General features: G+C 39.1%; 2 protein-coding genes across 4 annotated transcripts; both read right to left on the bottom strand.

The window, feature by feature from the left end:
• Positions 1-30489: 30489 nt before the first annotated feature.
• On the bottom strand, positions 30490-50566 carry stk40 (serine/threonine kinase 40). The gene is made up of 11 exons (XM_047360977.1): positions 50304-50566; positions 46550-46676; positions 45996-46081; positions 45508-45651; positions 43923-44147; positions 43615-43667; positions 38385-38500; positions 35950-36094; positions 35626-35745; positions 35364-35448; positions 30490-34912 (listed from the first exon to the last, which is right to left on the bottom strand). Exons 2-11 carry the CDS (start codon positions 46665-46667, stop codon positions 34694-34696), a joined length of 1311 nt encoding a protein of 436 aa, XP_047216933.1. The 5' UTR covers positions 46668-46676; positions 50304-50566; the 3' UTR covers positions 30490-34693.
• A 4631-nt stretch (positions 50567-55197) lies between these two features.
• Positions 55198-68765, bottom strand: oscp1b (organic solute carrier partner 1b). Of its 3 annotated transcripts, XR_007037768.1 has the most exons (11): positions 68510-68765; positions 64928-65082; positions 64150-64317; positions 62703-62783; positions 62497-62600; positions 62043-62171; positions 61328-61397; positions 60986-61125; positions 60803-60866; positions 58593-58726; positions 57041-57175 (listed from the first exon to the last, which is right to left on the bottom strand). XR_007037768.1 is itself a non-coding variant. In XM_047361987.1 (10 exons), the coding sequence occupies exons 1-10, from the start codon at positions 68619-68621 to the stop codon at positions 57070-57072; spliced, it is 1146 nt and encodes a 381-aa protein (XP_047217943.1). In that variant the 5' UTR covers positions 68622-68763; the 3' UTR covers positions 55198-57069. The 3 variants fall into 3 exon arrangements, 2 of the variants coding, with proteins under 2 accessions (XP_047217943.1, XP_047217944.1); XM_047361987.1 differs by lacking the exon at positions 58593-58726 and having other exon boundaries at positions 55198-57192; positions 68510-68763; XM_047361988.1 differs by lacking the exon at positions 58593-58726 and having other exon boundaries at positions 55198-57175; positions 68510-68755.
• Between the last annotated feature and the right edge of the window lie 3324 nt (positions 68766-72089).

Here is a 72089-nt window from a genome sequence, read left to right on the forward strand (position 1 = left end):
GCTGGGGTAGCAGCATCAGAGCCAGGGACTTAAAAAAGCTCAACAAGCTGATAAAGAAGACTGGCTCTGTTTTTGGGACTCCTCTAGAAATTCTGGAGATCATTGTGGAAAGAAGGATTCTTCATAAAATGAAGAACATTATGGAGAACCCTGAGCATCCTCTTCATGAGACTGTCCTACAACAACAGAGTGTCTTCAGTCAGAGGCTTCTTCAGATGTGCTGTAAGACGGAGCGCTACAGGAGATCCTTCCTGCCCACAGCCATCAGCATCTACAACGGCTCTTTGAAGAAACCTTCGAAGCTACAACAACATTTAATTTCCCTTTGGGATTAATAAAGTATTTTTGAATTGAATTGATAGAAGGCCGACCTAGTTACTACCTTTATGTGCCTCTAAAGGTTCAGGTCTGAGTCCATCACTACACCCAGGTTTCGAGCCTGATTGGTGGTTTCTAGCTGTATTAACTGAAGCTGTATGCTAACTTTTAAACTCTCTTCCTTTGGTCCAAAGATTATTACTTCAGTTTTGTTTTGATTCAGCTGAAGAAAATTTTGGCCCATCCATGCATTGATTTCTTCTAAGCATTTACCCAGCGCTTGAATGGGTTCATAGTCACCTGGTGACATCGTAACGTAATAGCTGTGTGTCGTCTGCATAGTTATGATAATTTACGTTGTTGTTTATTAAAATCTGAGTTAGGGGGAGCATGTAGATATTGAATAGAAGGGGCCCTAAGATGGACCCTTGGGGAACACCACATGTGATTTTTGTGGTCTCTGATGTAAAGTTACCTACTGACACAAAAAAGTCCCTGTCCTTCAAGTAGGATTTAAACCAACTGAGTGCTGTATCAGAAAGGCCGACCCAGTTATCCAGGTGCTCTAATAAAATGGAGTGATCAACAGTGTCGAATGCTGCACTAAGGTCCAATAATACTAGCACTGTGGTTCTTCCACAGTCTGAATTTATACCGATGTCATTGAACACCTTGACAGGAGCAGTCTCTGTACTGTGGTGAGCACGGAAGCCTGACTGGAAGACATCGAAGCGGTTGTTACGAAGTTGTTTAACTGTTGAAAACACAGCTTTTTCAATAATCTTACTGATGAAGGGGAGGTTTGATATAGGCCTGTAGTTCTGTAGTAGCAGCTTGTCCAAGTTGTTCTTTTTCAATAGAGGTTTGATAATTGCTGTTTTCAGGGCCTGGGGGAAAACACCTGACAAAAGCGACGTGTTTATTATTTGAGTTAAATCAGATGTTATTACAGGCAAAGTTTTCTTAAGGAAAGCTGTGGGTAAAAGATCGAGACAGCAGGAAGAAGAGCTCAGTTGCTGTAGGAATTCTTCTACGTTTTTGTCGTTTATTTGGTGAAATTAGGAAATTTTGTCAAAATCAGTTCTAGATGGAGACAAGATTGGTACTGGAGTTGATGTGGATGTGCTGACTGCCTCTCTGATCTTTTGGGTTTTTTCAGTAAAGAATTTAGCAAATTCATTGCAGGCCCTGGTAGAGTGAAGTTCAGATGCTACAGTTACAGGAGGGTTTGTTAGCTTTTCGACCATGGCAAATAATGCACAAGCATTGTTAATGTTTTTGCTGATGATCTCAGAAAAAAAGGATTCCTTTGCATTTTTCAGTTGTAGGTTATATCTGTATAGTCTCTCTTTATAGATAATATAGTGAACCTGGAGTCCAGTCTTTCACCACCTCCGTTCAGCTTTTCAACACTCCTTTTTTTCGCTTCTGACTGGTGGAGCACTTCTCCATGGAGACATTTTCTTCCCAGAAACGACTTTCACTTTAATTGGAGCAATTGAATCAATGATGTCCGAGATTTTAGAATGAAAGTTTTCTACCAGCTCATCTACAGTGTTACAGGGCAAAGTGGAGGTAGAAGAGTAAATCTGGTTAAAGGTTTCAGCAGCACTGTCCTTAAAGATGCGTTTTCTTATTATGTCTCTTTGGCAAACTCAGTCATTGCAGATGATGCTTTCAAAAATAACAGAAAAGTGGTCAGATAGAGCAACATCAGTTACAGACACCACGGATATGTTTAGACCCTTAGTGATGATCAAGTCCAAAATATGTCCCTGTTTGTGCGTTTACTGTTTAACATGTTGAGTCAAACCAAAATTCTAAGAGTGTCACATAGATCTATTGCACGTCTGTCTTCAGGATTCTCCATGTGAATGTTGAAGTATCCCACAATAATTAAACAGTCATAGTCAAGACATATCACAGATAAAATCTCATCAAAATCACTGAAAAAGTTTGTTTTGGACTTAGGAGGCCTGTAAATATTCAAGAACATGGTTCGGACCGGGCTCTTTACCCGGAGAGCCAAAAATTCAGCTAAATATTTAGGTAAATATTTACAGGTCCTTCTCAAAATATTAGCATATTGTGATAAAGTTCATTATTTTCCATAATGTAATGATGAAAATTTAATATTCATATATTTTAGATTCATTGCACACTAACTGAAATATTTCAGGTCTTTAATTGTCTTAATACGAATGATTTTGGCATACAGCTCATGAAAACCCAAAATTCCTATCTCACAAAATTAGCATATCATTAAAAGGGTCTCTAAACGAGCTATGAACCTAATCATCGGAATCAACGAGTTAACTCTAAACACCTGCAAAAGATTCCTGAGGCCTTTAAAACTCCCAGCCTGGTTCATCACTCAAAACCCCAATCATGGGTAAGACTGCCGACCTGACTGCTGTCCAGAAGGCCACTATTGACACCCTCAAGCAAGAGGGTAAGACACAGAAAGAAATTTCTGAACGAATAGGCTGTTCCCAGAGTGCTGTATCAAGGCACCTCAGTGGGAAGTGTGTGGGAAGGAAAAAGTGTGGCAGAAAATGCTGCACAACGAGAAGAGGTGACCGGACCCTGAGGAAGATTGTGGAGAAGGGCCGATTCCAGACCTTGGGGGACCTGCGGAAGCAGTGAACTGAGTCAAAAGTAGAAACATCCAGAGCCACCGTGCATAGGCGTGTGCAGGAAATGGGCTACAGGTGCCGCATTCCCCAGGTCAAGCCACTTTTGAACCAGAAACAGCGGCAGAAGCGCCTGACCTGGGCTACAGAGAAGCAGCACTGGACTGTTGCTCAGTGGTCCAAAGTACTTTTTTCGGATGAAAGCAAATTCTGCATGTCATTCAGAAATCAAGGTGCCAGAGTCTGGAGGAAGACTGGGGAGAAGGAAAAGCCAAAATGACAGAGGTCCAGTGTCAAGTACCCACAGTCAGTGATGGTCTGGGGTGCCGTGTCAGCTGCTGGTGTTGGTCCACTGTGTTTTATCAAGGGCAGGGTCAATGCAGCTAGCTATCAGGAGATTTTGGAGCACTTCATGCTTCCATCTGCTGAAAAGCTTTATGGAGATGAAGATTTCATTTTTCAGCACGACCTGGCACCTGCTCACAGTGCCAAAACCACTGGTAAATGGTTTACTGACCATGGTATCACTGTGCTCAATTGGCCAGCCAACTCTCTTGACCTGAACCCCATAGAGAATCTGTGGGATATTGTGAAGAGAATGTTGAGAGACTCAAGACCCAACACTCTGGATGAGCTAAAGGCCGCTATCGAAGCATCCTGGGCCTCCATAAGACCTCAGCAGTGCCACAAGCTGATTGCCTCCATGCCACGCCGCATTGAAGCAGTCATTTCTGCAAAAGGATTCCCGACCAAGTATTGAGTGCATAACTGTACATGATTATTTGAAGGTTGACGTTTTTTGTATTAAAAACACTTTTCTTTTATTGGTCGGATTAAATATGCTAATTTTGTGAGATAGGAATTTTGGGTTTTCATGAGCTGTATGCCAAAATCATCCGTATTAAGACAATAAAAGACATGAAATATTTCAGTTAGTGTGCAATGAATCTAAAATATATGAATGTTAAATTTTCATTATGACATTATGGAAAATAATGAACTTTATCACAATATGCTAATATTTTGAGAAGGACCTGTAAACAATTGGAGTCAACTCATAAAACTACAATTACAGGCTGTTTTATGTGTTTCTGGCCCACTGTGGACAGGGAAAAATGGATGTATTTTGAAAGGAAAATGGAATGGTCTGATTTTTCAGTGAAATGGGAACAGTCTTCCAATATTAGAAAAATAATTCATAATAATTATTGTTTAACTTTTATGTTGATAGAATTTAACAAATTTAATATAATGTTAACAAATGCCTTACAGATTTGCTGTGTTTTGTTGAAATAGAACTAGTCCCACACTCAGATGCAAGAGTTACAATTTAAGACTAAAATCCAAACAATTAATTAGAAAAACAATACTTTCCCACTCAGTTCTCATTGGTAAATGCCATGGCGTTTGGTAGGAAATATTGCTATCTCTTAGTTTCATTGTCCAGTTTGTATGCAAATTATGCTACTGTGCATTGGTTTATTGTTCTGTAAAAGAATTATGACATTAATTTACTGTGTAGCCACATTTAGTCCAAATGTTTTATCTGTTTTAAGATCAGTGCCCATTTTATATAGTTTTATCAGACTTTGTATAATTGGTAGCCTTTGAAGGAAAGTCCCTGCATTTTAACATTCCTTGAAAAAAGAAAAATAGTATTCCTCAAATTAAAGACTCACATGCTTAAGAACATTGATCCCATCAAGCCTGTGGCATTAGGGATGGAGAGCATGATATTGATTACATCTGGTACAGGCGCGTGAGCCTGTAAAAGTCCACTGATGAAGAAAGCATGTAAAGTTACAATTTTAAAACTAATGGAAGGAATAGGTTTATTTTACTCAGGCTAAAAACACCACGCCAGTCTCCGCATCTGATCAGTTTGAAAACTAAACATAATTTGACATGTAAGCAAATATGGGGACTCCTGTATGTAAAATAGTTCACACATCAGATCTTGATGCTCAGTTCCAATTTTTTGCTTGAATCCGATTTTCTTTACATGGTGGTTCACACTACTATGTAACTGCAACCGCCATCAGACCTTAGTCTAAATAATTCACGACCCCAAAGCGACTTGCATGCACATTCACTGTGTATGTGTATGTGTTTGTGTATGTGCAGTGACTGCTAATTCTGTAGAGATGTCTGTGTGGATATGTAGTCAGAGCTAGGACAATGACGTAAAAGTCGAAAATTTGACATGCCCGTTCAGACTGCGGACGCTTTGAAAGCCATCTGATACATTCAAATTTTTTTAGAGGTTCAAAAATCAGAATTGGGCTGTTCAGACTGCTATTAAAAGTGGTATATGGGTCCTATTTGGACAAAAAAAAAAAATGGATCTGTGTTGCATCTGCCTGCTGTGTGAACGTAGCCTTAGACTCGAGCCAGATGCAAAAACATGGACTTTATGCTTGACTTAGACTCGCACTCAAAAGGCTCAAGAGTTGCTTCAGACTCTGGTGCTCTAGTGGGACAAGCAATGTTCAAGCGTTTACAGTAAGCCACAGACTTTGGCTCTGATGAAGATATTTTCTTGTTAAATGGTGTTTGATTTATTAACCAAGGTTGTAGGCAAGCTGTGGGCTATTAAATGTCCCTTCCAACCTGGTTATGTTTTTTGTGTCATATTAATAATGACCCCACCAATGTTTCATACTGAACTCTGTCATTAATAACTTCAGGGTGTTTCAAAGTTGCCTTTGACAACTTATTCACTTACTTTCCAGCTAGCAGCTACCAACAATGACAGGGTATTTCTTCTTGTTAATTGTGCACATAAACACATTTAGATTTGTTTGTGGTGTAAATAGCATATATTTTTAATTTTCAAAATAACTGACAGCAGTCAGTTATATTACATGTTGAATTAAAAGTTCTGACAAAATATAGAAAACGATGTTATCCGTTCCTGTGTTAAATTAGGCTTAAGGATAATGTTTGAATTAATAGTCTATGAAGTCACGATCCGCCTCTGTTAGGTTTTGAGTGTTAGTTCTTAGCTGGTTTCTCTGCACTTCCCTGCTTGTGTTCTGCAGTTACTGTTATGTCAGCTAATTCTTAGTGGATTAAGTTCATGATTAATTCCTTTGTTTAGACTACTTTCTGGATTCCTGTGTGTTTATATATTTTCTTATAGATCTGGTTCCTCCCTGTTTATGTTCTTAAATCTAGTCATTGTTTACTTAGATGTTTTCTGGTCACCTCTCTGCACTCACTGTTCATTCATGTCAAGTAGTCATTTATTCTTTTTTGGGAACTATTCCTCTTGTGGTGGATACAGTTGATTTTTTTTTTTTTTTTTTTGACAACTGTCCTCTTTGTTGTCAGATGCTGTGCAGCTTGGAGGATTTTTCCTAATGTTTTAAATACTGTGGTGTTAAATCACATAGGTCAGTGATTCTGAGAAAAAATATGTGTCAAACAGAACACCCTTATGCAAGGATGAAAAAAGCATCTCCCTTATATATTCTTACTAACTCTTTGCTTAAGCTGTCTCACAGCAATAAACAAAAATTACAAGCCCTCACTGGTATTTGTGAGCATTGAGAACAATCTGAAGCGAAACATAAAGTAGAAATGTGGCGAAGACCAGTTTTATGCTATAACCACAGGCTGTTGTGAGGCCCTCTGAGACAGCATACTTAAACACTTGAGACATTGTAACCGGCATAAACAAGATATCAACAAACAATCAGCTTCCATTCAGAACTTTCCCACAGTGATTGAGCTACACTGATAAAGCTGCTGTAATTATGACACACACGGCTGTGGGGTTAGCAGCTCTAGATTGGTTTAAAAAAATGGAAGTCATTACTCTTTTTCACTCCCTCTTATTAAGGTTGAGCCCAGAGGAGTATGCTGGAGGAGTGTAATCGAGATAATAACACAGCTCCATCAGCTGCTGCTGATGGAGAGCGTGGACCCAAGCCAGGTTGGAAGTGAGTGTGCTGAAAATCAGAGGGCAAGTTGCCTTCATAGCACATTCTGAGGACAGGATCCAACAGGTCTAATTAGATGAGGCCACAGATGTTAAAGGTGTGGGAAGTGGTCCCTTTTTGCCTTTTGTGCAAACATGAAAGAACAATAATACTGCATAAACAATGTCTCTCAAGCTGTATGACAAAAAAAAAAAAAGATCAGACGATTAAACAGAGATAACTTTTAAATCTCACATGCTGGATTTTAAGCACAGCCTTTGAGAATAAAATAAATAGAATGGAAGTGGGAAATGCACTCATGTACACCAACAAAATAGTCTTACAAACACACTAAAAGCAGTGTAATTACAGCCACCCACATCAGTGGGTACACATCCCTATATTTTGTCCCTCTGAATCATTCAGGCATCTGCTTCCTGTTTGTCCCCCTCCCCAGCCCAGAAGCTTAAGCTCCATGAAATCATTCAACACCACTGCACTTCCTCTCCTCTGCAGCTCCATCCTGCTGTCCCCCTCTGTTGGGAACTGTTGACTCATGGTTGACTAAGTCAACAGTACTAAAACAGAGGCATTCATCTGGACTGCAGTCCGGCATGCTGGTCATTTACCTCTTTACCGGAACAAACCCTACCTGTGATAACAAACTGAGGAGGGTCTTCATTTGTAAACAACTGCTTTGACTCTAGAACGCTGTCAGCAGAGAAAAGTGGATTCAAACAATGTTTAGGGTCTAAGCTTTGAGTATCACAGATGCTGTTTCAGTGCTTTGAAAAGATGCCCAAGTACAAATGGAAGACAGAAGTTGCATGCCTCAGAATGGGAGTTTTCCTACATGCCTTGGGCATGCATTCACACCGTTAAAGTTCACCACTGAAGCATAATTTGTTCCTATAAATGAGGAGCTCAAGCAAGAGTTGGCATGTAACAGATGAAGCTGATCTGTTTAAACTATAGCTAACCCATACCAAAGTATCCTTTTACTATGTTTTATTACTTGAGGCACAGCAGAGAGAACGTTGGAAGCATTTAAAATGTGGAATCAATCAGTTTGGAAAACCCTTTGTGCAGTAGAATATGACACAAAAAAGTACAACATACAAAATATCAGCTTAAAAAGTGTCTTTGAAATGACTATATTAAAGCATATGTATCTTTTAAAATGTTAAAGTTGTTCAAGACAGAGTCCATGTAATAAACAGAGCAAAGCAGAAACAGGTAGAAAGTCTAATTCTTTTAGCCAGAAAACCTAAAGTATAAATCATTAAAAACAATAATTTTGTTGTTATTTAAAAAAGATAAGTTCAATCCATGCACACTTTATGTCGTGGCTATGATAGACAGTTATATCTAGTCAACAGCCTGACCATTCAGACAGCTGTGTGTTCTGTTTTTTGAATTTCCTAAGTACAGATGTTAGAAAAGTTTGAACACTGTGATAGATGGTGTTTTTGAAATATGGGTTAACAGCTACATTACTCTAGTTTACAGGTCCTTCTCAAAATATTAGCATATTGTGATAAAGTTCATTATTTTCCATAATGTCATGATGAAAATTTAACATTCATATATTTTAGATTCATCGCACAATAATTGAAATATTTCAGCTTTTATTGTCTTAATACGGATGATTTTGGCATACAGCTCATGAAAACCCAAAATTCCTATCTCACAAAATTAGCATATCATTAAAAGGGTCTCTAAACGAGCTATGAACCTAATCATCTGAATCAACGAGTTAACTCTAAACACCTGCAAAAGATTCCTGAGGCCTTTAAAACTCCCAGCCTGGTTCATCACTCAAAACCCCAATCATGGGTAAGACTGCTGACCTGACTGCTGTCCAGAAGGCCACTATTGACACCCTCAAGCAAGAGGGTAAGACACAGAAAGACATTTCTGAACGAATAGGCTGTTCCCAGAGTGCTGTATCAAGGCACCTCAGTGGGAAATCTGTGGGAAGGAAAAAGTGTGGCAGAAAACGCTGCACAACGAGAAGAGGTGACCGGACCTTGAGGAAGATTGTGGAGAAGGGCCGATTCCAGACCTTGGGGGACCTGCGGAAGCAGTGAACTGAGTCTGGAGTAGAAACATCCAGAGCCACCGTGCACAGGCGTGTGCAGGAAATGGGCTACAGGTGCCGCATTCCCCAGGTCAAGCCACTTTTGAACCAGAAACAGCGGCAGAAGCACCTGACCTGGGCTACAGAGAAGCAGCACTGGACTGTTGCTCAGTGGTCCAAAGTACTTTTTTCAGATGAAAGCAAATTCTGCATGTCATTCGGAAATCAAGGTGCCAGAGTCTGGAGGAAGACTGGGGAGAAGGAAATGCCAAAATGCCAGAAGTCCAGTGTCAAGTACCCACAGTCAGTTATGGTCTGGGGTGCCGTGTCAGCTGCTGGTGTTGGTCCACTGTGTTTTATCAAGGGCAGGGTCAATGCAGCTAGCTATCAGGAGATTTTGGAGCACTTCATGCTTCCATCTGCTGAAAAGCTTTATGGAGATGAAGATTTCATTTTTCAGCACGACCTGGCACCTGCTCACAGTGCCAAAACCACTGGTAAATGGTTTACTGACCATGGTATCACTGTGCTCAATTGCCCTGCCAACTCTCCTGACCTGAACCCCATAGAGAATCTGTGGGATATTGCGAAGAGAACGTTGAGAGACTCAAGACCCAACACTCTGGATGAGCTAAAGGCCGCTATCGAAGCATCCTGGGCCTCCATAAGACCTCAGCAGTGCCACAGGCTGATTGCCTCCATGCCACACTGCATTGATGCAGTCATTTCTGCAAAAGGATTCCCGACCAAGTATTGAGTGCATAACTGTACATGATTATTTGAAGGTTGACGTTTTTTGTATTAAAAACACTTTTCTTTTATTGGTCGGATGAAATATGCTAATTTTGTGAGATAGGAATTTTGGGTTTTCATGAGCTGTATGCCAAAATCATCCGTATTAAGACAATAAAAGACCTGAAATATTTCAGTTATTGTGCGATGAATCTAAAATATATGAATGTTAAATTTTCATCATGACATTATGGAAAATAATGAACTTTATCACAATATGCTAATATATTGAGAAGGACCTGTAATTAAATGACTCATTATGACTCAGACATGGACTGATTACATGTAGAACAGTCAGACTTTTAGCTGATTCCATTCACTGCCACCATTCTGATAGCACAGCTGTTCTGAGAAGAGATCATGTTAACACACCGATTCACAGAGTCACAAAACCTGATCAGAAACCAACATTTATCAAAATGCCAGTTTTAGTTTTATTTATTCACGTTTGAAACAAGTGGTCATTTTAATCTGTGGTGAATTACAGGTTGACTTGGCTATCCTAAAAATACTTTTACTGCATGTCAGGCTGCTTTGTATTTGGGTGCTTTCTTTTATGCTTCATTTTACATATTTCTCATCTTTGAGATTAGAAAGGAATATAAGTATCATGAGCTTCAAACCAGAATGCAACTAGAAATCAAAAGATGTAACTGTATGACACGATCTTTATTCTTTGGATATAGGCCTTCCTTGATAATAAAAGCTGGACGCACAACTAAAACATTTGGGAATGAATATAAGAACTCAAGCATTGCTGCATGAAACTGTGAATTAACCATAAGCGATTACTCCCTTGCATATGTGCAACATGCATTCTTCAGCTCTACCAGTGACAGGGGTATGTAAAAACAGAACTCCCTTGGAGTTGAAAACCATCTGCCTCAGTTTTAATCAGCTTGTGCAGTGTCAGGGTGTTTACATTAAATCTGCATGCTTGGATGAGAAAAAGAAAGAAAAAACAGGCAGGACATGATAAATCAGCTTCCTGTTAAAACGCCCACAGTTTATGCAACCTCAGCAGAGTGTGATGCTTATCAGTGATGAAATGAGTCATTTAGAATAGGAAGTAGCCAAGCTGAACAATATACAAGGCCTCCTTTTAGCTTGTTTTTATTAGAAATAGTTGTAGTTAGCTGCAAAATGTTTAAATGGGATCCAGGTAGTTGTTGGATTGTGAAATTGATTTTAACTTAAGGAATGAGGAAAAGATTTGTGAAAATAACTGATGATTGCCAGCCTTCTATTTTAATGTCCTGACCCTCACACAATCCAGAAAAACTCCAAGGATATCTTCTTATGTTTTTCTTTTTTGGCTTATTTGTTGAGATGTAATAGACATCTCCAAAGAGGGAATGAAATTCCAGGGCTGCAGCTGTGGGGTTCGGCTGCCTGATCCCCCACCCCCCATCAGATTCAAGCTCTCAAACAGCACGTAGCCTCCTCTCGTATAGCTTTAAGACCAGACCAGAACTGTAGCAATAGCTGGAAGAAAGGGATGCAGCCAGCATATTAAACTAGAAGTCAGGAAATTAAATTGAAGGAGTAAAACATTCCTTCTTTTCCCTGGAATAATGACTCCATGGCCTTTCTTTTTAGCGGATTCCAAGTCAAACAGTTTTTTGATTTGGCATCAACACCAAGTGCCATTTAGAGTTAGAGTTCTGTTATTAAATACTGTATTTGTAAAAGGCCTCCAATTCCAGTTGCTTTTTTTACTTCCAAATTGAGTCCAAATATTCTTTGCAAAAGCGAGGCACAGGAAAGCCAAACAGCCAGTGAGTTCTGCAGAGATTGACAACTGGGTTTACCGAAGAACATATTTAGAGAAAAATAAATAAACTATTACAGCCTCACAAAGTGTAGTCACTGGAAGCAAGTGGGCTGTTTATAGGTGTTTGTGTGAAAGAGAGAGAGAGATGATGCATACAAGTGTGGTAACAATAAACACAGCTGAGAGCTCTGAACAATAAACTAAGACTTGTTGTTGGCAGTTTCAATACATATTTGACCATAAAAGTGAGAAAAATGCGACAGACTTGCCAGTAAATTATCACCTGTTGAGAGTAGCCGCTGCTGACTCGTGTTTTCTGGTGGCGCTACCAGCTTCATTTAATCATAAGAATATTTACACCTCAGTATTCATGCAGATAAAGAGACCGTTTAAGAGATCTGACCCTTCATTCCTGTTCTTGGATCTTAAATCTCTGTTTCTTAGCCCCCTCTCCAGCTCCTCATGGACCAGGTGTTTGGAATAAAACTCACAGCTGTGGGGTGTAGAAGATGGAGGCATGCAGTTGGAAAGAGCTTAATAAATAATATTCTCTGAAGCCAATTTCACAGTATAATGGGTTTATTTGTTTGTCACTTGTAAAATAAGAATCAATGTTTAATTAGAACAGAGAGAAAATCACTTTATATTTCATCTGTGATTTTTATGTTATAAGTGAGAAAGACAAAAAAGGGGACCTCTCGGAGTGCTCAGTTGCATCCTCTCCATGGAGTCCATGACCTTGAAGAACCTCTAGAGCCACTTGAGAGAGAAAAGAGTCAGAAGGCCAGGAAGTGAGCTGCCTGTTTCTGAAAACAACTTTAGGCTTGCAAAACAATTTAAGCAGAAACGCTGAAGGGAGCTTATCTTTCTTGAAGCTAAGCTAGACCTCCATCTCAGTCATGCATTGAGTAAAGAATGCAGGAAGCAAAAGCTCAGTCAGAGAAAAGTCCCTGATGACCCCAAAAGCACCAACTCTGGGCCTTGATAAGATGGCGCCCATCTAGAGGAGGTCAAGGAGAAGGTCAAATATCTAAGAGTTAGTTAGTCCAGAACTGAATAATGGACTGACTTTTTTAAGGAATTTAAAGGCCAAATATCATCATATTCCACATCCAGAAAGCCTGGACATTTTTAGATTTGAAATGTAAATAAATCAGAATCAATCTTTAACGTAAATAAGTCATTTTAAAACACACTTTTCTGACAAAAAGACAATTTTTGAGTCACGCCTTAAAAACACAAGAAAAGATGAGTCGTTTCTCTTTAAAAACAAAGACCTTTCTAACAGGTTTAATGGAGGTGTGGCCTCTTATGTGTGACACAATAAGTGAGTAGCTTTTGCTACAGACAGATATGTCCTCAGGCATCAAAAACAAAACTCTTGTTTGGAAACACTTTTTGCCCCAGGATTATGAACAATTTGTAGGAAGGAACAATCCTGAAGTTAAGGGAAAAATTTTATGGATTGCAGTTTTTTTTTGCGCAATAACTGCAGATAAATCACTCGTTCAAATAGGTTATAAATCTAAAATTGATTTGCGTCTTTAATTCTATTGCATCCCTACTGGTATGGAGACTCCAAGTAGCTGCTTAGTTCATCCGGCTCTGCAATAATCTCTGGATTTTTTATTCCAGATGAAAAACAAATTATCATATTAGCTGCTGGATTGTCAACTCAACCAAAACTACAAAATCCAATAAATGATAACGGTTTTTGTCCAAAAGAAAAAGATCTGTAAACTAGAAACAAAACCGGACATAATGTAATATTATAAGCACTGATACAAAATTACAGTCACAGATAATGTTTCTGGAGATTTTGTGGACATTTCTGATGAGTGGATGATCAGGTTCATGTTGGACATTTTTGGAACTATTTTAAAACCTTTTCCTCTTACTGGGACAGAACTCACAAGTTGAGGCTCCCCATACCAACATCAACAGTCAGCAGTGCTAAGACTTCTGCAGCCCAAAGATCTCTCTCACTATTTTTAAGTTGGAACAGAATAAAAGTTCAGGACAGTAGATAGTAGATGCTACGTGTGTTGCTGTATGAAGCTTATGGTCTATTTCTTTTTCCAGAATGCCTCCCATCTTCATCCAGGCCCTACCAGTTTATTCAAAGGAAGGAAGAGTCACCAGCTTGCACTCGGTGGGGCAATTCCTTACCAGCTGCTTTGAAATTGCCACTTCTTGAGGAACATGGAGTTTTCCATCTGTAGTCACCACAGAAAGTGTTTCCACACAGTAAGGTGGACAACCCTTTTCAACCTGTGAAAGGGGTACCATCTGCTGCGAAGCCCACCTCCCATAGGCCAAAATGTAATGGCACATAGAGCTGAAAATCAATATGGACGAGCAGCTGAAGTCCCTAAGTACCTGCTGCTGCCAGAGATTAACATGGCACTCATCTAAGTAGCCTTCAAGGAGGATTACTTTACTAGTCTTCCTTTTCTCACAGACGTGAGAATTAGAAGAGTGTTTCTGCCTCTTTTTCAGCTGTTGGGTTTTCTTGATACAGGGCAACACATAACACACAACTACGTTAGTTAAGTTTGATCATAAGTTTTTGAATTCTTAATGTGCAATAGAATAGATATAGTAGAACAATAGAACTTTGGTTTAATTAACCAATTGCAAGTCTGGTGTAGGTGTCACAGATCAACTCTCATTTATTTCACAACAACATAGCCTTCAGTGATCTTTAACATGAACGTTTTATTCGGTGCTGTTTAAAACAACATTTCATTAAAGTGACTTTAATGTGACTGTCATTTGTTTATTGCACTCAAACAAATACACAATGTGATCTAATATAATTATTACTGCATAATGTGGTTAAATCAAAGTACAAAAAGGCCATAAGGTTAGAGTGTTCCCAGAGCTAAAACAACTCCTTCACATCTAATTTCAGTTAACACAGGAAGAGATATTATAAGAGTCATATTCAAACCTCTCTAATGGTTCTTTATCCATGTTATTTCAGTGCTTAACTTAGAACAGTCTACTTCACCCTTGGAAGAAAAAAGGAAAAACAAAACTTATATTCCTGCTGCCACATTTTTCAAATGCATTCAGTTTCTCAGGAGAAATGATAGCCTGTCAGGCTTTAAAAAGCCCATGTAAATAGAGGGGCTTGTTAATGTTATAGCAACATAAAAAGAGCAGATCCCTAGTATCTTTGTCTACACAGAGATAGATTACATATGTGCATAAATTCATTATATTCTGTGCAAATATTTTCATACAATTTACATTTTACATACATTTTGTCACATTACAGCTAAAACCTTCTACTGGATTTTTTATGATAGACCAGCAGTAGTGGTGCTTTTGCTGCAGTTTCAGCTGTGGTATGTCTCTACTACCTCTGCAAATCCAAGTCTGAAATTAAAATGATTCTTAATAAAACAGCTAACATCTACATCTACAGCAGCCACTTTGAAGATGGTTTTACTACCAATATGTCCCCAGCTGTGCTCCATCTCAGTGGGCAAAGCTGTAAATCTTTGTGGTGTCTGTTCTCTGTCTTGATGAGATTTTATTAAAGCCATGCGCTTGAGAGGGCACAGTGACATTTTGCATTAGTGTTGCTCGTAGTTTTCTTGGAGAAAAAAAGGGGGAATAAATACATTGTTTTACACCTTAATACACGTACAATGTTTATGTGCAGAACTAAGTGGGGAATCCAACGTTCTGTAGCGCAATTTTAAAAACCCCAAAACAAAACAGATAGAACTCCCAGTTATCACTAAGCTCTGCTATTTGGGAACATTAAGATTTCCCATGCAACTACAGTGGAAAAAGAACTGTTGGCCGAACCAAAACTTTATGTCAGCGTACACATTTTTCAACAGCAACAAGGTATGTAGCTCCCTCCGCACTTAACTGAATAACTCAGCTGAAACAAGGCTGAATGTAACATCACAGATAGTTGAAAAAAATCAGCTAATATCCTGTAACATCTAATAAGGCCAAACCTGTACATGATATGAGATGCAAAGAGGAGTGAGCATGCTGATTTCAGGTACAGCTGGGACACTCAAAATATCAAAACATCTTTGAGGTGATTTAAGCATATCTTATTCTTAATTATAGATACAGCCTTGTTAAAAAAATTGAAAACATCAATATTGACTTTTTTCAAGTGGGTAGTACAGTACCTTGCAAATGTATTCATCCTCCATAAATGTGTTCACATTTCATCACATTACAACCACAGACATTTATTTTGTTTGGATTTTATGTGAAAGAACAAGATGTCTCTAGCAACACTGCACATCTAGAGACTGACATTTTTGGTCATTCTTCCTTGCAAAAGAGCTCAAGCTCAGTCAAACTGTGTGGAGAACATATGAGAACTGAAATGTTCAAGTTTTGCCACAGACTGGATTTAGGTGTAGACTTTGACTGGGCCATTCTGATACATAATTTAACTTTGATACAAACAGTCCTAATGGATTTTTACCTGGATTATTAGAGTTGTTGTCCTGGTGGAAGGTGTACTTCCACCCCAGTCTCAAGTCTTTTGCAGCTTCTTGTTCAACTTTATCAACAGTATCATCTCTCACCAGCCTCCCTCTCACTGCTGAATGAAGCATCCCACAGCATGATGGTGCCACCACAGTGTTTCACAGTATTATTGTGTGTTAATAGTAATGTGTAGAGTTATTTCTCCTTTACATCGAGCTTTTTGAAGGTGGGCAAAAACTTCAACTCTGGCCTCATCTGACCAGAACACCTTCTTTCTTATGTTTGGTGTGTGACCTAAATAGCTTTTGGCAAACTGCAAATGGTAGTCATGTACTTGGTCCATCAAGGCAAGATTTAACAGTTGTCCTATCAACCCATTCTCACACCAAGCCTTCACAGAACAGTTGGATTTATACAGAGATTAATTACATACAGGTCGACTCTATTTACTAATAAGTCGACTTCTGAAAGCAGTTGGCTGCACTGGATTTTATTTAGGGGTATCTGACAAAAGATGGCTGAATACGCATGTTTAAGTTTTTTTTTTTTACTTGTGAAAAAATATATAACCTTATATAATTTTTAACATACTTAATGCATTACTTCTTGTTGGTCTATCACATAAAATCCTAATAAACTGCATTGAATTTTGTGGTTGTAATTTTATTAAAGAGGAAAAGGTTTAAAGGACAATCAATTTTTTTTCAAGACCCTGTAGATTGGAGACAGAAAACTGTCAGAACAGATATAGTTCGCTGTTTAAAGTTTTAATGAATATTTATGAGACAATTCATTACCAGTCAGGCTTTCAGAATAACAGCAGCTGCATAAGCAAAACTCATAATTCACCAAGAGCTCCATCAAGTTAGCTGAAAGGATGCACCTGGACTTAATATGTGCTGACAGACCTCTTGAGAGTTTGGTTGTGTCTCCCACATCCTCCTGCTGAACGTGCTTACACAGAAATCCATAGGAGGGCTGCAAACCAGCAGCCATTGTGGAACAGATCCCAACCGAAACCCCTAAAGAATTCATAAGAATTTAGCTCAGACATGTTCGCCTCTATGGGTGCCTGGCACCACTCGGGGAATCTTGGTTTGGTTTTAGTAAGTGGCACCCCACCCATGCCTCATTGGGGCTGAGGACATAACCGCGAGAATTACACCCTACATGAATGTTTGTCACCCGGTGTCTGCTGTAAGAACCACCATGAACCCACTTTACCCTGACAGAGCCAGAATAGACCTGGGGAATCAGTCAACCATTCATCTGAGAACCCTGTAATGATAACTTTGAGCTGTATTTGGCTGTTTGTGGTGACAGTGATGCCTCAGAGTAAAACAGAGCGAGTAGGTCTAAGAAGAATGTGTGTTTCTGATGTAGGTGGATTGCTGTTCTCTTTTCTCACATTTTCTTATTTTTCTAGAATAAATTAAAATGTTCAAGCAATGTGTAGCATGATTATTACATGTAGTCATGTTTATAACAACAGCTAAACTTTATAATGAAATATCTGTTGCTAAATAATTTTTTAAAAATCCCTATGCACAGTATTAACATCACACTTTGCATCTGAAGTAATTTTACAGCAAAAAGCCATTGCAACTCATCATATCTTGTGGAAAAGAAAGTTTAGTGCCAACATGTAACTTTTAGATTTCACTCATTTGTTTTCAGATTCACTACTGCAGTTCAATTAGGATTATTTATGAAGTGCCAGTTCGCAACAAATTTAATTGCAATGCAGTTTTAAAAAACATCAAATTTATGTCCTAGAATATATGATCATATCAAACAAATACATTTCAATTGTATTGACAAAAGCTCGCATGATAAAGTTTTTTGTCAAGTATTTTAGATATTAAAGGAGGATTAATTGATAACTGATTAGGGTTGGGTTGATTACTTTGTCGTGCTAGCTCCAAAAGCCTCATTTGGTCTTTCTACATTTGAAAAGAAATGTTAAAATTTTCTTTTTGTCATACAAGAGAACTTTGTTCTCACTATGAAATGACTGAAGCAAAAACATAAAATAAAACATGAATTACAAGAGACAGACACAGAGTAGATGAAAACACCCCTGCTGTTTTAACCCATCCCAGAATATTTTATCTTGAAACAAAAATTCAAGATGACCAATGTTTGCAGCAAAATCTATACTACTTCTGCAAACCAGAACTGGATGGAGTTATCTAAATTATCTTTGGACTCCAACATTTTTACTAATCTTAAAAGTCAGCTTCATTATTTCATTGTTCTTGAATGTTAACTCCACAGGGGAGATGCTTGTCTGTAGTTTATAATAATATTCTATTCTTTCTTTTTTCTTTCATTTTACATGTTCATAAGCAGCTGCTGCTGGAAGAAATGCAACCCTGGAAACAGCCATGTTTTCTGTAAATATATTTTTCTGTGTGATTTGTATTCATTAGCAGAGAGGGGTAACAAACATGTTAGCAGAATCACTGCTATACATTTATAGTACAGAAATACAAAACAACACAAAATGAATCTCCACTTGTTCTGTTTGCAAACAAGCTAGCCTTAGCACTACAACACAGCTAGGTGTTAGATAAAGTGGCCTATTTGTCTTTAGAAGTAAGACGTTGGGTCAGATAATTATGTTGCATTCAGCTTAGTTGTGTCATAAACAGGAAAACTAGTTGGCTTTGCAATTTACTGTTGATGATCTTGCTAACTAAAACTGTGTTTTGCAAAATGTGTTCAAACCAACTGAACTTTTTCACATTTTTGTCACCACCAAGAATTCCAATGTATTTCAGTAGGATTTGACAAGATGGCAGCTTTGACTGTATGTTTAGGGTTGTTGTCCTCCTGGAAGGATAAGCTACACCAGAGCCTCAAGTGCTTTGTAGCCCCTTTCAGGATTGCCCTGTATTTAGCTCCATCCATATTTCCATCAACTCTGTAAAACCACCATGTCATTGTAAAAAAAACACCGTTCTCACAGCATGATGCTGCCACCAGCGATTTACGTGCAAAAGCTGTGTTCAGGATTATGGGCAGAGCTTGTTTTTTCCCTAACACAAAGCATTTCATTTAGTCTCATGGGACCATATCACCTTCTTCCATGTATTTGCTCTGTCCCCTAGAAGACTGTCGCAATCTTTGAGCAGGACTTCTAATGGCTTTCTTTCAACAATTGCTTTAATCATGCCACTCCACTTGCCACTTCTCTACAAAGTTCAATAAAATCCATTTAGATTTTGTAGTTCTAATGTGAAAATGTTGAATACTTTGCCAGACACTGTGACACCGTAACAAAAGGTTGATAACAATGTGAAACATTTTATGCATGTAAACACTGTAGAAACGTATTAGATTATGATGAGAAACCTTCAATGTTCAAACAGGAATTTTGAATTTTAGGGGTATTCCCGCAGATTTTTCTGACTTGGAAGATAAAACGGAGCACAACATTCAAACATACCTTAGTTCAAAAGTTTTAGGATTATTTATGATCCACGTATTGATTCTAACCCAGGATTAACCATTTTGGTACAGAGTTACAGCAATTAGTGTGTTCAGTTGTTTTCAGAAGGATCTAAGACGTTTTTCTCCTTGTTCTTCATATTGTAATGGTTTTCTTTTAACTTTAGGTTTATATCTATTGCTCTGTTTACTTCGGTTATTTCATCTTTCAGAAGTCATGATCTCTATAAGTGTTGTGTACTTGTTTGTAGACACATTTCAGCTGAAACTGTGGGGGAGACATGCACCCTCCTCTTAACTCATCTCCTTTATCCTGTGCTTTGATGTGAGTTTTAGTGATGGGTTTCCAAAGATTAAACCGGGCTCTGAAGCTTGACTCTTTGATAGAGGAAAATATTTACAACATGCACAAAGAAGAAGAGACATGTATTAACCACACATCCCACAGCTCACTTTTAAAAGGGCAAGAGGAAATCCAAGGGCTGTTTGTCACCACAAGATATGAGAGGAGGGAGTGGGAGGAAGAGGGGGAGGATATGAAAGGCAGAAGTTATTTAGCATTTAGGTAAATCTGGTATTTTTACAGGAATAACTCTGAACTTAGAGCCTTGTGGTTTCTTAAGACATTGCTGTAGGGCAAAGTTTCCCGTAAATGATTTAGCCGGCAGACACCCGCAGAACTCATGCTAAAAGCTTGTGAGGTATATGTAATAGTGAAATTTTAATTGTGGACACTTTTCTGTATTTTGTTTAACACTTGTTTCAGAATGTGCTTCACAAGGGATCAATGAGATGTTTTGCTGGAGGTTAAAACTATTGAATTCTTTTTAGGAGTAAAAGACCTTAAGGTAAATATGCAGAAATATCCGATCCAGAAACACAAAAACTTTTTTTCCACACATGGAGTGCATATTTGTGTATAAATTAAACTTCGCGGAAACACATGCAAAAACTTTTGATCCCTCATTTCATAACATGTCTGGTTCTCAGGATGGTTGTGTCATGAGACCAAGCATCAAAATCGTGAAGAGAAAAATTGGGCAGGATCTCATATTAGCAGAGATTCTGCAGATGTTCCGTATGGCTTGGACTAAAAGGGAACAGCTGCAAGGGTTCTAACCATGCACAGCAGGTTGTTTCCCAAACTCACACTCCCTTTATCCACAACTGGTCACTAGGATTATTCAATGCCTTGGTAACTTCAGTCTATGTGGATTTCAGCTGTTGGAAGATTTCAATTGTTCAATAGATACAGATGTGAACAGAAAGCATTTAACAAAACCTAGCCTTTCAGCTACCCAGGGAAATGCATTTTCATGATTATGACATTTTAAAATAATTTAAATCATTGTCTTAATTTGCCCCTCCTTGAACCGCCACCTTAACGTGGTGGAGGGGTTTGAGTGCCCGAATTATCCTAGAGGCTATGTTGTTTGGGGCTTAAATGCCCCTGGTAGGGTCTCCCATGGCAAACAGGCTCTAAGTGACGGGTCAGACAAAGAGTGGTTCAAGACACCCTCTTGAGGACCACACAAACGAGGCATGTGATGTCACCCGGTACGGCGGAGCCGGGGTCCCACCCTGGAGCCAGGCCTGGGATCGGGACCCGTCGGAGAGTCCAGTGGCTGGTTTGCTCCTGGCCAGGCCAAGCCCGAAGGAGAGATGCGAGGCCATCCCCAAGTGGGCCCACCACCTGCAGGGGGAACAGTGAGGGACCGGTGCAAAGAGGATTGGGCGGCGGACGAAGGTGGAGACCTCAGCAGCCCAATCCCCAGATGCTTAGGCTGGCTCTAGTGACGTGCAATGTCATCTGACTAGGGGGGAAGGAGGCTGAGCTTGTGTGGGAGGATGAGAAATATCGACTAGAAATAGTCGGGCTCACCTCCACGCCTCCAGCATGTGTTCTGCAACCCATCTCCTCGAGAGGGGCTGGACTCTCTTCTACTCTGGAGTGGCCGCATGATTTCGACATTAGGGTGAATAGAGGGGCTGAGCTGTCCACTGATTACCACCTGGTGGTGAGTTGGATCCGCTGGAAGAGAAGAAAGCTGGACAGACTTGGCGGGCCCAAGCGCATAGTGAGGGTCTGCTGGGAATGTCTGGCAGAGCCCTCAGCCAGGGATGTATCCAACTCCCACCTCCAGGAGAGCTTTGACCAGATTCCGGGGGATCTTGGAGACATAGAGTCTGAGTGGACCATGTTCTCTGCATCTATTGTCGATGCAGCTGCCCGTAGCTGCGGCCGTAAGGTCTGCGGTGCCTGTTGCGGCGGCAATCCCCGAACCGGTGGAGGAAACTGGCAGTAAGGAATGCTGTCAAGCTGAAGGAGGAGTCCTATTGGCTGTGCTTGGCTTGGGGGACTCCTGAGGCAGCTGACGGGTACTGTGAGGCCAACCGTGCCACAGCCTAGGCTGTGGCAGAGGCAAAAACCTGGGTCTGTGAGAGGATCCAGTTGAGGTGGCTCGGGCATCTATATCGGATGCCTCCTGGACGCCTTCCTCGGTAGGTGTTCCAGGCATGTCCCACCGAGAGGAGGCCCTGGGGACGGCCCAGGACACGCTGGAGGGACTATGTCTCTCAGCTGGCCTGGGAACACCTTGGGCTCCCCCTGGAGGAGCTGGAGGAGGTGTCTGGGGAGACGTCTGGGCGACTCTGCTGAGTCTGCTGCCCCCGCGACCCGGGCCCGGATAAAGCGGAAGACGACGAGTACGAGTACGAGTACAAGTCTTAATTTGGTTTCATTCCATGGTAATTCAATGCACCACACTACACAACTCAGTTCAATGTAATGCATATGTACACTTAATAAATAACTATTTTGCCCCAGTACAACCACACATTTTATTGGGATTCTTTTGTCATAAATCAACAGAATGTAGAGCATAATTGTGAAGTGGAAGACAAATGACACAGGGTTTTCAAAGGTTTTATATAATAAAACTCTGAGAAGTTTGGCTTACAGTTCTATTCAGCATCCTTTACTGATATATCCCTTCAAAATCCAGTGCAAGCAGAGTAATCGAGTAAACAAAGTTAAGCTGCGTGTACATCGATCGTTAAGTCTACTTCCTGTCCTCTTAACCCCCAGCTTCAATTCAATCCACATTATTTTGGATTGTATTTAAGTGTATTTAATTGGATTTGAATGTAAATATATGATTAGATTATATTAGAATGAATTGGATTGAACTGAAATCAAATTTGTAATTGAGTATGAAGTGGACTTGTTTGGGAATGCATTTGTTGTAAACTCAAACTATATAAACCAAGAGACCTGGGCCCTTATTCAAAATGAATCCTAAGACTAAAAGTAGCACCTAGTGACGTCATTCTGAGAAAAATTGTAGAATTTCTCAAATTCTAAGATTTTTCCTAGAATTTACCTCAGGAAGATAAATTTTATTCAGGAAGCATCTTAGGCCTTAAGAGAGCTCCTAACATGAAGAAATGTTAAGAGTAGTCAGGAGGACTTTTAGTGATTCTAAGTGTCTTAAGCAAAGAAGATGGCAGAAAAAACAGAGAGAAAGGAGAGATATTCTCCAAACAATAAATAACAGCAAATTGATAAACGCTACCGGCTCGACCGCGCAGGGATTCAACCCCTTATTTGTCGAGTAGATGAGCACATAAACTTCTATAACAATAATACAATTATTAATGTAGAGATAAGATAAACTTTATCATCCTTCTAGGGGGAAATTAAATAGTTTCAGCAGCAGGACAGATTAAAGGTGCACCTCTAGTAAGGTCATATTAGGAAGGATAAATAAATAATAGAAACAATAATGAATAACCATGAATAAAAAAAGGAAAAAATTACAAACAATATGTACAGAATTATTAAAATATTTAGACTGTAAAATGTAAAAACAAAAACTTGAAAAAAATAAAAATAAATAAGTGCAAACTCTAAACAAGATACATTACAATAATCTAAGCACTATATACATAGAAGGAAGATGTATATGAGGTGAAGTATTTGCTGTACTGTGCACAATGACGTCAGTAGCCGAAGCCTGAATGATGACGTTCCCCCTCTGTGGAGAGGTTCTCTGGTGTCCTGCTATCTCCTCTCTAGCACTCTGAATGCAGCAGGAACCAGAGCTGCTCACATTCCAGGCTGGTGTGTGAAAGCAGAGAGAACGATGCACTGATCTGCTTGGGAATGCCTGTTTATTTCTGCCATGATCCCAGGACGAAATCTACCCTTCAACACTCCTCTCTTCTCCTTCACCAGCAGGCTCTGCTTCTCTGTTCAGTTCACTTTTGTCCACCTTTTTTGTCCTTTTGGTTTTGGTAATTTTACCAAACTAAACCTTATAATACAAGAAGGTAATCACTGTAAAATGCTGAATTTTAATGTTAATATTAAATTAACTGATATGAAATAGATGCAGTATGAAAACGACCAGCATGGCAAGTAAAAATAATAATAATCAAATCAAAATAATGATCAGCATGTAAATAAGATTTAAACATTTTGATGTCGTTAGACAATTCATTTAATTTCACAAAGTCATCATCATGATTTACACATTTCAGAATCCAGTCTATATTCTATCATTTGTTAATTTCTCTCCATTGATTACTAGTAGGGCATTTGTTTTTGTTTTTTGTTTCTTTTAACAACCAATCACAGCTCTTAGAAGACAGCGTCACACCTAGCAACGGAGTCAACCACACTTACTCAGTAAGATAGGAATTTCTGTCGTCTCCTTGCTCAGAGTTGCTCTCAGCAGCGAACAGAATCAATCTTAAGCTAAGAGTCCTTGCCAAGAATTTTTAGGCCAAGTTAGGAGCTTTCTGAGAGGACTTTGAGAATCTTTGGGCCCTGAAATGCATTGTTGTCTAGCAATATTCAAGATGGCAACTTGTACATTTAAAGTTATTGGCACTTCAAAATGTAAACTGTGAATTCAGGACTGAGCTATAAAATGTTAATAAGTTAATCCTTTTTTAAATAAACAGCATGCTTTACACCTTCACCTCAATTGTCTTCTATAAATCCAATCTTGCCAATGTCGATAAAAACTAAAACTGCAAGGAAAATAATGCAATTAACTTTTATAGGGTATTTGACCTTATAGAGCCATTCCACATGGGCTGGTAGACCAATTCAAGTTTTTTTTTTTTTACTCTCCATTCAGACTACAGTAGCTGCTTACACACACACACACACACAAACTCACTCGCACACAGTACTCAGTTTAAATGATGCCAGTTAAAGATGGTTCCAGTAGAAACAGCCGGTCACCACACACGCTCATATTCATAACGCACACATGCCTGCTTGTTTACCTTGAGGTGGGTTCATCTCACAGTGGGTTGGGGGATACAAGGGCTTGCATTGACAGTGTCGCTCCCCACTCCCCATAGGACCAGATGTTCGAAGTTAACGGGTGGTTTGAAAATGGCACGCTCACTGTTGTGCCATGTTGGATTTCCCACCATGCTCCAGATGGATGAATTTAGTAGCTGAAGGCTGTAAGAAGGAGAGAAGGGAGTTCAGTATGAAATCAGTGTTTCAAAAGAGTATAAGGAAATAGTGCAATTGCGAACAAAAAACTCTTCCCAATTCTCCACCATCAGTTGGCCTGGCTCGTCTCACAGCCGTTTTAGTGAAATATATCACCAGAACTGTATTTCCCAACACTGAATAAAGCCATGTGCCGACAAAATAAGCACAGGCTGGCTGGGCCTTTCTGCAGCACGTCAAACACAAACACGCTAAAGACTTTTGAAAGAACGCATTAATGTCCCACAATGTCATCTGAAACAAGATAAGAAGCAGAAGTATTATTTTCAGAGAGCAGGGCCAGGTCACAGAGAGAAACAGGGCCGCTGTGAATAATCCTCTGGCCTCCTGCACGCCATTCAGTTTCATATTATTAGGACTAATTTAGTCCTGGGTCTGCATGAAGTTTAAAAAAAGTAAAACTATATCCAAGATCACAGACTGACAGCTATATGCTTACAAAATGTATTTATTAAACCTTGCATTGTAGAGTATTGATGGAGGTGCTTTCATGCCTTTTACTGTAGATCGAGAACATTACCTCCAAAATGAACATGCAACCTACCTGGGGATTTAAAAGTATTTTGTCACTGGCTCAGGCAGTCTGTAATTCAAGACAGAGATGAATGGGGGCCTGTGATAAAAAAAATATAATTTAAATAAAACAAAAATTCTGGAAGCATTCTGAAAGATTATATTTGCTGCTCTGGTTCTGACCAGCATTGTTACTCAGATGACATGACAGATGACTGTCCTCAGGAAAGCCTATTTTATATGAGCCATGCAGTGTTTGTGCAAGTTTTACTTTTCTCCATATAATGAGTTATGAGTGTTTGACTACACTAATGTAATGTACTTGTAAGTCTCTAGGCTCTAATAGTTCACTTCAAGCTGATGCTACACATCCTGGGAATGACGAGAAGTTCAAATAAATACATACATACAGTCAGATAGCAGCTGGTGTCAAACCCTCTATTCTTCATTTGACTCAGACATTTAAAAAACATTTATCACAGTTGAAGCGAAGAGGTTAAGCTAAGCAACAGCAGTTTTGGAGTTAACGTGATCAGAAACTGTAAAAAAGCATTTTCTTACCTGATAAACATCCAAGCAACAATTGTCGTTATTTCAGGGGTCTGCCTGTTTACCCCCTTCTCTAGCTATCTGTCATAGCTCATTCACGTTTCCCTCCATAGAGCAAATATGTAGAAAACATGCTCACTCTATTCTTTTTTTGTGTTCTCAAGAAGAAGCTAAACATCCATTCAGTATATTCAGATTAAAAACAATGTCTTTATAAAGAAAACACTCAATCTCTCATGTTCAAGAATAGTGCATTGAGTACTGATCAAGAATTTTGAAAAAGAATGGAAATTATGATTATGATTTAAAATATATTTGTCTGTTGGTTCACAGAAATCAACAGACGGCAACTTTGTTCACTCATTCCTTTTCTTTTTGTCCGTTTGTTCTCTAAAATATCATTAGTTAGGAAGCAAAGATATGGTTACTATCAGACAAAGCTAAGAACCCTCTCCGCTGTCGCTATATGCATGCTCAGTATGAGGGATTGCAGTCCATGCAAGTGCGCAGACACTTGCATTCACTCCTCATCCAGGAGGAGTGAATGCTGCAAGACACTGACTTGATGCAATCAGCTGGGTTTCCTTAGATAGAAACTTTTTAACCAATTTGAAAAATAAACTGAATCTGACTGCACTGTCTGATTCGACGGAATCGACTTCGTAAAATGCCTTGAGATGATGTGTCGTGAATTGGCTCTATATAAATAAAACTGAATGGAATTGAAGTATGTAGCTTACTGGACATTTGGCACACCACAGACCCATATGATTGCATCATTTTCAACATTTTCTTTCAAAGCAGGAAAGCTACAGTGACAACAAGATTTAGGCCGTGACACATGGATTCTAAGAGATCTGTCATCTCATCCTTGCGTGCTATATCATCGCTTGTCAAGAGGACACTTCACACCAGGCCAAAACAGCCCTTAGGCGTTCCGGTGCTTGACAGGCTTTCATCATGTCAGACAATGGTCCATGGCAAGAAAATGACAAGCTTTGATGTCAAAAATCAGCACAGACACTGAAAAGTCACAAATGAACACACTGTATATTAAAATGTTGAAAAAGCCTTTAGCAGGTTGGCTGTAGTCTCTGCAAAACAAGCAAGCAGCCAAAACATTTAGAGCAGCAAATGAGGCCTTTTATAAAGTCCGAACCCACCAAACTGAAGTAGTGAAGAGATACTGTACAGATGCTTCAACTTTGACTATAATATCAAGTCCAAGTGTGCTAAACAACCATTCATGGTTACAATTAATCCTATTAAATTTCACATTGTTGTCTATTTGTTGATCTTGGTTGTCTTACAGATATAAAACTGCTGGTATTACTTCTCTTTTCGAAGAAATTGGCACTCTCCATTGAATGATTAGTAAGGAATTAAAGTGGAGTTCTCTGGAGTTGTTATCAGCAGCCAGTATCTTAATAAAATGCATTTACCTATCAAAGTCAAACACTACTAGGAGATTTTGGAGGGTTTTCCTCTTCTCAAATATGCCCTGAGATCACCTCCTGTAGTCTCATGTACTCTTAAGATAGCCCATTATGTGAGTTGCAAGTCTTGAACTGGGATCTTAGTTCACAACCATCTCTCTTGATTAGATGGAATGGTCTAAAAAATAGAAAATATCCAGAAAGCGGCATTGGAGTGATTAAGAATAACTAGCTCATGTAAGAGCAAACACGGCCCCAGTTTGGCTATCCATCTCTCATCCCATCCTACCAAGATAGCACACTGGCCCCCCGACACTGAGGGAGTGGTTCACCTTTTCTGATTAAGAGCCAAGGCCTCAGACTTAAAAGAGCTAACTCCCATCCCTGCAGCTTCACATTCATTGGCAGACAACTGTCACTGAAGGTCATGGCTTGAAGACAGCAACAGGACCACATCATCTGCAGAAAGCAAAGCACTGCTTTTATCTGTTAGATTTAGCTCAGCTTTCATTCCTATTGCTGTAAGATTTACATGGTACCATACCAAAGCCCCTTATTGCTGGCACCAGTGTTGCAGCTTAATTAAAGTTTCTTCTTGTGGTGTTTCAGTTGTTTTATGGTCTTATATCCATATCTTGTTAAAGAAGCATTTTACTAGTACAGATTAGGTCTGATTTAAAGTATCTAGCTTAAAACTGTGCAAAAATAGCAATGGAAAAATCTGGATCTGTCCAATGGTTTCTGTTATTTGGGCTATTATATTTCCCTGCGGTTGACCATACCATAAATTCATTTTCAGATCTCCTGTTTAATCGTTGGTTTTAAGACTGGGGATAGATGTAGAATAATTAAATAAAGATCTTTTGCAGATGTTCTCCCTCTTTGCTCCTTATGTGGGGCCAGTGTCTGCTTTAGGGGGCCCTTTTGTAGTTCTGATAGTTTGCCAGCAAAAATGAAGTTAGCTCAGAGTGTCTGTTATGCAAACTGTAATGCTGCTAATCTCATCTCCTCTCCTCCAGACTCTTGAGGGTATTGACTGGAAAAAAGGAAGTGCTTGGTTAATGCTCTACCTAAACAGGTTTTAGATGCTGTTTTGCATTTGGGATCATGTTCCTCAGTGGTTAAACGATTTTGTTTTTGGAAAACTGCTTCCCCCTAGCTTCACTCTTAGCTCTGCATGTCATGCAGCTTTTTGCAAGTTGCATTGTTGAAAATATAATTGCAGTGAGTACAAAGATAATAACAATTGTATAAAAATGCATTACCAGCATTTTATTACATGTGGCCTCCTCACTGTGGTTATCTCAGTAGTTGATACCTTAAATGTAACATACATTTTGGTCTGGAGTGTCTAGCCAAGAGATGCCATAAACCCTCAGCTGGAAACACATTCACACTCAACAACCATAAAGAATCCAATGAAAAGCTGAGGCAGATGTGTGCTTAAATCTCTTATTTCCAATCCTCTTTTTAAGAACCGCTACCAGTAAATTACTTACACAAAGCTGTGACAATACTGGTATACATGCACATCTGGAAAGAAGGGGGTTCTGTATATCCATGTCCAAGAGAATAAATTGCTCTCTGTCTCTTGTGAAACTGAATATGTAATGCTCTCTGAGGTAATTACACCAGAACATTGCAAATGTCTGATGTAATCTTAAATGAACGCTTGTTTTAGACACCAGTGAAGCTGGGAAGGTCCTCGAAGGCCAGCTGGTTGGGATTTATGAGGACAAAGCATCTTTAGAACTTTGACCTCTAAAATCTGTGGACTTTTCCCAAGTTTAAGAGGTTGGCTGGGTGACCAATTCAAAGCAGAGAAGGGTGGGAAGACTCAGGACCCCAGGGTAACATGAGAATGTCATTTGAGTTTAAGTTGCGGCACGGTGGCACAGTTGGTGGCACTGTTGCCTTGCAGCAAGAAGGTCCTGGGTTCAATTCCCGGCTGGGGGTCTTTCTGCATGGAGTTTGCATGATCTCCCTGTGCATGCGTGGGTTCTCACCGGGTACTCCGGCTTCCTCCCACAGTCCAAAGACATGCCTGTTAGGTTAATTGGTCACTCTAAATTGCCCTTAGGTGTATGAGTGTTTGTGTGTTGCCCTGTGATGGACTGGCGACCTATCCAGGGTGTACCCCACCTCTCGCCCATAGACTGCTGGAGATAGGCACCAGCTCCCCCGTGACCCACTATGGAAGAAAATGACTGACTGACCTTTAAAGCCTGATAAGAAATAATATAAAACTGGATACTTTACAAACTGAATTGTTTAATATTAACTGTTGGCAAATTATCTAAATATCAATATAGTTACATTATTGCATTGATAGATTTGACCATTTGCAACAGACATCTAATATGAAAATCTTAAATACATTTCTTCCAGTTATTCTATTCTGCAATTTTATAGGGTGCCCATTTCCTCTTCTGTCACCAACATCCCAGTACCTCCCAACAACTGAAGTCATTCTATAAGTGTTTAAATGTTAATATTTTCTACCATTTTTTGCCCAAAACATAAATCTGTTTGTCAGGGTTGCCCATCCCAAGGGTTTTGGTGTGTTGAACTTCTGATCTTACAGACCTTATAATAAAAATAATTGCCAAACGAGGATATGAACCCATTCCTCGACCTTAAGTAAGGCGAGGAGGATCAGTAGAGAAACCCCATGGGGAAGTACTGCATTGTTAGAGTCAGCCGAAGCATTTCCTGTTTAAGCAGGTCAACTTTATTCTGACCCATAACTGGACTCGCTGAAGAAGGAAGCTGTAATGATGCACAAAGATCCATTCATCCTGTGCTCTTTTCACATTTTAAACCTATCAAATTCACCCATCGATGGTTTTTACTTTTTTTTTGCGTTGTAAATCCACAGAAGTAAACACTGTCTTTAAAGAGTCAACAGTAAAAAACAGCTTATATTGCTACCTTCAGTAAACTGTTTGCAAGCATACTGCGCCACCTAGTGGTCAAGTATCAAAGTTCAAAGAGGACAAGACAAAGTTGAACGTTTCCATATCAAAGTTTATTGCTGACATGCATGTAGAGATCTGATGAAGTAGAAAAATATGTTTTTTTATACAAATGTGTTTATCTGTACAATTAATCAGTTTTCTATATTTAGATGCCCATATCCAACCAAGCAGCTCACAACACATCGTGACTCCATGTTTCACATCCCGCGCTGAATTTACAGGTTGATCGGTCAGTAATATCTCAAATCTGTACTGACAATTTAAACCAATAAATGTGTACTACTCACCTGGCTGTGGGAAGATAATCTGACTAAATGTTTTTTTCAGACACACCTTGCACGTTCTGAATTGTACCTTTTTATCCAAAGTACATCCAGATTAAACATTAAGCAGAGTACAATCTAAGGCTCATCAGGGAAACTAATAAACAGTTAATAATCCGTATTTCTCTCTCATGGTGGATTGCATCAGACAATTCCCACATAATCCCCCTAAATATTAGCATTTAGGGGCTAACAGTTTTGAAGAACACCCTTTTCTGATGAACCTAGACTACTACAATACTGCTATATACCCACAGAATTCACATTGAGATGGGAGAAAGCCAGTGGCTCTCTATACATTTCATTTTAGCCTCTGGATGTGATGTTGGACGGCCAACGTGGCCCCAAGAATGTGTCGATCACCATATGCTGAAACAGAACTGGTAAGTCACTGGGTGGGGCGTTTGTACATGAAGTTTGACCATCACAGTCATCGTGGTGCATTATTTACATACTGACCAGAGAGTGCAGCCTTATGGGGGCAGATTTAGGGGTTAATGGCAAGAAAAATTGTACACCACAAAAACCCTTCCTGTAGATTAAGATGTGAAAATCCATTTATTTTCATAATTTCTTTAAAAAATAGAACTATGTAAAAGTCAGTCTTAATATTAGTGTAGCTTAAGGTGACCAGAAGAAAACAATTGAGTAATCCATAGAGGAAAGGAAATGCTACTCTTTCACAAATGTGTCTGAGGAGGAAAAAGATTTGGATTGCTGAAGTGGAACCACTGTTTAAAGCTGAGAGAGCAAACAGCTTTGGGCCTTGTTTCAAGGAAAGGTTTAGACTGTCTACAATCAATGTCATTGATACAAGCACCAGTGGTTTGGGGGAAGAGAAAGGGCTACACAAGTGAATAAATAAATCAACATGAAACTACAAGGAAAAAAATAGAGCAGTTAGAGACGTTTGGAGAAAGAAAATCCAGAAGCTATAATCATGCAGTTTGAATATAAATAGGAGAAAGTATAGAAAGCCATAAAGCAGGTACCAATATGCAAAGGCAAGATGCAAAGTACGAATGCCTAACAGTCACTAGTTAGTAGCATTGCCGTGGTTTTAAAAATAGTTCTGTAAAAAAACAGAAAAATGCATCAAGCGAACCCAGAAACTGCACTTATAAAACCTGTGAGTTTGTATTTTCATATAAGTACAGAATATTACAGTAATATTTATCCACCACTGGCTGGGCTCAGACGAGCCCACAGAGTGAGATAAGACGAGCATGTACAAGGTGAGTTTGGGAGAAGAACAGATACAGAGCCTTGCAGAGGTATTACAAGCCCTGAACTTTTTCACATGTTGTCAAGTATTTTATTGAGATTATCTCAGGGATCAGTACAATTTATTACTGGGATTATATGTGACAGACCAACAGAAGGTAGTACATAACTGAAAAGAAAGGAAAATGAAGCATGGTTTAAAAAACAAAGAAAATCTGAAAAGTGTGGCATGTATTTTTAGCACCTTGTACTCTGATGCTATTAAATACAATTGAGATAAATTGCCTTTAAAAGTCACCCAACCAGTACCCATAAGGTGTACTGCATTCTTTGAAAGGTTCAGAGGTTTGTTAGAGAACATCTGGGAACAAACATCATCATGAAGACCAATGAACACAGCAGACAGGCATAAAGTGCAGTTGTTTAAAGCAGAGTAAGGCTTTAAACAAACTATTGAAGATTGGGTGGCAAGAATGTAGAAAGAAAGCCAAAAGAATTCCCTTTGCAGTGTAGGGGACACGGCAAACATGGAAAAAAAGAGGTGCTCTGGTCAGAGGGGAATAAAATTGAGCTTTTTTGGCCTACATGTAAAACGCTGTGTTTAGCAGAGAACTAATACTCTGTACATGTTATCCGCCACAGTGAAATGTGACGGCAGCACCATACTGTGTGAATGTTTGTCTTCAGCAGGACAGGCAAGCTGATCAGAGGTGACCTCTTAGTTTCTGTAAAAGACTTCAAAGTGTATCAGAAGTTGACCTTAAAGCAGGAGCACAACTCTTAATGTACATAAAGAGCTACAATGAAATTGTCTAGATAAAAACCTATTGATGCCTTAGAATGGCCCAAAGTCCAGACCTCAATATAATTGAGAGCCCTCGGCAAGACTTAAAATGAATGTTAACTGAGGTTGAGACATTTTCAAAGAATTAGCAACGATTTTAGTCTCCAGATGCGGAAAGGTGGTAGAGACAGACAAGATACTTGCTTCTGCAATAGCACTAAAATGTGGATCTATAACATATTAAATCAGGAAGCTGAATACAAATGCATGCCACACTTTTTTCAGATTTTTATCAAAAAACAAAACAAAACCATGAATACTTTTCCTTTAACTTCACAATTATGCAGCGTTTTTTGTTCATCAAAAAATACTGAGCTAAATTCATTAATTGTGAAATTGACAAATTGTGAGGGGCATTAAGACGTCTGAAAGGCAATGTAAACGATCTTTTTCAATCTTAAAGCGTTCACGTCATTCCCAAAAAACATTCAGTCAAGCCCCACCACAGCAGAGCCTGCTCTGTGTTTCACAGTGTCTGCCACAGAGGCAGGCCAGATAACAGGACACAAGGATAACTGAAGGATAGCTTAAAGGGTCAGAGAATTTCAGCTTCATACAGACTTGTTTGTCTGGCCCCAACCCACACACACACAGCATGCACACTTCAGGATACTTCCGATTCATCAAAGTGAAGAAATGATGGTTCACATTCACACTGAGAGAAAAACCCACTAGTCCCATGATTGGTTTGGATAAGAGGACACAGGGAAGCTACCTGGAAGTCATACAATTCTAAATGAGTCTGAAAGTACCAGTTTCCTTGGCTGAGAAGAAATTTAAGACAGGATTTTTGGCAATGGGAACGTAACAGTGCCTCATCGTCATTGTAGCGGCACTGAGGAAGAGTTACCATCATCATTATTAACTTGGCCTCATTTAGTTCTTGGCATTTGGACTCCCAGGTACCTCACGTTAGCTGCCGAGGTGCTAAAACGATTTATACAGGAATGAGCAAGAAGCAGGAGACAATGCAGAGCTCAAATTTCAACACAAGCTTTGATATTCAAATCTTTCTTCAATGCGTCTACTGAGATAAAATGCTACTTATTCAGGTAAATAATACAAAGCTTATTCCGATTTTCAGAAACCGCTGAAACGGTTTCAAAGCAGTTTTGCAACAACTGAAAACATTAATGCTTTATGCCACTGGTGGGTTGAGACTCGGTTGTTACAATCCCTCGTCTCAGAACTGTGAGCATGGTTTAGAAACAGACGGACAGAGATGAAGAGGTAGATTGATCTGAAATCAGAGTTATGGATAGAACAACACAGCAAAAAACAAAGAAAAGATTGAGAGCTAGATAAGGAAGGAGGAATGGAGGTATACATGAATGACATCTGTGATCAAGTGATTCGACTTGAGGCAATACCAAACCACTGTGAATAGAGGAGGGGTTGCTACATGATTCTGGACCTGTATTGCTCAGGGAAGCCAGAATGGATGGGGAAGTTTCAGAGGCGCGAGGAAGAGGAGCGTGGGGTTAATAGTTTCTTCAACACTGTAGGCAGAACCTCATCAGCACCACGATAGACCATGCCGATGAGTTCGTTGCACAGTGACTATGGGCCAGAGATGGGCGAAGAAACTTTGAGTTGGGAGTTTCGTCCAGGCTTTTCCGTGTTTCAGAGAGGATCCAGACTGGGAAAGTGAAGCTCTGAGGTGGGAATCTGTTCTGGTACGCAGCTTTGTGTCTGCTCCAGTTAGCTTACTAAAACCCATATATGCATCTGTCTACTTGCCAGCTCAGACAGGTCCTCCTGTGTGCCAGTTCAGTCCTCTCTGGTCTGCTTGGCTATGTTTAGTTTTGAGGGAGGCTTGACAGGCTGGTGTGGGTGGTCGAGGGTTATTTCCGGAGGAAACGTTGTGCAAGGGCAGTAGCATCAAATGGACTGACAGGTTGGGCGTCGTGGCCCAAACGCCTGACTGGTGGGATGTTGCCAAACTGCCGCTTGGTAAGAAAGCTCTTGGCTTCATGAATAGTGTTCTTCTCTTCAGCCAACAGCAGCTGCTGGCGCATGTAGTTCTCAAATTCGTACTGTGAAGATTCTTCGATCGCCTTGGCCTGGGTTGAAAACACAAATATTGGCTCACCATTTAAATTTGTTAAATTTTGTTTTAGATAAGCAGTTGCAACTTAGCAATGTGGAATTCATCCCACCCCAACGTTTTTACATTTGTCGCATTACAACCAAAAACTTCAAGCCTGAACCATTTACAACTGCTTGCTCTGGATTTTATTTGGGGGTCCGAGGGTAGAGTAGGGTGAATAAAACTACAAGCCTCATTTCTCAGAGTTTTCTTTGTAGAATAAACTGAAAACCATGGATCAAGTTCCTCCTTCTTCACAGATAAGGATTACTTTGTGTTGGTCTATCACACAGAATCCAGATAAAATACATTGAAGATTGTGGTTGTATCATGACAAGATGTAAAAAACCTCAAGGCCCTGTAGTAATATTACTATGGGCCTGTAAGCACAGGTCAGGTCAAAGAAAAACGTTTATAAATCTTACCTCCTGCAGATGTTCTTGGTTATTGACCTGATCGTCAATATCTGGAACTACCTGTAGGGGGCCACTCATCGATGAAACCGACTGCCTGTGATTAAGTACAAAAAAACAACATGATTAACAAATTAACAGTGATGAAAGTTTCCAGTTAAGTATGTGAAGGTACCTTATGATAACTGGCCATGGTACATACTGAGACCTGACATGCAACATAAATCATGAGTTAGTTTTTCTTTTTTAAAGAACCAGCAGGTGGAGCACCTACCATGAAGCAATAATGGCACTCAGTGACTCCAGCACTTCTCCTGCAGCCAGCCTCTGCTGAGGGTCCAGCACGAGCAGCTTTCGAATGAGGCACACCGTGTTCTCAGACACACGGCCGTCTCTGAGAGGAGGTGGGAAGAGCACATAGAAGGCTGTTATTTTTTATTAAAATGTCAAATATTGTCTTAACAATGTCAGAAGAATCAGCATGCAAAAACTACCGACTAAAAAGGTAGCAATTAATCGTTGACTTCATTTTGTGTTTAAGGCTGTGAATGAAAGGATACAGAATTCACTGAGTGCTCTGCTTTGGATTAACACTCACTCTGGAATAGAGTACTCTGCAGCCTTGATTTTGCGGAACAGTTCTTGAGGTATGCTGTCATAAAAAGGGAACTGGCCATAAAGCATGGTGAACAAAACGACACCGAGGGCCCACATGTCGCTGGGTTTTCCGCGGTATGGGCGACCTGGAAACACAAAGGAGAGGGGCGTCTCCATCTTTGTAACAATAAATAAAACAGACGTGTAGATAAAATTGTCCATAAGCTCACACGACACAGAGGGTGACATTATTTTAGTCCAATAACAGATCATTTCCTGTTTTTAACAGGCCTGATCACACATTCAGTAAGGTCAAGTCACAGGGTTTCAATGATTAACACAACTGGCAAACATGAACTAAATGACTCAGCATTTATGGCACTTCTGTGAAGTTTGCAACTTTTAAAATGGGAGAGCGGCCTGTTAAAGCAAACAGAGACAATCAAACAGCTGTGTCTGTAGAATGAATAAACTGGAGCTGATGAGGCCGTAGCATCATAGGCTACACATTACCATAGGCACTGTTGTTCCAGCCAGAGAGGCGGCAGCAACAGCAGTCGGCAATTACATTCAAGCTTGTGTCACACATACACGGGCGGGGGATGGGAGTAGTTTCCCTCCGGTGAGTCATCAGCGGATGAGTCACTGAAGTTCTGTTTAATTGTGTGCCTGTCACGTTGTGCTGATATGTACGCAGAGGTTTTATCTACAGCTTTCAATGAACTGGAGGGGCAGGAAAATGCAAGATTTAAATCATTCCAAATCCAGGACAACATCCAGGATGCTGATCAGGATATAAATAATCAAATTGATGCAACTTATGGGTTTCTACAGAACTGCTGACAATGCTGCTGAGAAGTGGGGAGCCGAGCCCATCCTGATGTTTTTTTCTATGTATGCAGAAAGCATTCCTGGGAAAACGCAGCATAACCATGAATACAAAACAAAAACAAATTCCACTATTGCGATTTCACAGGTCGCAACATAACTTCCTAAAAGTTGCTCAATAGTGAAACAGACTTTAAATATTACGCAATTCTACGATAAAAATCCCAAGTTTGTTTTTGGAATCAAATCAGTAAAGTTTAATTACAATATTTGCCTGAAAATGATCACAAATATATTTAATAGTTTTTTTTTTATGTTAAGCAACACATTACAATTGTACCTTGTTGTAGTGAATCAACAGTGTAACAGAGTTTTACACCGTGGAGGAGAAAAGAGCATTTGCCTAGTTGGGATTTATTATCAGTTTTTTCCCCACAAGTAATAAAAATGGGCAGAAGCAGAGTTCCAACTCGGCTGTGTGGTAAAAGGGGAATTTCAGTATTTTTTGCATCTGGACATTCTTAGATCAGTTAAAATCTAACTAATATTAGGAACAGTACTGTAACTATATTACCCTAAATTAAATACAGTTCTAGTAAACCACAGCTTGTGATCAGTAATAGCCTTATTCCTCAAATTTCCCCAAAACAAACAGGAATTTCAGTATTTTCTCAGGCTTCCAGTTCAGAAACCTGAGGTTCAGTTTAAACCTCAGAAGTAAAAAGATGTAGGGGCCAAAAAGCAGGAGTTGTTTACAGCAATTCATTTTTATCTCTTAGATAATGGATAAAGATTTAAAGTCTGGAAACGTAATACGTTTTGCTATAGTTATTTTCTTTTATTTACCAACACTTAACCAGTCTTGGAAAATGATCACCTCCAAAGCCCAAACTTTTCCTGCTTTTTTAAGACTGTAGGAACCCTAAAAAAAATCTTAAATCACAGGACAAACAGAATAGAATACCCACAGGTGTACCAGCAGCAAAGTGAAAGGGAAATGAATGCATGGAGATTCACAGAAAGGAAAAAATATAAAAACTAGAAAAGCACTCAGAACGCAGACCTCCACCAAGCCAATAGGGTCATTAGCGCCTCGTCAGCTTTTTTCTACATTGATGAGTTATACTCTGGGTGACTTCTGACCGCTGCTTGTCAGCTGCTCACAGAGTGAGCAACCGTGTGGGAATTCCAAGTTGTTGCCCCTTGGTGTAGCAATAATAAATAAGTCTTCAAAAAATGTCCTGGAATCCAGATGGTGCTCCGCATCATGGCGAAATTTCTAATCAACTGTTTCTTGTCCTAATTAGCACCTTGTCTGAAAATTTCATCCAAATCCTTTCATAACTTTTGGAGTTATTTTTGCAGCAAACAGACAAACCAACACCTTGGCAGAAATAACAACATAATAAGAATAAAAGACTGTACAGTAAGGGGAAATTTACAGTATAGGAAAAATCCTACCAAAAAAGGTATTAAAAAACAAAATACTTCGATTATATCAAACCCAATCTATGCATGACCTCTCTCAGCAGCTTTTAGCTCTTTACTGGATATCCAAACAGCAACTTCTGTTAGGAAGAATGTACGTGGGACATATTTTTCACTTACCACTTAATACATCAGGACTAATGTAGGCTGGGCTGCCTCTCTGGTCTTTCAGCAGGTCATCCTCACTCACCAAGTGCTTTCCCAGGCAGAAGTTAGTGATGGTGATGCGGTGTGTCCTAGTAAACAAAAAAAAAAAGCACTTTTAATTTTGAGCTAACTGAAGATCAGACTATTTCACGTTTAGCTGACTCATCAGAGGACAGTTAATTTATTAGGCAGTTGCTAGTGTTAATGGCAATCAAATTTCTATTAGTTTACAGTTTCAAAACTACCAAAACAGACACTAGGCATGAGATGTCTGCAGAAAATGTTGGGAGTGACCAAGGTTTCTCTGGCTGTATGGACCACATCTAAATTTTCTACACTTTCCACATCTAGACCCAGTGAAGACAGCTTGCATTGTTGAAGTTCAAACTGAGCATCAGAATGGTAAAGAAACAAAGGCTAAAATAACCCAGGGTCACCAAAGCGGACAATAACATACTGAAAAAATATCGCCTGGTCCGATGGGTCTCATTTTTGCTGCAGCATTCTGATGGCGAGGTAAGAATTTGGTGCAAATAACATGAACGCATGGATCAATCTTGCCTTATCAATGGTTCAAGCTGTTGGCAGCAGTAAAATGGTGTGGGGGATACTTGGCACACTGTGGGACTGTTGGTACCTACTGAGAATCTTTTAAACACAACACTCTACCCTCCCACTGGGAGGAGGCCCAGGGGACGGCCAAGGACACGCTGGAGGGACTATGTTTGTCGACTGGACTGGGAATGCCTTGGGATTTCCCCGGACGAGCTGGAGGAGGTGCCTGGGGAGAGGAACATCTGGGTGTCTGCTGCCCCCGCGACACGGTCCAGGATGAAGCGGAAGACGGCGAGTACGAGTACTCGAGTATTGCTGCTGACCATGTCCATGTCTTTCTGACCACAGTAGCCTTATCTTGTCATGGCTACTTCCAGCAGGATGTTGCGCCACATCAAATCTCAAATCATCTCTAACTGGTTTCTTGAACAAGACTATTCTTCAGTATCCTCCGCAATCACCAGATCGCAACCCAATAGATGTGCAGCCAACAACTGAGTGATAATATCATGTCAGTATAAACCAAAATCCCAAAGGGATATTTAAGACACAGGGAGGTCCAACCTGGTACTAACAACGTGTACCTAATAAAGTGGCCAGCAAGGGAACTTTCAAGTTGAATTCTAGTTGAAACTGAAAGACAAAATTTACAGTAGGAAAAATAAACTGATACTGTCTGAGATACAGGCGGAAGCCTGAATACTAGACATGGCTGTCAAATGTATGAAAAGATGGTGAAGCATTTTCTATCAGTCACAAACATACAGTACTTTCTAACCTCTTAGTTAACATATTTCTATGTGTAAAGCATGTTGAATTAACTTTTTAATTTGCAAAGAACCACAGTGTGAACTTTCCATATATTCATAAATGTGGTTTTGTTATTGTGTTGTGTGTTCAAAACCTTTAAAGCTGTGTGTCAAGTAAATTCAGTAACCCGAGTCAGTGCCCACCTTCCTACTTTTTAATAAAGGATCCAGGCAATTTAGTGATTAAATCTGAGAAGACTGATCGCTTTTAGTAATTTGGTGTCTGCTGAAATGTGTCACTAGGAAATGGATCAGAGTAAATTTAGTTTGCTTATGATAGAGTGAAACCTGATTATCCTGAAGCTGAGGCCTTTTCTGTTGAGGGAAAAAAAAGTTGAACTTCAACAAACATATGAGTCACCCTGTGGTGTATGATAATTGCTGCAATGACTAAGCCTGCACAGTGATGTGTTGGAAACGGTTTTTATATAAGCTGCATATATACACAAACATGCAACATGATATGCACCCATAAGCACTCCCATGCTGAAGTGGCACACACTAAAATGCTTTGAAATGACACAAAAAAAGCTGCCACCATCAACATCCTTGGTACTCTCCACATCAGGCTTTTCACCCACATCCGCTTTCTAAAAAGCTTGAGGTCAAGAGCTTCCCTTATTCTCTCTCACTTTCACACTCTGTCGCACACATTCGCTGCCTCCGTTAAAGCGTCTGGAGCTGATTCCTGATGAACACTCACTTTTGGACCCAACGTGCCAATCTCAACCTCCCAGTGGAGGATCAACTCTGAATGAAGTCCAGCTTCTTATGAGATTCACCCCCCTAAGAATGTTTTTACAATCAAAGCTTCCAACTAAACATTGGTTTTGTAACTTACCCGAGGAGGCTGCAATGCTTCAAGGACCCTCAACATAAAACTGCCTTTATGGACAAGTCTCCTCTTTTGTTTGTGTGCATCACGACCCAGGCTTCTATTCTTGCACCGGAGATTGAATAAATGAGATTGCATGTTTGCCTTGTGAGGCAAGGGTCCCTGAGGACAGTGGATAGACCACGCAGTCTCCGCTTCCTGGTCACATGACTCCGGTCAGGAAACTAGAGACCTATAGAGCCCAGATGACTTCTCCTTTCCACCCAGCAATAAAAATACATGCGACGAGAAGTGAGGTTAATCGCAGGGCAGCTTTCACAGCAAACGACAGTTCTGAGAACTGACAAGGACATATTGTTGGAAGGGTTTCAATAACACTCTGGCTTTATGTAGCAATATCTACAAGATGTCATCATAGATATTGTAATCACCACCATATTCATTTCATGAATCCTTCTGTTCCAAGTTCTTTAACTTCAACGGTATTTAAAATATCTAATTATTTTATCATATTATATAATCAAATATCCAGAGGAAATACTTTATAGGAAGTCATTAAAACTCAAAAATACACAACCAGTGGATTGATTAAACACATCCTGCTTCACAACAGCTGGCTCTGGGAGAGGAAGTCACATCACTTCTTGCACAAACCGCTGATATTTTTGATGCATTTGGTGCATTTCTGGGAAAAGCACCAAATGCTGACAAACTACAGAGGAGGAGAGTGGGGTTTGATTCAGTATGCCTATAGATGGTCAAAGTTTTCCCACACTCACTGTCCACACACACACACAAACCTTGGCCATGAAAGTGCAGCATATGGTGATATACAAAAAAAAAGGAAGAGAAATGAGACCGCTGTGTTAGAAAAAGCAAAATACAAAGAAAATAAATAATGACAATCTGTGTGTATGTGTGTGTGAGACAGTGACTTGCACTGCGGTGTGAGTCAGCTCTGAGCTATCTAGCCTTTGGCATGTCTCTCCTTTGTCTCCAGTCAGGACGACATGTTCCTCATACCTACTCTGCTCCCCACCACCCTCTTCTCCAGGCCAAAAAACGATTTCATCACTTTCGCCACCACTTCTCGTACTACTGTTGCTGCAGATAGGGTTTGGGGTCAGGGAGGGGTGTGAATAAGAACCAGTTGCTTTCTAATTTGCACATACTAAGCCATGGTGAATATTTTGGATATTCACCATGGCTTTGGATTACCAAGACCTTGTTGGAGATGCCAGGTTACTATATTTTGGGAGAGAGGGTGGCTCTATAATGCATGCACCACAGATTATACCCATTTGTGTAAAGTTGATGCTGTACTGAAACCAAACTTGTAGCAATATAAAAGAAATATTAAGATCAAGTTATTAGTGACACCTCTGATGAGATGAGCCCTGTTGGATCAATCCAAGCTTTGCACTCAGTAGTTGACCAGAACATTCGCAGACCTTAAAAGCCCAACTTTCGTCCAATCGTTGTTTGTCCCCTACTAACCGCTCCCACGTAGAACTGACAACACTCCTTTTTGTAGATGTTGTTACTGAGTGAAGAAGACCAAAATTTTGCCATTTTTAGCAACAGCAAAATGTTAAAATGAAGTCAGAGGAAACTCAGAGCTAAAAGGAAACTATTTTCCATATTTTTGTGGTTTAATCTGGCTTAAGAGAGAACACTTCAGCAGCAAGGCTGAATGGAGTACTGCAAAGGCACTCAGTTTTGTTCTTTTGATGAAATCTCATAGTATGCACACAGAAACTGCTGTTTTTATAACCCTAACCACACTAATCACCAATATAAGATGTTAAAGCCAGTCAACTCAGTTATTTTGTTTTTCCTTTTAAAGATTATTTTTAAAATTCTGCATGAAGTTGCCTCTGCTCCTAAAATAACTGGTCAATGATTTCTCAATGCAGGAAGGCTACTGAAAATATTTTGGCTGCTATTTTATAATCTTTTTATATTACGGTTCTAAATGACTATTGGAATCAGCTAAAATCAGTACAGGCAGGTCAAATCCTTGGAAAAACTGGGGACTGGCAATCGGCTGCAAAATTCTGATTGTTGCATTTCTTACCAATTCGCATATTTTTAATTTGCACGACGAATCCAAACAGAGCTGTAAGGATACCCCAACACAAGCTGGTATTCTAGCACCCTGAAAGCAGAGCAACAAACCAGCACAATAGAAATGCTTAGAGTGGCTTAGGCCTCTTGTGTAGGCTACAGTGTAGGTTGAGAATACCAGAGGTATTAATCAACCTAAAGTGAGCGTAGGAACAAAGTGATTGTGGGTCAGCTTTAGTCATTCAGTTGTATCAAAGCAACTGCCTCAGGAGTTTAGGAAAAGTCTGTAAGATTATCCCATCGTTTTTAGTGAAATCAATGTAAATTTTATGCCAACTATAAATGCCTATTCTAGGCATTTAAAAAAAAAGGAAATGAGAGCAAAATTTAAAAACATTCTTACAGTAAGGAAGAGAAGTTCTCACCATTTGAATACAGCCCTTTCATATGAATTAGTTGGAGAGGGTAGTTTTCTATCCTGCACGTCTCATCTGAGCTGCAACGCTTTGACATGGGGTGCACTCAACAGGGTCTTCTGCACATTACTAAATTGCTCGCATGGCCCCAAAACCAAACAGTTTCCCACTGAGATCTAAGAAAGGCATATCGTTTGTTTTTTTTAGCACCAGAGTCCATTTTCAAAACTCTATACTATAGGGAATGAATCATTTATCATAACTCACAGCACTGACAAAGCCCCAGATTTGAGTACAAGAGAGCAAGCCCTTAGGTTCCTGAGTGTAATCTCACTCTTAATCAAAGAATGTGGCCTCTGTCTGGGTTTACAGCTTAACGCACCTTGGATCCAGCCTGCTAAGGCCACTCAGCCATCGTTCACATTACTGGCAGGCTGAAACAGCAGAACTGGCACAATAGGTGGCATTTTTTGCCATTAACTGACTGACAGTCCTGGATGAGTGACTGAGCCTCGACTTACCTTTTGTTCAGCACCATGTTTCCAAGCTTGAGGTCTCTGTGCACAATGTTTTTCTGCAGACAGGAAAGTGGGAAGGAAAAACAGAAGTATGGTCACATTGTGCTCAATGAATCATTCGCACAACAAGAAATCAGTTTCTGGGAGTGGCACGCGAGCCTTGGAAGTGAGTAATCAGAAAAATGTGCAACTAACTGACAAACAACAACAAAGAAAACCATAGTATAAAAGCTGTGTCCATTGATCAAAGACAGAAGATGGTAAGCAGATTTTGTTGCAGATCCATACTTTACAATGTTGCAATTACAAACCTTATGAAGGGCCTCCACCACACGCACAACGTCATAGAAAATGACAATAGCTTCACGCTCGCTCAGCCGCTTCTCCTTTATGACGTAATGCTGGAGGTTTATTAGATCTGCTGTCTTGTCACTGAAATCGTGAGCGCACAGGCAGTCCAGCACGAGGCAGATCCGCTTCTTCATCTTACGGACTTTGTTGGCCTCCATGTCCTCCACTATTTCATAAGCGCGATCCTGAATCCAGAAATAAGTGTGCGTTGAGAGGGGTTCACTTCTTAATTTGACAGAACAGTTTAAGAGCTTGAGATCCATTTGTCTCCATTTAATTAATATAACCTAAGGGATATCACAAAGAGTCAAAAGGAAAAAAATTCAAAGAGGATATGAGGGTATTGAAGCAACGTCCTTGATATTGGCCGGTGGCCAGAATTTGACAGGTTCTGTTTGATCCTTTTCAGCTTCCAATCTCTGTTTCTCATGGAACATGTTGGAATTGAAAATATTGGCAGCTTTAAGGAAATCTTAAAGTGAAGGTAAGAGTCTAAATTATCTACTGAATAAGAATGCTGTTTTTGGCAATGCTGGCCACACTAATGACTAATATAATATAATAAAGCCAGTTTACAAGGTCTAGTAAAACCTGTTGTACAGGGGACTCGTCTCTTACACAATGATGTCACAGCAGCGCTGCCCCTAATTTAATCAATCAATAATCGCTCTTGGCAGGAAGGCCAGGTAAAGAGATTTTCAATCCTGTTCTTATATCTTCTGGTATTATAGATATCTAAGAAAAATCTAAATCAGCTAAAATCTTTATTAGCTGGTTAAAGTTCTACAAAAACTAGATGTAAAAGAATCGGGACACAAAATCCTGATAGGTGAGTCCTAAGATAAAGGCCATTATTCAACGGCTGACTACAGCTGATATGAATAAGGCAACTGCACCGTCAGTGGGGTTGAATGTGGATAAAAAAGATGAGAAAGGTCATTTCTATTCTTAAAACTCAAGCTAATGTAGACTCACCACTTCTTTCCTATTGATTTTTTTATCAGGTTAACAGCTTATTTTTAGAGGCAGTCAGCAACTCTGAAATAATTAACCATGAACGGGTTCACAGACAGTCGAGATGAACTATAATTATCTAATCAATATTGCAGACCTAAACGAATCAGCTGTGCATGGCTTAATGCGGCTATTCTAAGATGCCTAACAAAGAGAAACAGGATGTGAATGGAAGACAAAGAGGGAAGACTGAAAGAGAGAGCTGATGTAACCATAAAGTTAAATGAGAAGGCAGATGGGACGGCAGGAGAGGGAAACAAAACGGTAACAGATAAATAGCTTTTAATGGTGTTTCTATTTCTATACTGAAACAACCTTGATAAGGATATTATAAGCAGCTGGCCCAACTGATGACCAACCTGCTGCTGCTGCTGAACTGATAAGATTAACAATTACTTGCTCTGGGGTTGTTAAATATATTAAGAACTGAAATCTAGGTGACAGGGGCTTTGCCAGAAAATTGATGCTGTATTTGGAAAGCTCAGCCAGAGATGTAGGTTAAACGAAAAAGACGTGTAAGTCTAACTGTACCTGGAAGAGGCCATGGTGGTGGACCACACCATCCTGGTTGTGAAGCAGAGAAAGGAGAGAGTATTCAGTATGCAACAGCATCTTCCCCTGCCTCTCCTCCTGGGTCTCCCCGGCAGAGTCCACTCGTTCCTCCAGCGTCAGGATCTGACAACAGAGCAAACATTAAGCACAAGAAAAAAGATCTAAATGGATATAAACAAGAAATCATAGTCCAGTAATGATATAGCTTAAACACTGACATGTCTGGTGCAATGTTTCCTTTAGAGGCCCCTTGATTGCTTACAACCTACTGGATAATCCCAGTAAATGCTCAGCATGGCTCACGTTTGCTTGTTTTTGCCAGTCTTGAACAAGGGGCAATAAAATTTGTACCAAGAAAGGGTCAGAAGTTTAGATGTCTACAGAGACAGCCAAAAAAACTGTTGTGTTGAACTGAGTTTTGAAATAACTGTGATCACAGGAGACCATGCTGAATACAATCGACTTACTTTGAGCTGATAAAAGTCATCTGTGCCATCTTTTCTGGCCAAACACTGGACTATGCTCGGTACTGGTGAGTTGCCCAGGCGAGGTCCTGCAAGGACGAGAAAACGAACAGCTGCATGACCAAAAGGCAATCTACACTGCTTGCGTGTTTGCTCTCACCAAAACTCATTGAGGGCAGTGTTTACATGTATCCTCTAACACCCCAAGTGTGACGTTTTCTTTAGCAAAGTATTTGGTAAACTGTGAGGTAGCTGTGTTGCAGAATACAATGAATAGGAAAGAAATCTATAATCCTGGAGGAAGGAAAGAAAAAACTGCCCCAGCATAGACTCAAGTCTTTCTGTCCAATGTCAGGAGGATCAGCAAAATTCTTCAAATTCTTGTCTCAGGCGTGTGTAAGTCCAGAGTACTTACACAGGCAGTGAACATGAATGGCTTGCCCTAATTTTCTGCAGGCTATGCATGGAAGCAATAAGCATTGCATATATTTATCAAACGGTACAATTTCTTTCAAAACATTTCTGCAATATATTTTATGCAGTACTAGCTTTAATACCAAGGATGAAGGGGCCAGCTCGCTTGGCATTACTGCCAGATATCCCAGGACACTGCAGCTTGCTGGCCCTGCCTGATGTCTCTCCAGCTCCCCTCTCTGACGAGCGCCTTTTGGACATTCTGGAGCTCTGCAGGGAACAAATCTGATTAGCTCATGGGACAAAGATAGCCAAGTAAAAGAGAAAGTACACACATGTAACAAGAACAGCAAATAACTAAATGATTTTAACAAATTGCTCAAATAAGAATATACTTAGAGCTTTAGGAGAAGTTAAACCAAATAAATGAGAGGACATTACTTTTCGAACCGAGGTTAAAAGAGCTAAAGTTCAGGGCAGCTCCATCCAGACCATTTCTCCCACCCCTCACATTTACACACCTCAGTGTGAATGTGAAGCCATTACAGCTCCATTTAGAATAATGGCTGTTGGCGTCAAGGTCAACACCTCAGATCCAGTCTCCACATTAGACAGGTTGTGTCACAATATACTATTTCAAATGGAAGAAGCTTGCATGCAAAATGCATGCATGACTCTAGCATAAGATTTTTTTTTTTAAACAGCAGCAATCTCATCTGACTCACTAATCCTAAACTTTTCTCCTGCAGCAACAGACATGGATTTAGAAAAATCCCCATGCTCTTTAATCTGCATGTTTTATTGCATAATCTGTGCAAAATGTCTATCTATCCTTTAGACGTGAATGCATGTTTCAACATGACCAAAGAGTAAAAATACAGAGCCATTGCTTATTGATATGGAAACAAGATTCAGAGACCAGCAGAACCAGTGACAGTGTGACACATCGTCATAATAGAAACTACCTTAACCGACACAGGGGATCTCATCCACCTCCCAGAAATCAGAGGGCAACAGGTATACTGTGTTTACTGATACTGAGGGCCCGTGTGATGAAATGCCATCTGTTTCCCGTAATGGGGAAGTAGTGCCCTGAACTGAGTGGAATGATTCATCCTGCTGTCGTCCCAAGTTTTCATTAAAAAGAAATGCTTCAATGTTCAGATAATAATCTTCACTAATCAAATTGTCAAAAGTTAGCAGCATCCACTCCCAGAGGGCCAGGAGGGGAAAAGTAGCATACTATAATACTTCAATGGCTGAAAGATGAGGAAACAGAATGTGAAATTTCTAAAAAGGAAAAAAGGTCTTTGTTCAAACCACCAGATGTCACAATTGATGCATTAAAGGGGGTGACAAAAGACACATTATAAAACTGTATTGTTGAACTGTGGAATTTCAGAGTTTCCTTTTAATCAATTAAGAAACACTTCGGTTGCAAACTCAATTGTGCGCCATTCACCAGTTGGCAATCTGGGACATGGAGGAGGTAGGACAGCTGGCTATTCAGTCAGGGCTAGTATGAATTCTCACTTCCATGAGGCTTTTTGTGATCCCAGACAGCAGACAGTGTCATCATCATGTCTCTCTGCAATCTGTCTCCGTTTCTGCTAGTCATCACCCACTGAGTCTGATGAGTTGAGGCTTTCTGACAGCGTTTATGGCACAAGTCAGAGTGACACCAAGTCATGCTTGGAATAGTAAGATCTTACTCTGGAGGACACAAAGAAGTGGTTCAACAGGTAAAGCACTTCATGAGCTCCCTTGACAAGGAATTCAATTTTCATTAAGCTGATGCTGCTACTGATAAGGTGACTATAGACATGGTGGACATGCTTTTAAACCAAAGATGCACCAACCAACCAGATGGAGACCGGAATCAGAATTTTCCCATGTTCTGCAATTTATATACAGAAAAATCTATTTTTTTTCCCCCTGATCATTACATACATCCCAACAAAGAACTTCAACAACTCTCAGAAGCAACATTATATAATTTGATACCATTTGTACTAAAATAAAAGCAGATAAATGTAAGCCTGAAAAATCCTTTTTCCTCTTCCTTAATGTGCACAAACATAAAAAAAATGCCCCCCATTTGGATTGTATAATCACATAGAGCAAGGGTATGTACTTTGATACAATTTATTTTACATTTACTAAAAGAAAGTTAGGATGCTTTGATGCATAATTGTAAATAATCTTGTAATTTTTTTCATTATCTATTCCATCCAATACTAATCTCTTGATCAAAAAACATGCAGCATATTTTGTCTTGTGTGTTACAGCCATTGGGTCAGGCATCAAAGAAAACCACAAATCTGTGTTCACCAGAACAGCCTCTCTCCCTAATGTTAACTGCAAGGTGGGCAGTTTGACAGTTGAAATAAAAAAAAATCTGTTTATCCACATGATCAGTTAAGATATGCATCAATGAGTCGGTCACAGATCAATTTTCCCTTGATTAACTTTGATTTGTGATCAACCGATCAAATACCCCATAGACATTGATCGCATCCACTATCAACGTTATATTTTTATAAACACATCAACCAGTACACAAGCTTTGATGCAAAAATAAGGATCATCTTGTAATGCATTTATCTACGTTGTTTCTGTTATGTGTGAGAGTTCTTGTATATGCACTTCAATCATTATCTTGGATTTAAAACACCAAACTAACTGACATTAATGCACAGACACAGAACTGAGGTTATTCATCCATCAGCTAAGAACCTCCTGCAGTGTTGTGGAGCCGAACCAGTCACATCCAAAAAAGTAAAAGGTCGATGCAACCAACTCCTGAATGCTGACCTAAATGACACCAGCATGATGACAGCATACACAGCTATCCTTTTCTAACACTGCTGCGACTCTGCACACAGCCAGTGGGTCTGGCAAACAGGACTGGCTGTGACTATACCAGAGGGAGGACAAGCACAGATACAGCCTCTGAATCATATCACACGAGAAGAGGAGAGACACGCTGCCAGTGCCCACAAGAAATGTGGGCTTCCTTAAATAGGATCAGAACAAAACAAATATGTAGGTGTCTCACGACTCACCTATCCAGACTCAATTGCATGCGCCTGGGCACTGCAAGTAAAAGCTGCAAAAATCATATACCATCATATGCACACTCGAAAAAGTAACATGCTCCAAATCAAGAAAACGCCAACAAAACGAAAAGAAACAACTACGAGAAACATGCAGCTTTGGACCCACATGGAATGTCGGCTCACACACTCCTCTTCTACTGCAGACCCATTCATCATTGCAATAACATTGTCCTTGACCACACAGCCACGCAAAGGTCAGGCCATAAAAGCACTTGACAAAAAATGATTGCAATTGCACAAAAGCTGCCCCTGCTTTGCTTGGTGCCATTTTGGGTCCACAAGGTCTGGACACTGTTCTGGCAGCGTGCTGTGTAAACTGAGCGAGTCGTGGAGCAAAGCGCTGACGTTATGCCCAGCAAGTTGAACTCAAGCAGATCACAACTTAATTAGCAAAGTGTCAGCGACAGATATTAGGCCGAGATTACATCATAAACACACGCTGTGTCGTATTTGTGTGAAATATGACTAACTATCCTTAGTGCGTATATGAACTCAGGTTAAGCCAACTCAGTTTCTCGGTTAAATACGTTACAACAGCTCGGGGCTCGTGAGCCACACAAAGGGACACACAACACAACAAGGAGAGGGGTGCAAACACAGCTGCTGTTAGCATGAGTACGTTGGATTCAAAAAGCAGCAGGGAGGTTTAAATATGGCTGTTGACGATCTACGTTACAGCTAACGCGGATGGGAGGCCATTTAAACAAAGTACATTCAACATTACAGCTGGCTCACGGTGAGAGAAGCTAGATAGCAACGGAGTCACAGCCTCGCTTACCTCAAAGCCAAAACCACCGGCTAAGATCTGCGTTGTCTTCCTAGAATATCGACATTTCTCAGGCGAACGCTGTGGTGGGTGTACGGAGCTCCTCTCTCAGACGGGGGAAGCTTCGGAGGTTTTAGTTTCGCGTTGTTTAACCTCTATTACTGAAATGAGCAATTAAGGAAAAGCCTCCGCTTCTCGCATCTTTCCACAGCGACAGCGCCACCTGACAACGGAAATGACGCACAAAGACGTTTGATTGACAGCGACGTCCAACCAATGACAGCAGTTGTTTCTCTGAATGGCTGTGCCCTGATGATGAAATTCTCTGCATAATAAAAAAAAAGTTGCTAACTGAAACCATGACATCATGGGACTTCTCACTAAAGCTATTTGCCTTTTTGTAAAACTCAATCAAACTTAATGCAGAAATTGCTTGTCATTTATAGAACATCATATCATGGTCAGCTTTTCAATTTTATTTTGCTATTTTGTTTTGCATTGTTGGAATTTAATTGCTTTTGTTATTTTTGGACTTTGCTCACATGTTTTTAACTAAATTTCTCGCTTAAATATGTTTACTATATGTTTGAGCTATTTGTGAAAACACTGTATAGATTTCAAGAAAATTTGACTAAAACAAATCACATGGAAGCAGTTTAAGAGGAGGACAAGGGCAGAATGGAGTGGCTTAAATTTGGATAAGATTTTCAGAAGTCATTTAAACCACGTTGTTAGAAAACGATCTGGTCTGGTCAATACTTGAAGATTGATCTTAATTGCTTAAGTAGAAGGCAACTGGACTTCTTGAGGGCATTTCCCATCTCACCCAAAAGGCTTCTACATTTAAAGATTGATGTGTGTGTCTACATGTTTTACCTCTTTTGTGAATGGTATGGATCAATTCTGTCTGAAATAAAGGTGAATTAATACATTCCATTAAGATGATTTTAAATTCCTAATTAAGTTTTCTGTAGAACAGTTGAGGCAGCCAGTACTTTTGCCAAATATTATAGCCAGGCAGACCTGTTCCCAGGGGTCATATTAGACAAACTTTGGCTCAAACATGTAATATCTAACCTCTTGCAACAGAAATGAAACTTGAATGCCGCATGACTTTTGTGGAAATATATGAGAAGTTGTTTCTTTTTTTTTTTTTTTACCATTGTATTTGGTAATGCCAGTTGAACAGAATAATTATTGTCCCTTTTGTGATGCCAGCAACCCAATTACACACAAAGCATGATTAGAAGATTTTTCTTTACTTTAAAGCACTTTCAAAATTTTTGTAACTTATGAAATTTTGTAGTGCCTATCCATATTATATTACCCAGCTGTGTGTTTATTGACAGTGTGCATTTGTTAGTGAAAATGTTATGTATGTATGATTCTGTGGCCTTTTTTAATCACCTCTTTGCTGCCCTAATTAAATATATCTGCCCTTGTTGTTTATCTGCCACACCGCTCACTGCTACAGTTTACACAACATAACTGTTGATATCACATAAGATGGAGGGTTAAGAACAGGCATAGATAAAAGCAGGACTCACGCTCCATTATTTACTCCTCTCGGTTCGTCCCTGAGATGGGCTGAGGGGGGCCCGGTACCAAGGTGAACGCCACTCTGTATCTGTTCAATTGTATACTCTGTACACTGATCATTTTGGCATTAAATCTTGATTTTATAATTAACCATTTCTCATTATTTAACAAGGTAAATACTTTGCTGGTTTTACTGGTTGGGTCTCGGAACTGGAGAGAAACGGACCCGGTGGTTAAAAGTAGTTATTAGCATTTTTTCAAGTTAAACAATTGAGTTTAACTTGAGAGTTTAACAACTGAGAAAGTTTTATAAGCACTGGTCAGTTGGGTGCCATTTATTATCTTAGAGTGACACCCCAAACAAATAGTCGTGAAAGAGTTTTATGTATTATTGGAACTTGAAATAAAAAAAGAAATCTTGATCATCTTTGAAATTTCCTGCTCTGTGAGTTCATTTTATCAAATGTCTGTTGTCGCAGTGATTGTGATTTGGCCAAACACTTCAGTTTTTATTTAATCAAAAGACAGGAAATGTCTCAAAAAACTAAGGTCTTTCCTCCTGTTTGGCCTTCTATGCTGCTTTAAGAAGAATAGCCTCTACCTTGCCGAGTGCTCTTTCAGCCAATGCCGGTGAAGGACTCTTAATTTTGATTATGACACTCTTACTAGCTTCAGCTATCATCTTTGCAAGGTCTTTTGAATGTGTTTTGGGATTGATATCCACATGTTCATCTCTGTGTCAGAGAACCTATCTGCTTTTTGAATAGGATGATGGCTGCACATTCCTGTGATCTTGCGTATAATAGTTTGAGCAGATTAATGTGGGGCTTTCACCTGGAAGTAAAAAATGCTGATTAGAGTATGTCATTAAATTTGTAGGGGTCACCACTGCCCTCCCTGGAACCCTTACCCCCTCTGGCCCCTTCTTAGGGGAACAACTCTATCAAATAAAACCATTTCTACTAAAATATATGCACGTCTAAATAACAATTTCAAATTTTGAAATTGTTGACCAGTTGGACAAACAGTCTTCCAAGACAAAAATTCACACCTGAGAGCTCAAAAAAGTAAGATTGTGACTCTGCAAGCATGCATTTAAGTGCCTGACATTTTGCAGAGCCCACCTATCCTCCTAATTTAGACTCACTGATTAATCTGGTATTCCACCCACTGGTAGCAGTTTCCAACCAGTAGGCAGATGTGAGAGACAAGGAGAGAGCAAGTTAAATGGCAGTGCCACATTTGAGTTGCACCTGTCTTCCTGCCTTGACTCAGCAGAGCATCTACCCTCAGCTACATGAAACAGGCTGTGGCTTTACAGTGTCCTGCCTATACCCTTTAAAGAGGAAACTGAATCAGAACTAAAATGCACACTCGGAGAGAACCCGCTCGCATGTTTGTAGAATAATTGTGTGTACTTATACATTAAAATGGTTTTCCTTAAAATATTTCAATCAGTAGCAAGCACAGTTGAACTGTGAAAAGCCTAGCAGAACAACTTGCTGTGGTTTTTGTTTGTTTTAGCTAGCTCGTGTCCTCAGGGCCGAGTGTTTCTTGTCTCTTACATTGGAATATCATTGGGAAAACCTCACCAGAAACCTCCTCCCCTCAGATCAATTCAGAGAAATGTCTCAGCATGTTTGCAGCCCTGGAATGCACTGTGTTCATGTGTGTGAGGGTGGCTGACTGGGGGAGTGCAGACAATCTCACTTTGACTTGTCTGCAGGCGTACCAAACACAATGTAAAAATGTAGCAATTCTCAGGATATGTTTGCTTTAAAGGTAGAGAGTCCCTTTGGATTAAAGTATAGAATGTTGGCTTTAATGATATGGTTTGATTTACTTAACACGAAACCAATGTGCAGAAATATAATAAATCAGGCATTTGTTTTCTTCATTGCACTGATTGGCACACAATGGTGTGGAAAAATTATTATTTCACAACATGGTGTGGGAAAGTCATTAATAAAGTAAAACTGGGCTAAAGAGGATCGTTCATCACATGTAGCCCCAACCTAAAAAAGGGTAGTGATACACTGTAGAAGTCTGTGGCGGTGACGTTAATGAAAAATTGCTATTGGTTATTGATTTTAAAGTTTAGACAGCACCCTCTACTGTCAGATTTAATTTCCTACAGGCTCCTTCAAGGTTAAGTCATTGCAGGTTAATTTCGATAAATTATAATATTATCAAAGAGTTCATCTATTTCAGTAATTCAATTCAAAAAGTGAAACTCTTGTTATTTAGACTCATTATACACAGCAATACATTTCCAGTGCTTATTTCAAGCCTTTTTGATGATTATGGCTCACAATAAACACCCAAAAATCAGAAACTTTGGACATGACATTAGACCAATAAATAAAGGGTTCTAATAAAGAGATGTTATCCTATTGCAAAAACAAGTCAATGTATTGTACAGTATTTGCATTCAATAATATGGTCGTGACTCCTTTTGCATTACTTACTGCATCAGACAGTGTGGCATGAATGTAATCAGCTAGTAGCACTTCTGAGGTATTACCAAAGCCTAGGTTTCTCTGATAGCGACCTTCAGTTCATCTACATTCTCAGGTCATAGTTTCCCTGTGCAATCACACAGCAAAGCTTGTCAGCGGAGGGAAGCATGAGGTGCTCTACAATTTTCTGGTGGACAGCTATGTTGACTTTAGACTTGATAAATCATGGACCAACACCAGCAGATGACATAGCTCCCCAAAACATCTCTGATTATGGAAACTTGACGCTGCAACTCAAAGAACCAGCTTTCTGCGTATTTCCACTTCTCCTCCAGACTTGGGGTCCTGCTTTCTAAATTTACTTTCTCCTTTGCCCTTATCTAGAAAGAGGTCTTTAAACCAGTGAGCAACTGTCTAGTCCTTTATCTCCTTAGACCAGCTAAGATGCTCCTGACTGTCTGTGAGTTAATGAATGTGAGTTATGTGATGACTCTTGAAGCACTGAATTGAGCTGCTGTCCAAGCATTGTGAACAAGGTTTACTTCACAATCATCTCAAGTCTGCACTTATGAACTTGTTAACTTCCTGTTCCCTGTGCTCCTTTTTTCCTATCACACTTTTTCTTTCCAGTCAACTTCATATTAATGTGCTAACATACTGTTGTCTCTTTCCCTCAATGACTGTCTGCTCGACAACTGTGAAATCAGCACTCTTCACCATGATTATGTTGAAATAACATTTCTATAATAAAAATCTTTTAGTGTTTTGTAATATTCAACATTTTTTGAATAACTGAATTATGGGTTTTCCTGAGCTGTAAGTAAGTCATCAAAATTTCCAGAAATAAACCCTTGAATTCTCACTCTGCTTAATGCCATACAATGTAGGAGACATTTAAATAGAATCACTTTTCAATTAGATCTTAATTTATTAAAGTTGCACCTGCATTACAGGTATCTGTATTGTGTTGACGTTCATGCTGGTGATGTCTTCATCAATTTATTTCAAATACTAAATTGCACATTTAATAACTTATGAAATTCAGCAATTCCTGTCTATACACAGAAAAGCGAAATTTAATAAATAGGTTTCCACAAAAATATGTACACATTAGAGTATTTTTCATGTTGTATTGTCGTGTATTAAAACAAGATACTCACAGAGAAGCACATTGTTGAGCTGGATCTAAACTTATCTATCTAAATTTACATCACACTGTAGTGGAACAAGTTTTGAAATATTCAACTCCTGAACCTACTCTTCAGTCGTAGCAGTACAGCAACTGTGTTGGAGCAATATATTTATTACCAACTTAATGTTTGAGGGAGCTCAAAAAACAGGAAAGAGCACTTTGGATTCCTCTGATTCTTGCAACTTGTCATTAACATTATTAAGCTTCTGGCACAATTCTGGCTAAATATTTGACCACTATTCTGAACAGAAAAGATAGCAGCTCATTTAAATTAGTTTACTTCCATGGGACAAAGATCACTTTTCAAAATAGTCTACAGATCTTCAAAAGGTCTTGATGCTGCAGCCACTCCAGAAGCTCAGTGTAGCCTGCTTCATCTATTCTTAAATCAGTTGTTGATGTATGTCTGGGTTTAAACCATCTGACCCAACTGTCACCTCAGATGGAAGGAAACCGGTCAGGATGTTTAAACCAAAACTCGATCCAAGCCTGAAACTCATCATAAATTCAACCCTATGAAAATCTACGGATTATGTTTCAAAGTTGACTTCATCCCAAGATCCCGGAGCTTATTACTGACTCTCAGGTCTTCTGGCTCAAATCTACTCTGGGTACCCAGAACCAGAACCAAACATGGAGAAGCAGCTTTTAGTTCATATGCTCCACTAATCAGGAATAAACTCTCAGAAAACTGTAAAAGCACTGAAACCCTAAATTGCTTTAAATCAAGATTAAAAACGTATTTGTTTAGAGTGTCATCTAAACATTATTGGTTAAGTTTTTCAGTCCGATTTCCCTTTCATTTTCTTATCCATCATTCTATTCTCTTTATTTTTTAATTACCTCTGTTGTTTGATTTTCTGTATCATTGTAATGTTTTTCCTTATGTACAGCGCCTTGAGTGCCTTGTTGCTGAAAAGCGCTATATAAATAAACTTTGACTTGCTAAGCTCAGTTGTCGAACATATTCAGCCAGATGTTTGGCCGGGAAAAAGTGTGGTTGAGTTGCAACTTGCTAAATGACATTTATCCAAGTATTTTTGGGGCTCTATATTTAAGGAAAACTCCACAAGAAAATCTGACTTGTGTCGAAAAGTCTTGTTAGAAATCATTGAAGTTGTATGTGGCATTATTTGTCCACTGTAGAAAAAAAGAACAGATCAAATCATCATAAAAAAAGAGTAAAATTATGACGACATGTATACCCATGGTGAGTGTATGTAAACGTCAGATCAGCACTTGATAAAGGAAAAACATATAAAGCAAACAAATGCTATTACCACATGCACAAACCTACTGTATTTCCTGTTAAAAATTGCAATTTTCCCAGGTATATAGAAAACTTTCTACAAGCTTTTCTCACAAGACATTTTTTCTGGTTAACTGCAGAAACGCTGATGACCAAAGCAAGTCCTCGCTCATATACACATCTTAAAACCAACCACACGACCGAAGCCTTGTGTCTGATTGTGAGCTTGCTGCTGGATATTTGCAAGTTATAGCCACAGTGCAGGCTGATCTTCAGTAGTGTAGACTGTTGTCACTCTTGGTGGATTTCTGTCAGAGTGACTATGTCACAAACCGTCCATCATGGCCAAAAGGTCGTCTCCTTTGCTGCTGGCACTTGGAGACTGATCTCCAGACTCTGTGAACTCTCCCATGATCTTGGCCAGTTCTGCATTGGTCTGCTGATCCTGAAAGACACAGTAATCTGCCAGTGATTATGTTAGGAGTGCTATCACAGGGAATCTTAATGCAGTAAATCCTGTTAAACAGGCAAAGCTGCATGTCCCGGATCACTGACTTTAGTCTAGTCATGCAGGCTGCTTATTAGGGGTAAGAGAGATCCTACAGCGTTGGGCAGAAGTATTCACACCCCAAAAACTTTTCAGATTGTGTGACATTACAACCACAAATTTTAGTGTATTTTATTAGGATCTTATGTGAAAGACAAACATAATGTGGTGCAAAAATAAAGGCACAGGTTTTTCAATTTTTTATTTTTATAAACAAAAATCTGAAAAGTGTAGAACTTTTTGTTCAACCCTTCAGAGCCAGAGCACTTCAGAACCACCTCTGGCTACAAGAGCTACAAATCTTCTAGGGAAATGTCTCTACCAGCTTTGTACATCCAGAAACTTTACTGCCAGATTTTATTTCTCCTAATTCTTCTCTGAATATAGCGTAAGAAAAGTGTCTTACAACAGATATTCAACTGAATTTACGTCTAGTTTGACAGGGCCACCTTTCAAATGAATAAGCTTCGTTCTAATGTCTCTATTGTAGCTTAGGGTTATGTTTAGCTTCTTCCCCAGCTTCTCTATTTGTGTCCCTGCTGATACAAAAAGCGTCCTGGCAGCATGATGCTGACTCCACCATGTTTCACCATCGGGATGGTGTGTTCAAAATGACGTATAGTATTTTCTGCCGGACATCTTCAGCGTCTCTGATTAATACCCCACTTGCTTGCTCTGTCAGTATAGGTGACATACTATTTCCATTTTCAGATGAGGGATTACATTGCTCTGTGAGATATCAAAGGTTGTAATATTGATTAATAACCCAACACTGCTTAAAGCGTCTCTTTATATTATACTGAGATTAATATAGAGATAGATAGGCTCTATTTACTAATTACATGACCTCTTAAGGTAAATGGTTGGCTGGATTTTATTTAGGTATATCAGGATAAAGGGGGTTGAATACATTTGTACACCACACTCTTTAGATTTTTATTTAAATAACATTTTGTTAATCATGCCTCATTTCCTTTTCACTTAGGTTAGGCACATCTGTGTGTTGGTCCCTCAAATAAAATCTATATAAATACACGTGTTTGTGGTTGGAAGGAAAATGTGAAAAAGTTTAAGGATACTATTCTAATTCTTTTTAGAGCTTAAATCTCTGCTCATGTTAGTAACAATGAACTAAACAGCTGAAGGTGATCCAAGTTATATTCTCTCGTTGCTACAAGTTTTTCCTGGACTTCATGAGTTGAAGAACAACGTATATGGGAGAAAAAAAAGCATCTAAATCAGATGATACTAAAAACAAAACAAGCACCAAGTTTAAGCCACAGTATTAAACTAGAAAAGCACTCAGAGTGCAGACCTCCGTCAAGGCAATAGGGTCATTGACGTATATCAGTGTTTTTCTATACCGATGAGCTATTCTCTGGGGGACTTCTGGTCACCTGCTGACAGGGTGAGGAACCATGTGGGAATTCCAAGTTGTCGCACCATGGTCTGGCAATGATAAACAATCCTTCAGAAAAACCTGGATCCAGATGGTGCTTCGCATCACGATCAAAATCTAATTATCTGTTCTTTGCCCAAATATGCACCTTGTCTAAAAATATAATCCAAATCTGTTTATACATCTTTGTAATATTTTGCAAACTCACAGATTGCTACAAAAACACAACCTCCTTGGTGGAGGTAATAATGAATAATAAAGCCATAGCAATAAATATGACATCAGTACTTGTCGGAGATAATATAAACAGTTTGTTTAGTGATTACTAGTACCCGACGGCCCTGTGTTGATCAAGTCTGTAGTTCTGGCAGTCTAGTTGCCTGAACCGTCATTCAGACAATACATGCTTTGTTTATTCTGTGATTAAATGTGCTGCAGAGTTCAGAATACAGGTCCTTCTCAAAATATTAGCATATTGTGATAAAGTTCATTATTTTCCATAATGTCATGATGAAAATTTAACATTCATATATTTTGGATTCATTGCACACTAACTGAAATATTTCAGGTCTTTTATTGTCTTAATACGGATGATTTTGGCATACAGCTCATGAAAACCCAAAATTCCTATCTCACAAAATTAGCATATTTCATCCGACCAATAAAAGAAAAGTGTTTTTAATACAAAAAATATCAACCTTCAAATAATCATGTACAGTTATGCACTCAATACTTGGTTGGGAATCCTTTTGCAGAAATGACTGCTTCAATGCGGCGTGGCATGGAGGCAATCAGCCTGTGGCACTGCTGAGGTCTTATGGAGGCCCAGGATGCTTCGATAGCGGCCTTTAGCTCATCCAGAGTGTTGGGTCTTGAGTCTCTCAACGTTCTCTTCACAATATCCCACAGATTCTCTATGGGGTTCAGGTCAGGAGAGTTGGCAGGCCAATTGAGCACAGTGATACCATGGTCAGTAAACCATTTACCACTGGTTTTGGCACTGTGAGCAGGTGCCAGGTCGTGCTGAAAAAGGAAATCTTCATCTCCATAAAGCTTTTCAGCAGATGGAAGCATGAAGTGCTCCAAAATCTCCTGATAGCTAGCTGCATTGACCCTGCCCTTGATAAAACACAGTGGACCAACACCAGCAGCTGACACGGCACCCAAGACCATCACTGACTGTGGGTACTCGACACTGGACTTCTGGCATTTTGGCATTTCCTTCTCCCCAGTCTTCCTCCAGACTCTGGCACCTTGATTTCTGAATGACATGCAGAATTTGCTTTCATCCGAAAAAAGTACTTTGGACCACTGAGCAACAGTCCAATGCTGCTTCTCTGTAGCCCAGGTCAGGCGCTTCTGCCGCTGTTTCTGGTTCAAAAGTGGCTTGACCTGGGGAATGCGGCACCTGTAGCCCATTTCCTGCACACGCCTGTGCACGGTGGCTCTGGATGTTTCTACTCCAGACTCAGTCCACTGCTTCCGCAGGTCCCCCAAGGTCTGGAATCGGCCCTTCTCCACAATCTTCCTCAGGGTCCGGTCACCTCTTCTCGTTTTGCAGCGTTTTCTGCCACACTTTTTCCTTCCCACAGACTTCCCACTGAGGTGCCTTGATACAGCACTCTGGGAACAGCCTATTCGTTCAGAAATTTCTTTCTGTGTCTTACCCTCTTGCTTGAGGGTGTCAATAGTGGCCTTCTGGACAGCAGTCAGGTCGGCAGTCTTACCCATGATTGGGGTTTTGAGTGATGAACCAGGCTGGGAGTTTTAAAGGCCTCAGGAATCTTTTGCAGGTGTTTAGAGTTAACTTGTTGATTCAGATGATTAGGTTCATAGTTCGTTTAGAGACCCTTTTAATGATATGCTAATTTTGTGAGATAGGAATTTTGGGTTTTCATGAGCTGAATGCCAAAATCATCCATATTAAGACAATAAAAGACCTGAAATATTTCAGTTAGTGTGCCATGAATCTAAAATATATGAATGTTAAATTTTCATCATGACATTATGGAAAATAATGAACTTTATCACAATATGCTAATATTTTGAGAAGGACCTGTATTGTTAAAATACTGGGCAGAATCCTTCCTACAGAACTAATTTGCGTAGACAGATGAGTTATTTACCTTTGTTGCTTGGATGTTTATGACTCCATATGAAAGCTCATCAGGTCTTGATATTAATGCTTCTCTGCCAGAAAGATGACTTACAGGGTTAGTAGGGAATTGTTTTAAATAAGTACATTTTTCCAGGAAATAAAATAAAAACTGGTTAAATTAAATCTGCAAAACACTTATCAAGAAACTCACTCTTCTTCTTCATCCGTGGCAAAGAGATTTACCCGGAAACCATTGTCTGTGCTTCCTGGTTTCTGAACTTCTAGACCTCCCATTAACCTGGCTAACAGATTCAGTTCCTCTTTGGCCAGAGGGTTTGGGGCAGCATTGACCTGTTGACATGCAAAAGTTTTCTCACTTCAGTATACCACTTGTCCAGCTGGTTAGTTCTAGGCTCCAGCTTCAAATGCTGACTAAGTAAGTATAGCATGAAAATGTAACCTAATGAATTATGAACTGTGGATACCGGATAGAGCCAACATCTGCCACAATGCATTAAAACTATTTTAATGTTTACAAAAAACAACGTTTTACCTTTGTGTGCTGAGCAGAACTTTTAGATGCGCCAGACATGTGCGTTTCAACAGGGCGACTTACACTGTACCTAAAAAAAAACCAAGACAATTACAGTATGAACGCATAAGTCCCTGTAAGGGTGTAAAAGAGCACAAGAAAGTGTGTAAAACATCTGGCAAATATTTTATTAACAAAAAAAAACCCAGAATTGAGACAACTAAATCATTGTGTTGTTTTAAAAATCTAGGAATTTAGGGTGGGTAACATTATTCCATCCATCCTGGTAAACGTTTGATACATCCAAAAATCATATCAGAGATGCATCAACCTAACATTTTTTTTTTTTTTGATTGGGTCAGATTTGTGATTCTGGTTTATTACATACTATAATTTTTTTTTTTTTTTTCCTGGATTCATTACGTACATAAAAACAAAAAAATTGGTTTATAAACAAAACAACCAACAGATTGAGCATTGTTGCATTTATGAGAATCATGTTCTAATTCCTACATTTTCTGCAATGTAAAACTACCTCTACCAATGAACCAGCAGAACATTGTTATGTATTATAGGCCGTAGAATAAAGAGCTCCAAACAGTCAAAATTTAGAATTGGCACGTCAGACCTCAAAGAAATACTGGAAATCAGTTCTGCATGGCAGACTTCTCCAGGCTGCCAATTTTCTCTTATGAGTTTCATCATTAACTTATTACTAGAACATAAAGCATCTTACATGTTTGTCCCAAGCTTTGTAACTCTATCTCCAAAGAGCTCAAAAGATCCTTCCCGTAGTGCAGAACTATAATTCCCTCCATTTTTAAACTGTAGTCTGGTCAACTCCTCGCCAGCACAGCTAAAAATCCTGAAAATAACAAAAACAGAAAACATGACACCATCAATAAGAAAGCCTTTAGTTTCTTTTGAATTTGTTCCTTTGACAAAAAAGTCATTTCCGAAAAGAGCATATTTTGTCATATTTTAGAATCAGAAAACCTAAAAATTATGAAAGTGTGAAACCTAAATAAATCACAAATGCTGTCCTTCAGAAATTAAATCCAAACCAATCATTCCATATATGCAGATATGGGGAATTATCATAAGATTATAGTATTTGGTTAGTAAAGCTAACTGTAAAGCTAACATTAAAACCAAAGGAAGTGAGGGATGAGATAGATATAGTTTAGTACCTTATCAAACCAGGGACTTGGGTTCCACGAGGCACAGGACCACTAATGGGAAGCACAAAGCGGCCATTTGAGTTCTGCACTTTATCCTTCAGGAAAATAGACACCTGAGGGATAATACAGCAGCAGGACATGTACAAAAACACCTCAAAAGTTAGAATGAAAAAGTGTCAAATTAAGATTTAGGAAACATGAAATTAAGGTTTTACCCTAATATGCATGTCTTGGAAGAAAATAAGAAGAGTTTGCCTAATCAGCTGAAATTCACCATTAGATAGGGGTGTATACATCTGAAAAGAGAAAAAAAATGAATAAATCTAATTTCTCTAGCATAGTTAAAAACAATAAAAAGTAAAATTATTTCAATACAGTTAAAACCAGATATTAAGAATACACCGTTATGTTTTTTTTATTTGCTAAATGCCAGAATGAGGGAATTTTAAAAACTTTTTTCAAATTCAGAAGTTTACATAATATTCCTTAAAACGTGCCAGAATTGCCTTGTTAAACTGCATGATTTGGGTCAAATGTTTTGGTTTGCAGTAATCTTGGCCCATCATTTCTTCTGAGAGAACTAGTTAAGTGAGTCAGGGTTGGAGACCTTGTTCATACACAACTTTTCAGCTTTGCACACACATTTTAAATGGAACCGAGATCAGGGATTTGTGACGGCCACCCCGGAACATTGATTTTGTTAAGCCATTTTGTAACTAATCTGGTGGTGTGTTTAAGGTCATTGTCTTTAACTTCCTGGTTGATGTCTTGAGATGTTCCTTTAATATTTTCACCTAATGGTTTTCCTCATGACTCCATCTATTTTATGATTTGCATCAGTCCATTCTCCAGCAAAACACCAATATAACATGATGCTGCCTCCCCCTTACATTAAAGCTGGCTTGCCGTTCTCAGGCTTGAAAGCTCCTTTCTTTTTCTACCAAATGTAACAATGGTCAAAACACCTCAATTCCAGTTTCACCAGACCACAGGACAAGTGTCCAACAAGTAAGGTCTTTGTTCTCTTCAAACTGCAATCTGGGTTCTTATGTTGGTTTTGGAGTAATACCTTCATCTTCTCTGACCAGCCCTTCAGTCCATGTCAGTAAAGGACTCATTTCTCAACAGAAAAAATGAGTAAGACAGGGACTGGAAAATCATTATACATCTTTTTACACAGTGAATGAACATCTGGTTTTAATTGTATACATTTTTTCTGTTTGATAAATGTGTAGACGTTTGTTTTAAAAGTACAAACATACATATACATATAAAACTCCAGTGCACCGATAAAAATTGTTGCTGGTACTCTTATTTAAAATGTCTATATGGAAAGCCTATGTTGTTACTATGGCATCTTGTTTACAATTATTATGTCTTATTTCTAGTATTCTAATATGAAACCTTTAATATGTCATGCGGTCAGAAAGTGTGATCCTTCAAACCTATTCTTTGAAAGGTCCCATTGTGTTGGTCATAAACTGGTCAAATCCTGCTTGAGAAGGTCACCAGACCTACGAGATAACATTTATTTCACTCTAAAGAACTAAATCTGCTGTCCTACATTTTCTTTTCAGTAGCATGTTCAGTTCGTTGTCAGTTGTTACATGTTTTTAATATTAAATAAAGCAACATCTTGTGGCACACTCCCATCTTCTGTACCTCTATGAGTTGCTGGTAAGTTTCATCAACCTGGCTCAGAATGCTGGGAGTATCTTTCACAAAGTCTTTGATTGCATCCATGTGGTTGAAGGAAACGAGAAGGATGTCCTTTGGTCGGGGGCAGAGAAGCACCTGGTATTTGAAAGCCATTGTCATCAGGTCATAGAGCTGTTGAGAAGGACACATAGGGCAACATCACCACCTCCTCACAAATAACTGCCATCTGTTGTTGCACAGTAAACAGCAGGGGGAGCCACATATTAGTGGTTCAAAGTTGGTTAATGCCAATAAAAATTTGAATACCTTAGTAGTTCACCAGTATAATTGTCTGACTGGAGGTCAGTTTGTTCACCAGTGTTATCTAACAACCTTTAAAAGTCTTGACAGAACAGCTGTATTTATTTTTAAGACTAAATTACACACATTAACTCTTTATTATTGAGGTAACTAGATTTGTTTTGGGTAATAAAAAGAGGGGGAATTGAATACAAATGCAAACCAGACCTTTTGGATTTTTATATGCAAAAAATCTTGATACAGATAAACCTGAAAGCCATGTGTCATTTTACCTCCAAATCACAATTATGCCCTACTTAGTGTTGCTAAAGCACAATAAACTACACTGAAGTATGTAGTCAAAACATGACAAAAAATGACAAAAAGTTTAAGGTGCACGAGTACTAGGTACTACATGATCAGGTTTAACTAAAAGGATTAATTTCAAGGGTTAATGCGAGTGAATAAATACAACAAAACAAAGCAGGCCAGGAAGATTTACCTTGTCCATACTAGCTTGATTGAGTCTCATTATGGATGCATGGGCCAGTCTGTCGAACACAGTCCGCAGGGCCTTCTTGGAATAAAGCTCCTGTGGCTTAAAAAGCTCTTCCAGGAACTTTTTGTTGAACATGGTGGTGATGATATCATTCATAACTGATCAGACAAAGAAATACAACAGAAAGTTCAAATAGTACAAACAGAACTAAGAAAGCATTTTTTCGATAGTGGAAGCAGAGATGCAGGCAGATTTGCACTCTACTAAATAAAATATGATTTTATCCAAAACTTAATCCCAAAGGTCCTAACAAAGCAGCAGCATGACAAAACATTAGCAGTTGCCTACTTTGCAGCAGGTCTTAAGAAAGCAATATATATAAAAAAAAAATTGTCTTACTTTCATTTAGACAAGAAAAAAAGAAGTTTTTATGAATGCTAAACTGTCACAGGAAAAACAAAATACACATCTTTAAAACATTTCTTCAGTTCAGTAAGGTCTGCGGGCATTTGTTTATGCACAGTTTTTTTAGGGTTTTCAACTGGGCCAAGGTTTGGACCATTGCAACACCTTGACATTTTAATTTTTTTCAAACAGTCTGTTTGAGTCGTTGCTTTGTTTGGGATCACTGCCCTGTTGTTGACCCTGGTTCAGCCAAGCTTCAGCTGATGGACAGATGGCCTCACAACCGTAACCCTTGATTCTAATATACCTTGGTAAAGAGCAGAGTTAATGACAGGCCCAAGGCATCAGCCCTCCACCTCAATGTTTGACAACTGGAATCAGGTATTTGTGTTGATATGTTATGCTTGGTTTTGGATCTTTTTTCCCTTTAGAGCACTGCAAACTCTGAGGTTTATTCGCTGGAAAGAATCACAATTGTCCTACATTTAGACCACTTGGGGATCATTTTTCTCACTGTAGAATGACGGACTTCAAATTGTTTGGAAATAGGCGTGTAACCCTACACAGAAATATAGGCGGCTTCACCAAGGCCCACTGCTGATGTCTTTCCACACTGGCACTGTGTTAACCCATACCAGAAAAAGCTAAAGTTTATGCTTCCTTAAAGGTGGCCACATTTGCCTATGATGATCAATTATCCACATGAATTTATTAATCAGCACTAGTATGCTAATTTCCCTCTAAGACCATATAAAAAACTACTAGGGTGTACTGAGTTTTTCCAATGACTGCAATATCAGTGAGCGAAGAAGTGGTACGTAACTGCAATCTGCACTGTGATATAAGCAATTTAATCAATTTAGCAGCACTAGTGAACTACAAAAATAATCCAAATCTAATTACAGGATTTAAAAATGTATATAAACATAGTTATACAACGTTAGTCCAGTCGAGGCGTGGGCCAGTAATGGGTATCATGGTACATAATGGTTTAAAGCCAAAGTTTCAAAATAGCTTGCATTTTTTGTCATGTTGCAGTGATTTGAAGTCCTTTTAAGAACATACCACAGGAGATTCTGGAAAAACCAAAATTTTCTCTCACTGTAAGTTATGCCCCTCCGCCATTGTTGGACAGTTGGCTACAAGAAAGGATCCTGCAATCTTTCCTTGCTTATAAGAAAGATCCATTCGACTCTTTGGAAATGTGTCTGGTCATGAAACGCACAGACATTTATAAGGTTAAAGCTAAAGGACCACCACCCATCTGTCTTAAAGCAGTAATGCTGTTTTAAAACATTTTGTAAGCTACAAGCGCCATATGTGTTAAGCAGCCGAATGCAGGCTGGCTGCCTGAGCAGTCTGACTATTTACCTAAATCTATGTACAGAAAAAAAATCTAAACGATAAATAAAATAGCATTTTTACAACTGTAATGATCAATGTTATATCGTTTTGTCAGTAGTAGGAATAATAGTTGCTTTCCGTTATATGATTTATACAATTTTGATTTACATTTCTTTGTATGTATTGTGAAACCATGGTATTTTTAATTAAGGTTACCATGAGAATCTGATATCAGCCCATGCCTTGTCCTGTCGATTACAAAGAAAAACATTACTACTGTAGAACAGGACTACAACATATGCAGAAATCCAAAGGAATACTTTTTGCTGTAAATAAAGACGTTGTTATATGTACTAAGTCGCATAATATTTAAAACAATTAAAAGCCAACATGGAATGTTGGAACTTATGAAGTCTTTCAAATTTCAGTAACAGGTTAAAACATAAATTGTACAGTACACAATGCAGGTTCCTATAACACTAGGTTTGTAACAAGCATGCAAGCTTTAAGTGACTCGGCCACTTATGTGACTGACAAAAAAAATACGCACTGCATTTCTGAACAATTTATTTGCATATATCTCATCTACAGGTGCGTTTCAATAAATTAGAAAATCATTAAAACTTATTTCAGCAATTTAATTCAAAAGTTCATCCACAGATGCGGTACACACAGTGTGAAAAATATATCAAGAGTTTATTTTTTTTAATTATGATGATCTTGGCTTATTCCTATTGAAAACCCAAAATTCTGTTTCAGTTCTCCTGAAAATAGGACCAATAAAAGAGGACTTCTAATACACAAATACACAACTGAAAAGTAAATCTACCTATAGTTTACGGTTTTTTGATTGGAGCATTTTGTGCATGAATTACTGCATCTTTGCAGCTTCTCACCCATCTGACCCATCTGAGGTGTAAAATTGGCCGAGGTTGTTTGGGAGCAGCCCCCAGCTTGCTGCGTTGCAGGCTCTGTGTTCACATGTCCTTGATATATCTGTGTGTGCTGGCTCTTAAAGCAGCGACTCTCAGCCACAGTCCACCACTTTGTGAATTTTACCCAATTTCTTAAATGGGCTTTGATTTGTAATCCTCATTAGACTACAGTTACCCCTGCTGTTTATGGTTGTATTGATTTTATGTAATAGTCTAAATTTCCAAAGAAAATGGATTTGGGGTTTCAATAGCTGTAACCTATAGCCATCAAAGTCAACAGAAATAAACGACTGAAATACATCACTCTGTGTGCAATGAATGAGCTCCACTTTTTGAATTGATCTACTGAAATAAATTAACTTTTTGAGGATATTATAATTTATCAAGACGCACCTGATCGTTCGTTCTTCAAGTTATGTCATTTAAATAGCGCATATAACCCAGCTAGGCCAAAGCAGAGCAAAGAGCAACTAGTGCACAAGTGCATGATTACACTGAATACCTCTCTTTCTGTCTTCCTCTATCCAGGCAGCTACAATGGAAACTTTACAAGTCAAAAGAAAATACAAAAATAACCTCATGAAAATCAGGATTTTTATTAAAAATTTGCTGTCATTATGTAAGAATAGTTTTTATTTATAGCCAATAGAAAGTAACATTTGCTCTGAAACCCCTGTCTAAAAGTAACTATAAGGGAGGGTAAGAGGGGGGACTAATTCAACTAATTGATCCTGTAAGGTTACCTCTTCATTTTCTGTTGATCAATATTTTCTGTATCACCTTAACTTAAAAACAAACTGACCATTTAATGAACAGACAAGTTATCGTACTGTATCGTGTACGTTTTACTGCAGCAGAGTGCCATTAGTGTTGTTAGCTGAATAGCTACTAAGCTCGCTACCTTTCTTAGCTTTGTCAGCGGGTATATTCTGAGCTCGAAGCCGCTGGTCCAGGATGTACAGCATTTCTCCGCCGAGATTGATAAAGAGCAGCGGTAGGGTCCTCGTAGACATGTTTGAATATGACGAGCTGAAGTTTCACAGCTAGCTAACTGCAGAACACCGTTAACAAGTTGCTGTGAAGGGGTCTGTCTATGTTGGTAAAGTCGCTTCTGGTTGCCAGGCCACGAACAAACCAGCCAATCACAGGAGAGTGACGTAAGGGCGTATGCGTAAGACCCCCGCGGAACTAAGGAGAAAGAGAAATTGGTGCCACTCGTGTCTTTAATGGAAATGTCAGTGTGCCTACTGCTTATGTAGTAAAACCATGGTGCTTTTTTTTCATAGCAAAAATACGGATGTTTCCAAAAATTAGACACTATATCACACACTACAACCACAAACATCAATGTATTTTATCTCATAACCAGTCTAAATAGTGCATACTGTATAACTGTGCAGTGGAGTGAACATGAGTTTCATATTTTTATAAAACAAATCTGTAAAGTGAAGCAATTACTTCTATTCAGCACCATTTACTCGTGGATTTCTAAATAGAATCCTCTAAAACCAATTGCTTCCAGCTATTGTCTAATCAATTAAGTCAATCTCTATGCATTTTAATCTCAGTATGAATACAGCTTTTCTGTGAACACCTCAAGTTTATTAGAGAACATCTGTGAACAAACAACACAATAAAGACCAAATGTGTGTGTTTGACCACACACATCACAGATAAAGTTTTAGAGAATTTCAAAGCAGGGTTTTGTTTAAATATCTCAAGCCTTTTATTGCTCTGGAGTCCTTGCAGAGATCCTCAGCAAAGGTGGGAAAATCTGTTGACATGACTACATTTGTAGATGCACTCAAAAAACCTAGTAAAAAGTAAGCCATTGTTAAAACAAACAACTTAAAAGCACTGGGGAAATGGCACGTGTAAAAAAATGTGCTCTGGTCACATGAGTCTAAAAACGAACTCTTTGCCCTACATGCAAAATGCTAACTGTGGTGCAAAACTGAATCTACTCACCACCCCACTCTAAATGGGATCAAATGGTGGCATCATCATGTGGTGGGGATGGTTTTATCAGCGGGGACAAAGAAGCTGATGAGGGGTTATGGAAATTTGAATGAAGCTAAATACTTCATTTAGTTTCAGTCTGTCAGTCATTTTCTATACCGCTTCTTCCATAGTGGGTCACAGGGAAGCTTGTGCCTATCTCCAGCAGTCTATGGGCAGGAGGTGGGGTACTGGACAGGGTGCCAGTCCATCGCAAACAACCAAAAACTGTGGGAGGGAGCCAGAGTACCTGGTGAGAACCCATCACGCACAGGGAGAACATGGAAACACCCTGCAGAAAGACCTCCAGCTGGGAGTCAAACCCAGGACCTTCTTGGTGCAAGGCAACAGTGCTACCCACTGTGCCACCGTGCAGCCTCATTTAGTGTCATCAATTTTATATTTTGTCTGTATGATTACATCATTTCCACAGTTTAAATCCGATTAAACACTACTACTCAAGTACTCAAGTGCGTAAGTGGACGTTTAACCAAATACTTTTTTTACTCTGAGTAATTTTGTGGAGGACTACTTTTCACATGTGCTGTAAAACTCTGAGACACAACATGTAGTTCATAGTAACAGAAAGAGTTTGTCTGAAATAGATAGTTTTATCTATTCATGTTTAGATGTTTGATAACTCCATCTAATTAATTATTTAATCAAATTAGGTTCCAACAATTATATTGAATAATGCAAAAGGTTTGCTTTAAGGCATTCAACAAAGAGTTGTACTTCCCACACGTCAGCTCACTAATTTGCCAAACTTTGCCAACCTGGGATAATGATAGAGTTATGAGCAATTTAGATCAAAATGTGTGATTTGTCTTCTGCCAGTATTATTCATTTTTCTTCAGGTTTGAATTCAGATTGTTGAGATCCAACACTTGCATTTAAACAAACTGCAACTGGCTTTGAGAGGTGAATTCAGGGCCATTTTTCCACATAATTTACTTGTAGTGGAATTGAGGGAATAGGCTAAAGAATTAATAATAAGCCTAACATAGGTATTCTTTAGTGTTTAATGTAATTATGCTTTTTGTAAGGAGTCACATTTTCAAAACAATGGCATTTTATAAAATACTCTAGTTCTTTATTGTATATTGGTGGTTTGTACAGTGCTTTGAAAAAGTATTTGACCTCTTACAGACTTCTGTTTTTGCTTTTATTGTCAAACCATCAGATTTCACATAACTAAACACGTTTCTGCAGGGAATGGACAACCATGAGTAACCTATTCACATGACTACAATACAATAATCAAGTGTCTTTAGTCAGAGGCTTCTTCAGATCAGCTGTGATACAAACCATTACAGGAGATCCTTCCCTCCCACAACTATCACCATCTACTGTGACTCTTTGAAGAAACTTTAGTTACAACATTTACCTTTGCGATTAATGAAGTAGTTTTGAACTGAACAAATCAAACTGGCTCTGTGTGAATATATGCAATTAAATCTTGAATTAACTCTGATTAACCACAATATTTGGTCCAGTTTCACTGGTCACACCCTGTCCCGATTAGACCCTGACCTACAGAATAAAAAAAAAATCACTTAAACAGGACTTATCTGACAACATGAAGTATTCTAAACGATCTCAAAAAGCAACACATCATGCACCAATCTAAAGAAATTCAAGAAGAGATTAGAAACAACCAATTATTAGGTTTAGGGGGCAAACATTTATTTAACAAATGCCAGCTTGGTTTGAGCAGCTACACAAAATCCTAATTTTAACACTGCTATTGTGTTTGATGATCTTGAGACTAAGAAGCAAAAACAGAAATCTTTTTACAGTACTGTAGAAAATAAAATTAAAATTGAACCTTTGTAATACACTTATTTGAAAGAAATGATCAAATGTGAGAATCGAGAATACAGAAAAATAAAAGATTTATGTAGATGACAATTTACTAAGTCTATGTTTGAGATTATTCATTTTAAAATACTTTTTTCTTTAGGTGCTGATCTAATTCATTCTTTAAATAAGCAGCTATGCCACAAACTGAAGTTATTTACAGATGAAAATTCTGCACTGTTCATTGTTTTTTGTAGGGCTTAATGCAAAAGGCCCAAACACAATCCCATTGCCTTTAAAAAAATCATAAAAAATTAAAACACAAACTAGGATATTGTACTCACTGTTTTTTAATCATGTCAAACTGAGCCGCCTATATTTTAGAACAGTGGCTGGAAATGGGTTTTTATCTAATTTCATCCGCAAACATATCAAACAAAGAGAAACATGACAATTGCATATAAGTGAAGGTTTAGGGAAAAGTAGGTTATATACAGGTCCTTCTCAAAATATTAGCATATTGTGATAAAGTTTATTATTTTCCATAATGTCATGATGAAAATTTAACATTCATATATTTTAGATTCATGGCACACTAACTGAAATATTTCAGGTCTTTTATTGTATTAATACGGATGATTTTGGCATACAGCTCATGAAAACACAAAATTCCTATCTCACAA

This window comes from Girardinichthys multiradiatus, chromosome 3 (genome assembly GCF_021462225.1).
Source record: "Girardinichthys multiradiatus isolate DD_20200921_A chromosome 3, DD_fGirMul_XY1, whole genome shotgun sequence".
NCBI classification, from domain to species: Eukaryota; Metazoa; Chordata; class Actinopteri; order Cyprinodontiformes; family Goodeidae; genus Girardinichthys; species Girardinichthys multiradiatus.

Bases quoted from the DNA above. Each gene is read 5' to 3' on its own strand.
- stk40 (XM_047360977.1), bottom strand. From the start codon at position 46,667: ATGTCCAAAAGGCGCTCGTCAGAGAGGGGAGCTGGAGAGACATCAGGC. The intron at 44,148-45,507 runs GTACAGTTAGAC...TTCTGGATTCAG, and splicing joins ACCACCATGGCCTCTTCCAG to GATCGCGCTTATGAAATAGT. The intron at 43,668-43,922 runs GTTTGTAATTGC...TCCTGTCTGCAG, and splicing joins TGGTGGAGGCCCTTCATAAG to AAAAACATTGTGCACAGAGA.
- oscp1b (XM_047361987.1), bottom strand. From the start codon at position 68,621: ATGTCTACGAGGACCCTACCGCTGCTCTTTATCAATCTCGGCGGAGAA. The intron at 65,083-68,509 runs GTAGCGAGCTTA...TTGTCTGATCAG, and splicing joins CGCTGACAAAGCTAAGAAAG to TTATGAATGATATCATCACC. The intron at 57,193-60,802 runs GTAAATAACTCA...AATCACTGGCAG, and splicing joins TAAACATCCAAGCAACAAAG to ATTACTGTGTCTTTCAGGAT.